Source organism: Indicator indicator, chromosome 1, assembly GCF_027791375.1.
Source record: "Indicator indicator isolate 239-I01 chromosome 1, UM_Iind_1.1, whole genome shotgun sequence".
Lineage (NCBI taxonomy): Eukaryota > Metazoa > Chordata > Aves > Piciformes > Indicatoridae > Indicator > Indicator indicator.
Genome location: NC_072010.1, coordinates 89,999,905 through 90,071,993, shown reverse-complemented (window position 1 = coordinate 90,071,993; position 72,089 = coordinate 89,999,905).

Below are 72,089 nucleotides of genomic sequence, written 5' to 3'. Positions count from 1 at the left end.
GCCTTCAGATGAAAGATCTCACAGAACCGTTACTGAAACTTGTACTCACATTTGTTGAAGTTTTCACAAGATCTTACACTATCTACCTGTGCAGCTTAATTAAGGAGTGGGCAAAATGTCCTACATACTTCTTTTACCAGATGATAGTTGGTTACAGGATCATTAGCCCTTCCTCCCTTCCCCAGATTCATCTTAGTGGATCTTTGAGGTTTAGCAGTAATTCAGAGCCCTTGTGCTAAACACTTGCTAAAAGGTACATGTTTGAAATCCCTTGGCAGATGCTTCTGGCTTTTTAACTCTCAGAGCTAAACTTTGTAGACTTTAAAGCTGCTTAATTTTGTCTGTCAGGACTTCCGGATAATAGCAATGAATGCCATTCTAAATGCTCTGTAGTGGGTAAGTCACTGCCATGTTCTTCCAAAACATAATCGCCATTGGACGCTGGCCAAGTCGAGAAAATTTCTGCTCTGAAGATGAAAATTTTGGCAAGTTATGAGTGACTGAAAACAGCAGAGAAACTCATTTGCATTCTTAACTGTAGCAGATGTTGCTGCTAGTGCCCTGAAAGCCAGACAGCACACTACAGAAGTAGAGGCTGCTGTGCTGGCATGAGACCTGTTACTATTGCTTCTTTCTGCCCTCAAACACAGATTAGGATGGCACAGAATGTGTTCCAAACTCTACCTCCCAGTACTGGTTTCTTGGTTGCACCAAGCAAGTTTTTGAGTACTTTTATATCCTTTTACACGGGTGTGGACCTCCCCACACCTGATTTAGCCTGGTTTTGGAACTCATGGAATACGAAGAACACAAATTGCGCAGAGGAATAAGCAGGTAGTCAGGATGATGGTGGGTCAAATTATAAGCCAAGTCCCGAGACTCAGGCCTGGAAGTCCATGTGATCCTGAACTTTGTGGTAGTGAGTGGTCATGAAATGAACATTGAATGGGTTGGAGTCTTTCTGGAAGGAGGCCCATGCTTAGGATAGTGTCAGGTTGAACAGATGTCCAGTACAGAATGCATGCAGGATCTCATTAGTAAGCTTGAAGTGTTTTGACAGCCTGGTTGAAGTTCTTCTCTCAATGCTGTGACAGAATTTAAAGGGTGAGAATTTGTGTGGAAAGCCCTAAAAAAAACCCCAGTCTTGCTGATTTGACTAGCACTGGATAATGAAAAGCAGGAGGTCCCAGCAGGAAGTGCCAGTTCTACCCCAACCTCTTCTTCCACAGATGTAACCAAGGATTTAGCAGTAATGTGATGGGAAGGGTAGTGGTTTGTCTCTACTTCTGCCTAGCAGTCTGCTGTAGCCATCTCTCTGTTTTGCTTCTGTGGGAGAAATCTCTCTCCCCAGTACTGTTAACCAGTACACTGCCATACAGACTTCTAGTTTCTCTATAAGAATACACAAGGATTTGCTTTTCATGTATAGTGAGTGTAATATGAATCAATAGTGGCAAATGTCAACTACAGAAGATCTATGTGTTGCTGGAAAGGCCAGCAGAAGTCAGATGAGAGAACCCAGGGCGTGCAAAATGGCACTACCTAGCTTAGGTGAAGTAGCTATTCCCCATCCTGTACATCTACACTGCTAAACATGGGCTTGACCCTATATGAAAATATGGCCTCGCCACCACTTTGTGGTGCTATTTTCAGTTTTCTGAAACTTTGTTTGCCAATAAAGTAGTTCACGTTAAAGTGGGCATTGTTTCTTTTGATTAAAATCTGCTGCCAATGCAAGGTGAGGCAACAGAGCTGTGGTCATTAGCAACTCCTGTGCATCTTGGGCTTTTTGACAGATGGATGTAAGGGGAGAGACCTCATTTAGTGATGTGAGCTTGTAAGAATCTGGTTTCCATAACAACTCACTTCAGGTCTTTTCTTCATGTTCCAGCATTATTCTTTTGTGTTGCTCCTAGAGTTTGACTTGCCATAATGGTGCAATGTGTTTGAACAGCAGTGAGCTCCTCTCCGGGAGCTGGAGCACCTATTGTTTTGTGAGGAAACAGCTTATCCCTCTAAAAGATAGTGAAGAAATTGGGGCACAAGTTTGCAATGTCCCTATCTACTCTTTCTAGCCTTTTCAGTATTTGGTATTGTTTGATCTCCCTAAAATGGAGATTTGCTGGCAGTAGCTAAAATGTTTGTGTAATTTGGGTTGTCCATCATTCACACTCATGTTCTGAGTGAAGTTACCTGGAGGGGGACTGACCCTGTGATCCTGATCACCTCCTGTTGCCATATCCTACTTGTTTTCAGTCCTGTCCTGCCTTTTGACACAGGATAGGCAGGACTGAATCGTTTCAATATCCTCTATTATTCCTCCCCCCAACACCCAGGGCAAACTTGGAGTTTCCAAGGCAGATAAGGTGTATCAGGCTCACCCCTCTCTCAGCCCTTTAAAGTAGGTGAATGTCAGCAGGGTAAAGGTGAAGTACTTGAATGCTTAAATATCCTTTAAAGAGCTATTAAAACTGTCATAGATTGTAGTAGTCTGGAGGCCACACTATTTTGTATGCAGAAATGCTACAAAACTTAAAATGCTCAGTGGTGGTGACGAACATGATGAGCACCTCTGCTAACTGGGAAAGGTGAAACTCGCAGAACTGGCTGCTTATGTTTTGCTTTCTGCTGCTGGAGACGTGGCACGCTGCATTCACTGAAGATCCATACTCTTGACCGCTTGTTTCCTTTTAAGATGTTGATACAGCTTGGGGAAAATATCAATTTCTTCCTTCCTCCTGTGACTTCCCTCTCATCAGGAACTGAATAGTCAGAAGTAAACAGGCTTTGTTTTTCTATTGCATGTTATGTAGCTGCAGACCAGCTGGCAGTCCTTTGCATCAGAGTTCAGCTGTGCACTGGAACACACCTCTGATGTTCCTTCCCTAATTTTTCAGACAGAAAGTTGTTAGAAGTCTCTGAGGATCATAGAGGGAAGGTTTTCAAAGCACAGCAGTCTTCAAATTGTGGATAGCTATGCCAACTGTTGAATTTGTGTGGTGCTGAGGGACATGTCTTAGCATCAGACTTGCTAGTTAGATAATGGTTGGACTTGATCTTAAAGGTCTTTTCCAAATTAAATAATTCTATGGCTGAGAGCCAGCACCACAGCCCCATCAAAGATGTTTTGTATGCCCTGAAAGCAGCTTCATTTTGCAGCCTCTCTAGGCTTGCAGAAGGGCTGTTCCCCTTTTGCACTAACGCTCCTCCCTTAAAATCCTCTGGGGATCTGCATCTGCATCTTCCGCTCCCATGTTTTTTTTGGTTCACTCTATTTTCAACGTTTGTCACTAGGGAAGCTTGAATGCATAAAGGAGAACCATGAGTGAGGCTGGCATGGAAGCAATAAATTTAACTCTGAAATAAATGATACTTGTGGGTAATAGGTTCAAAATTGCTGTGTTCCTTGGTAACAGGATATAATTACAAGGACCGCAAGATCTGCAGGGCAAAGGTGCAATTATCCCCCTCATGTCTAAGTTTCAGGAAAAGCATTACCGCAATGTTGCCACAATTCAGTGGGATGGAACAAAGAGTTTATTGGGAACACAACAATAGTTCAGCAAATGTTTTTGTAATCCCTCCATATCCACCTTCCCTCCACACACACCCCCTCAACAATCTTGAAAATGCATCATATGCTGGGATAAAAATCTCCACAGCCACCATGCACCACAGTCACCATGGGCTTACCAAAGGGTTCCCTTAGTAACTACCAGAGAATGAGTGATGAATGATAAGACGACTTTATACCAGTGGGCAGGGCATCATTTACTACTGTGTGGTTCTGCAGTAATTAAAGGCTATTGAATGATATTTCTCCACTGTAACCGTGGGGGGAGTTGTGCCTTTGTGTCCCTACATAATTGCACAGTAATTACTGAGTAATGACTGATAGTGTTATGATGTCACACTAGGCTGCTTATTGTGTTCCTATGCATAGGGCACTTAATCAAAGGGTAATGTCCTAATTGTTGCTACCTCTAGTGACAGGATTTACTTGTGTGTGACTCCCCTGTTCCATGTTCAGTTATAGGCAGGTGGCAGAGAAGTAGTTGTGCTGAGATCCACAAAGACTGTGGAATCTGCAGAGCTGCTTGAAGGCTTGGGAGATGTTGGGTTGGGTGTGTGCTGGTTGAGGCCAGACAGATCCTCTCTTGCCCCGAGAGGGACAAAAGAATGACACTCACATAAATGGATTGGAGAGTGATGGAAAGGTTAAATGGAAAAGCAACTGGTAAAACTACAAAAAACACAAAGCATAGTGACAAAGATATCCCAAAGCATAGAGAGTTCCTTCTACAACACCCAAAGGCCTCCCAGCACTTCCCTTCTCCTCACCTGAGGGTCTACCCAAAACCCCCAGGGCTCTTTCATCACCCCACTGCTAGGCTGGTCTCAGGCTGGCCAGGTCTGAGACAGCTGTCTCCCCCCCCTTCTTGTCCTCCTGGCATTAGGCCTAGACAGGCCTAGGAGGCCTTGAGATACTCCCCCACCATTACCTGATAAGAGAGCATCTTCCACGGGAGCAGAGAGGGAAGAAAGAGGCAGAGAATGACTTTGCAGATGGATTGATAGGGTACCTCTCCTGGCACAGCTTGAGACCGTGTCTTCTTGTTCTGCTGCTGGTTGCCTGGCAAAGGAGACCAAACCCCCCCTGGCTACAACCTCCCATCAGGTAGTTGCAGACAGCAATGAGGTCACCCCTGAGCCTCCTCTTCTCCAGGCTAAACACCCCCAGCTCCCTCAGCCTCTCCTCATAGGGTTTGTGTTCCAGGCCCCTCACCAGCTTCATTGCCCTTCTCTGGACACATTCCAGTACCTCAACATCTCTCTTGAATTGAGGAGCCCAGAACTGGACATAATACTCAAGGTGTAGTCTGACCAGTGCTGAGTACAGGGGAAGAATAACCTCCCTGCTCCTGCTGGCTACACTACTCCTGATCCAGGCCAGGATGCCATTGGCTCTCTTGGCCACCTGGGCACACTGCTGGCTCATGTTCAGCCTACTATCGACCAGCACCCCCAGGTCCCTTTCCACCTGGCTGCTCTCCAGCCACTCTGTCCCCAGCCTGTAGTGCTGCTTGGGGTTGTTGTGGCCAAAGTGTAGAACCCTGCACTTAGCCTTGTTAAATCTCACCCCGTTGGCCTCTGCCCACCCCTCCAGCCTGTCCCCCCTCCCGCGCCACTCGCCACGTTCCCGGGAGCAGAGCAGAGGAGCTCCTCCGTGGCTGCCTTCTCGCTGACATGGCGGGCTCGTGCTGCTTGGTGTTTAAATCCCGCGCGGTTCCCGGACAACACCCCCAGCAACCTCACTACCCGAGCAGGCGCACTGCAGCACAGCCCCCACCGCTCCTGCTTGTCCCTTTGGGGTCCTTCCGTCCTCAGAAAGCCCAAAGCAAGCCTAGGAAACCCCTAAAGCAATTCGAATTAAAGCAAGCTCAGCTGGCGGTTACCGAGGCTTTTCTGCAGCTGCCCTCGCCCTCATGAGGCTTGTGTTTGAGACCCTCTACCAGCATGGTTGCTTTTCTTTGGACAAGCCCCAAGTCCTCAATGTCCTTCATGTAGTGAGACACAGCAATTGATCTGTGACCTCACCAGTGGTGAGTACAGTGGGATAATCACTTCCCTGGTCCTGCTGGCCAAACTGTTCCTGACACAAACCAGTGTGCTGTTGGCATGTGACCTTTTCCACATACCTTTTCATCAAACGGTGAGCCTCTTTCTCAGAGCTGAAATCCAAAAGAATTTGGTGGCATTTGTCAGTGTTTTTCTGTTGGACTTTCTTGTATTCCCTATGCAGCAAAAGCAGGATTGGCTGAAATGCTGGGTGCTGTCTAGGGATTAAAAAAACAGAGTAAACAGCAACAGTACTTGAATAAAAGAATAAGGATTGCAATGCCAGTCCTAGTCCTTTCTAGAGCAATGTAATGAGAACTAGGCTGGTGATTTGCCTTCTCACATCTTTGCTCATCCCAGTAAATCTTGCCACTGTGTAGGGAAGTGCTGTCTGTGACTTTCCCTTAGAGAATGTGAGATCTGGCGATTTCTTAAAAGAAGATACCAGATCAGGTAACAAAATTATAGCTCCAGGGAATTGTAAAACTAAGAGAAATAAGACCATGGGCAGCAGTGCAGATCTCTATAGGCCTTGAGATCACTGAGGTTCTTCCTCTCCGTTGGGAGTATTTGAAGGGAAAAATCCCTGGTAGAAAATCATAAGGAGAGTGGCTTGTCACATCCAAGCCCTTCTCTCCTTTTGGAGACTGCTGCAGTGCTGCCAAATTGTCTTTTCCCATGTGTGAGTCTGGCTGTGTCTTATTTCTGGGATGGATGGTGGTTTCTTTCTTTCTTTCTTTTCTTTTTTCTTTTTTTTTTTTAATGTAACATTTGGGTCTTTGAAATTGAAATGGATTTCAGTCTTCCTTATATTAATTATTGATAAATGGAGCCTGAGAAATGGAGATGAAGCCTGGCATGATTAAAGACAGACAGTTTTTAATTTTATGTCTCTCACGGTGACAGAGGAATCCAGATTTAATGGGAGTCATTTATTAAAAGGGGCTTAATCAGAAGCATGCAACTAATCGGGAGTGAGATGGCAGGAGGGCAGAGATATGCACTGGGGCAGGAGGGCAGCCGCTCAGGGTGGGGAACGATACTGCAGTGTAGAGAGGCACTCTCCAGGTCCCAGCATGTGTGGAGATGGCACATTTAAGCCACACAGCCTGCCTGCAAAGGCAAGGGAGCTGCAGTAGGGCAAAAGAAAGTAAGAGTGAAGCTGCTAGAATGGGGCTGGCTGATGATAGCTCTTATCTCTGTACCATTAAGGTGGCCTTGCCATTAACAAAGACCCTCTGCCCTGCATGAATGCAGAATCAGAATGATGGTTCTCTCCTCTGAAAGGTTTATAAGCTAATTAAAAGGCAAGACATGAAAGATGAATAAAGACAGACAAGGAGATGATATTTTCCTCTGGTTGTAGGAGGAAAAATGTTCCTCTCCCTGTCAAGCTTGCTGAAAACTATGTAGGCAGGTGGTATATTTTGTATTGTCTTTGCTGCTGGGGATGCTGCTTTAAGAACATTACTTCGTGTGGCCTTCAGCAATGAGGCCGTGGTTGACTCTTCCCCAGCTGAACATTGCCCACTGGCTATCAGATAGTTGGAAAGATGTTTTTTTTAATGTTTACTCCTTAGGTTGTGTGACTACATTAGCTGTCTGCAGTCCCTTTTGTGGCAGTACTGTCCAGGCTGTGAGATGGGGCACCATGTAGGGATCTAACCTGATGCCATCAATTACTGCTGCTCTGAGGAGGAGAAACTGTGGGTGGCTGTACTAGAGTCCAGCAGTTCTGATGCAGAATTGATTCCCTCATTTTCATTTCAACATTGCTTTACTACCATTTCTGCTAGGTATGTTGCTAATATAATTCATGGCTGTGCAAATTGGAGTTGTTTGTTTTTTTTTTTACTCAGTTTAGTATACTTTGGCATGTGGGTGCAGCAGTTCTGTGAAACCATAATGGAAAAAGCTCCCCCCTGTAGTGCTGGGCAGGTCCATGTCTCATAAAACCTGACACTGAGCATTAGCTAGACAGATTCAAATAAACTGTTGTGATTTTTTTGCTTGTGTTGCTGAGTCATTTAGTGAGCTCAGCATGACAGCCTGCATTTACCATGTGGGCTTTTCTTGATACTTCTGTCCTGGGATGGACTTGGGCCTGAGAAGGAGGCTGGCAATGCTCAAAGAAGACTTGATCAATTATCTCCTCTGTTTTGACAGAAACCCAACCTGAAAAGATTTCTGTGTGGATTAATAGAGTCTTGATACACAAGACTCAAGAAGGACAAGAAAAGAAGTTGATACAATAGTGATATTCATTGAAGGATGGAAATAGAAGAGAGCGTCGCTTTAGAAATGTTTTATTTCCCTGTAGCATTCTTTCTTCACTAACTGTTGTGCATTACAAATCCTCAGAGAGGAAAAGGAGAGTTATCTTTTGCAGAGATCTTTTTGACCGTAAGGATTTGTATGGTTGGGGGGCTGAGACAAATGGTAATCTCTGATAAAGTATTGTGAGTTGTCCTCTGGAAACAAGGAGGCTTCCAGTCTGGTGTTCATTTCTCTGTTCCTCTGTCTCCTGCACTCACATGGACTCCGTCTGGTCATCTGTGCTTTTGTTAAAGCAATATGAGCTGCTTGAGAGGTTTTGAGTCCTCATTGACCCTTTTGTTTCTCCTGCTGTTAGGCTTCTTTTGCTCCACAAATATTCTTCTTTTTTTTTCATAATAAAAATAACTCTGATTTGTACTTTTGGCAGGGAGAGTGTGTGTGTTTGTTTTGTTGTGGTTTGTTTGGGTTTTTTTTTTCAAATTGTGAAAAGACACTGTGGCAGCAGTGAGTGTAAGTTCCTAGTCCTTTTGTTTTGGTATTAAAATAAGCACTATGAGTCTCAAAGTAAACAATGTGAATCTTTCCAGGGATGTTATGAAGGCCTAATGCTTCTTGAACCTACCCTTTATGGCTGCCAGTAGATTTGCTCTTTCTCTTGGAGCAGGTTTGTGAGCCACTCTCCCGTATATCTGTTAGGATATAGTTTCATATCTCTTCTATACTATTTGTGTGTCCAGGCAGCAAACAGTCTGCTACTTCTCAGCAGGACAGCTGTTTACACACAAGATAAAGTTTCTCACTCTTTTTTTTTCCCATCATCTTTCCTGTCTTACTTGCAAATAAGTTAGGAATACTCCAAAGTGGTAGTTAGAGAAGATGAAAAGTATGGCACCTGTTGATCAAACGCCAGGTCCTCAGAGCCCCTCTTCTAGGTAGACTCCAAACTAAGTTGCCTAGACCTTCATGGAAGGATGGTCTGACTGGGAGGGTAGAAATTTGGCATCAGTCATGCTGTCCTTTGAATGTGATAAAGACTTCACCCATTTCCCCAGGGCACTAATACAAAAGATTATAAAGCTGCTCTATAATTTTTGTCTATTCAGAATTTAAACTACCATCAATCATCTCAAGTTTTTAGTGTCAAATAAGATAATGTAGCCAACTATATTATTAGGAAGAGATGTGTTTCTGAAGCAGTGAACATCTCTGGGTGCATCTGAATAGCACTTAACTAGATATGCAATCTCTCATTGACAGTGCTATTAAAAGAGCTTCATCTTGTGGAGGTAGACTCTGATACAAGGAAGCTATGCTGAGGGATATGGCCATCTACTACTTCACTTGCAGCCTGAATATTTAGTAAGGAGGGAGCATAAAGAAAAGAAGGAGGAAGGATTGAGCATCACACAGTCTGTGAAATGATCTTTTTCCACTGTCTCAGCACAAAATGGCTCAAGGGGCTAGAGAACCTTGGTTGGAAGATGGTATGGGAAAGAACTGTACCTGATGGTCACTCCCAGTGCAGCATACCTCTTTGATTTTGCTCTCTCTAACAAGGCATTTTGTGCTGATGCAAGGTGCTGGAGTGACTACTGTAAAGGTGGATAGCTCTATGCAGATAGACAACAGCCTGGGTAGGTGGGGGGCAAGCTTTCTGCCAACTCCAGCATAACTCGTAAGAGAAGTTTTTCTTCAGCTGTAAAACGGCTAAAAGTATCCCAGCCTCTCTGTGGAGAAATGTGAGAGAGGGGAAACCAATCAGGCACAGGAGAACATGTAAGGTTGAATGAGAGGGGACATAAAAGCAAATAACATGAAAAGGGACAAGGAAGGGGACATGGGGCCAAAGCTCGTTCTTGGAGGGGAACATTCTGTGCTGGAAAGGTGCTTTATTGGAGGAAGTTCTGCAGCCCATGGTTGAACCACACCAGAAGAGGGATACCCCACAGGAACTGCAGGCTCTGGAGGACTTGGACTGGAGAAACAAGCAAACAGGAGGGAGCAGAGAAAGAAACTTGTAAGAAATAAGTAACAGCAGCAAAAGAGCATCGCATACTAACCCAGTCTCCTGACTTATCTGTCACTTCACCCTAAGGGGCTCGCAGGGAATGAGTGTAATGTGTGTCTAAAGCAAGGGAAGGGGAGACTGGCTGGCATGTATGTGTGAAGGTGTGTTGGACTGCAGTGGAGCCTGGAGAAATAGGAAGAAAGAGGTTTACATAAACGTGTGTTTAATTGTCTGTCATCTCTGTTTCCCAGTGCCTGAATCAGTAAATAAAAGTTTAAGTTAATTGGCAATAAATCAAATTAAGTGAAATTCCCAAAGTCAAAACTCCTTTGCCCACAACGCTTTGGAACTTGCTGTTGCCAAGTGTCTCTCCCTCAAGGTTATTTATTATTCCCTTCACCCCATGATTTGCCTAAATTTTAATAAGCAATAAGGTAGATTTTTCATTTCCAGAAGGCTATATAACATTACATTATGCTTCTATAGAAAGTTTTGGAGACTAGAAGCATGCTCTGATTATTACTTTCCCTCCCCCCTCAATGGTATAAAAGACAGTCTGCAAAGCTAGAGCTGGGGGAGACCTAAGGAAAAGTTTATTTACTTCTTTCACTTTGGTGCTTCTTATCTATACAAAATGCAAGCTTGATTGCATATGAGCTCTCATAATGCCTTTATACAGGAGTGTCCAGAGGACAAAAAGCAGGGCTCATTATGTCATGTACTGGCAAGTGACTTTAAGGTAGTGCCTGCACTCATCATGCATCATAATATAATGAGAAGAGATACCTGTATTGATCTTCGAACAGAGAAAGCACAATGAGCCATGTAAATAATGTTTCTTGTCGTTGAAATATGGCCACCTCTGGTGAACTACTGACACGGGCACGGATTTCATAGGTTCATAGAATGGGTTGGGTTGGTAGGGACCTTGAAGATTATCAACCCTCCCACCATGCACAGGGAGACCTTCTACTAGACCAGGTTGCTCAAGGCCATGTCCAACATGGTCTTGACCATGTCCAGAAAGGGGGTTTCCATGACCTCCTTGGGCAACTGTTCCAATGTCTCACTACCCTTACTGTAAAGAATTTCTTCCTAAAATCCAGCCTAAATCCACCATCCTCAAGCTTCAGTCCAGGTCCTCTCATTCCATTGTGACAAGCCCTTGTAAAAAAATCCTTTCCTGTCTTTCTTGTAGGCTCATTTCATGTACTGAAAGGCTGCTATAAGGTCTCCCCAGAGCCTTCTCTCTCACAGCCTGTCCCCATACAGGAGTTGCTCCAGCCCTCTGATCATTTTCATGACTGTCCTCTGGATTTCCATCAGAAATTCAATGCCCTTCTTACACTGGGGGCATCAGAACTGGATGCAGCACTCCAAGTGGGGTCTCATGAGAGCAGAGTAGTGGGGGAGAATCACCTCACTTGTCCTGCTGGTCACACTTCTTTTGATGCAGCCCAGGATACAGTCGGCCTTCTGGATTGCAAGTGCACGTTGATGGCTCATGTTGAGTCTTCTGTCAACTGATACCTCCAAGTTCTTCTCTTCTGAACAGACTGCTGCTCTTCCTTGACCAACCTATATTTGTGTCCACCTTGCAAATTTGTCCAAGTCTCTCTGGATGGCATCCCTTCCCCCCAGCTTGTCAACCACACCACACAACTTGATATCATCCACAAACTTGCTGAGGATGCACTCAATTCCTCTGCCCATATTCTCAGCAAGGATATTAAACAACACTAGTCCCAGTACCGAACCCCTTGTCTCCATTTGGACATTGAATCATTGACCACAACTCTCTGAGTGCAGCCATCCAGCCAATTCTTTATCCATCAAGTGGTCCACCACTCAAGTCCATACTTTTCCAATTTGGTGATTGGGATGTCATGTGGGACAGTGTCAAATGCTTTACACAAGTCCAGGTAGATGATACAGGTTTCTCTTCCCTTATCCACTGATGCTGTAACTCCATCACAGAAAGCCACCATTTGGGGTAAAGAAGAGTACTGAGGAGATGACAAAGGGACAGTGCCACTGCACTCTGATCTCCATGCTAGCCTCTTCCATGTAGCATTGGATGCTCCCAACCCAGGGTTTTCCACCATGTCTTAATTGTGCTCAGGGCCAGGTCTGGCTTTATACAAGGCTAGGGATGAAGGGAGGATTATATAGACATATATAATTGTTCCTTTTAGTTTTCCTTTTAGTTTTCTTTCTTTCCACCAACAGGGAGCAAAGAGACACCAGCTTTACATTTTAATTCATTTGGTTGCTTTCTGAGGCTTTTGGTTTAGTATTGTAAAATTCTCCAGTTAGGTTCAATCCTTGTCTCCCATTGAAGTCAGCTGCCAGATTCCTCCTTCTCCAGTGAGAACAGGGATTGAAGACACTGTAGAAAATGCTCCCTTGTTTAGTTTTGCAGGTTTTGATTTTCTTTTAAAAAGCTCTGAATAGACAGATTCATTCCCAGCTATTGTAGTAATAATGACCTTTATAGCAAAAAAAAAAAAAAAAAAATTACCATAAGGATCTCCAGCCATGCCATTTTTGGACCCCCAGCACTAGATGCCAAGTGACTAGCCAAAAAAATCACATGTCTAAATATAGTTGGTTCCAGCAACTAACAAAGAGGGAGCAGGAGGAATAAAGGAGAAGTCAGCAGGTCGGATGGTGAGGTTGCAGGTGTTCATATCTAAATGGCCTCCCAATGTACTATTTTGCTCCTAATGACACAGGATTAGGAAAGGAACATAATTGAGGTTTTATCAAACACATAAGTGAACAACACAGCCCATCCCCCTCCCATCCCCTTCTTATTCAGCCTAAAATGTGAAGGACTTTAAGGATTTGGAAAGCCAGATTTAGCAGCAGAAAGTAATTTGCTCCCTCCCTCCTCCATCCCCTTTCCCATTTCCCTTTCCATTTCCTATTTCTGTTTCATTCAGTAATTAACCTTTTGAATAATCTCCCTTGCAGAGCTGGGTAAGCTGCCTTTCTATTTCCCTATTGTTGAGTGTCCTTAAGACAGAAGCTGGACCAAATGTCTTGAGCAACACTCAGAGATATTTGGAAGGCAGAAGAGTTTAGCAGGGTTGGTGGGGGAAGGAAGAGGGTTTAGTGTCTTCTGGTGATAAGGAGGAGAAAGTTGTGCTTTGGGATTTTGTGTTGCTCTTTGCAGGTGGTTTAGCACAACGGGAGTCAAATCTGCTTCAGCTAAGTGAAATGGGTAGGGTGTCTAACAGCGTAAGCAGAAGAAGGCTTTGTCTCCCTTTATTTCCTTTTCCTGCAAAGAGGGAACTGATGCTTTTCCATCTCCATTCATGTTTTATTACCTACTGCTTACCATTTTCCCTCTTTTTTTCTATCAATTGCTCCCAGTCCACTATGTTTGTAAGAGTTGGAGCAGTCCAAAATGTTGTCAGGCAGCAGTGCATTATCAAAGCGTATTCCTACCCCTCTGTTCAGTAAGTTATCTGGGAGCAGGCTGATTTTGTACTAATGTGTTCATTGTTTTCAGCTGTTATATAAATAGATTGTGTGAGTGAATTTTAGCCTCAGGTTTATTTGAGAAAGTCTTTTTCTGAGTATCTCTTCCTAATTTCCCATGCCATTTTGATGGATCATTGATGCCACATGACGTTTTTCCTGTTCTTGTATCAGTGAGTCTAAACTTACTACAGGAAGCTTCATCCTTTAGCCTGTTCACAAATTGCCTGTGAACATGTATTTATAAGTATTCAATATTTCTGGTATGCATTGAGCACCGAGGGCTCTTCAGAATAGCTGCAAGGCTGCTTCTGAAGGGAATGCATACTTTGAGCTATGACTGGGTTCACAGTGTGCACAAATATTTATCTGCTTTTCCATCTCTGTGAATTACCGTCTTTATCCTTTCTGTCTTTGCATATAATTTTGTTCAATCTTGCATACAATTCACTGAGAAAAAAAATTATCTTAACCAGTCTTTTTCAAATGAACCACCTCATCTTGCTCCTTCTTACTGAGACAGTTGGGGTTTCCCTCTATTAAATGAGTTTTATCGTGTTGAGATGTGTGGTGCTGGCTGCACAGAAGGCACACTGTAAAATGAAGTTGTGTGGGTGACTAATGGAGAAACCAGAAAGACTGCAAAGCTCCTGGATGAACAGGACTCTTCCATTATTTGGGAACAAACACCTTGTTGACCCTGGTGGTGATCACGTTCACACAAATTGAGCTGCAGGGAAAATACCTGAGGTGGTAAAGTGTGTTATGGTACTTTCTCTGCAAACGAACAGGGACTCACGTAGCCAGAAGCCCTCTTGTTGACAAGCTTGCTCAGAGTCTGTAAACTGAGTCAGAGTTACATGCAAGCAAGGATCAAAGCCTGATGTGGGTCTACATCCCACAAAAGTGATGTTCACTTTCTGAATAATCTCTTTGCTGTAATCTGTTGCTCCTTTCTCCTCTGGGTTGTTGACATCAATGGATTTTTGGATCAGGCTCCCCTGAAAATAAGATAATTTTTTTGGAAGCAAAAGAAATTTCTTGTAGCAGTGCTTCATTGTACTTTGATATAAGCTTTTATTTTCTCTATTTTGCTGAGAAATATCAGCGAAGCAATGATAATGTGTGAAATATTCATCCTTTTGGAACAGTGTTAGTGTTTGTAGGCTTTCTGCACAGCAGCTGATACCTGCCCTCAGCACAGCTTTGTCACACAGACACGATTGTCTCAAGAGCAGCAATGGCAATTCACTGAAAGGAAGGATGAGCCTGGGGAAAGAGTCACATTCACTGCATATAAATTGAAAGATGGGTTACAATAGCAGGATAGTAGAGGGCCTGAGTGGGGATCCCAATGAGTATGACATTCTTCTCAGTGTTTGGTCGTGGTTCTGGTTGCATCAAGATTCACCGTTTCCTGATGAAATTTTATGACTGCACCTTGAAACTTCTTTAAACAAATCAGTCCTTGGTTTTCTGTTCATAGTGACCTAACACCATGGATCTTTGGACTGTAACAGCAGATTCTGTATACCGTAAAGAACTATGTGATAAATAATGATGAAGAGAGGATCTTACAAAACTCCTAATGATCTTCAGCATGCAAAATAACCCTGGGAAATAAGCTTCCTTCTCATTTTAGAGCCAATTCAAGATTGACTTCTTTCTTTTTAAATTGTTCCGTTATGACAGCTATTGCAAGTATTTATAGAATCACAGAATCACAGAATGGTGGGCATTGGAAGGAACCTCTGGAGATCATCTAGTCCAACAATCCCCTGATAGAGAAGGTTTATCTAGAGCAGGTTGCAAAGGAATGAGTCTCCAGAGAAGGAGATTTTCTGCAACCTCTCTGGGCAGCCTGTTACAGTGTTCCAGCATCCTCAAAGTAAAGAAGTTTTTACTTACGTTTAAGTGAAACCCCCTGTGCTCTAGTTTGTATCCATTGCCCCATGTTCCTGTCACCGGACACCACTGAAAAAAGCCCAGCCCTATCCTCTTGACCTTCACCCTCTAGGTGTTGATAACATTGATAATATCCCCCTTAGTCTTCTCCAGTCTAAAGAGTCCCATGTCTCTCAGTCTGTCCTCACAAGAAAGATGCTCCAGTCTCTCAGCATCTTTGTGGCCTTCCATTGGGTTCTCTCCAGTAGTTCCCTGTCCCTACTGGGGTCCACTCTGGGGATCCAGAACTGGATGTAATACTCCAGATATGGCCTCCCCAGGGCCATATAATCCTTAAGATCTGTCTGGTGGTCTCATAGCCAAATATGAAAGTAGTTGTGCAAGGGGAGGTATAGGCTGGATGTTAGGAGGAAGTTCTTCACAGAGAGTGATTTGCCATTGGAATGGGCTGCCCACGGAAGTGGTGGAGTCACTGTCCCTGGAGATGTTCAAGAGGAGACTGGATGAGACACTTAGTGCCATGGTCTAGTTGATTGGATAGGGCTGGGTGATTGGTTGGACTGTATGATCTTGGAGGTCTCTTCCAACCTGGTTGATTCTATGATCATATTATTTGCCTGCTCCCCAGGTGATTATCTTCTGATGTGTTCATCATAAATGAGAAGGTAAGCTCCTTGGGGCGAGAAATCAGACTTTTGTTCTGAGGCTACCTCAGATGAGGTGAGGTGATTCAAATAACTTATGTTCTTAGTGTCACCTGGTAAGTTGGTCCCCTCTGAATCAGTGGGCTGTCACTGTAAGGAACCAGATCTACTTTTCTTGCTATTGTCAAGGCTTTTGTCATATCTCTGAACTCAAATTGTTGAAGAGTTTCTATTCTTGTCCTTGCTTGTTCCATAACTTTCTTTTTTTTTTTTTTTTTCCATAGGTAAGTCTTTGTGCTTTCTAATCCTCTCCAGATTGTCTTTAATGGTAAGTTATTTAATTTGATTTGAATATTTTTTACAGTGATGTCACTAGGTAACTTGGGAAACTGCAGTTGCCATGTGCCTGCTTGTGGTATTGTTGGGAGGGGGAAAAAAGAGATGATGGGACATGCACAGCTCTTTCTGTGTCCTAGTCACAATTAAACATCTTGATGCTGTTGAGAGTAGCTATGGTAAATACCAGTATCTCACTGTAACTGATTATCATCCATCAGGTTATGCCCAAGTATCAGAGCATCCCAGTGGTGTCAGGTACTGCTTTTTTATGACTACCACAGAAAGCAGCAAGCAATATTTTTCTCGAGTAGATGTAGCAGTTATTTTTCGGAGGGGTGGGAGTTGTGGTAATAAGACCCTGGCATGGCAATGCTTTGTTACACTTGTGTTGGAATGTATAGGTCACAAAACGTTATGAAATTGATGTTGGGTGGCAAGGGAGATGGTGTGTTCATGTGGGGTAGGATATTAGCAACAATTTTTCAGTTTTCAAAAGAGGTTTTATGCTCATCAGAAACTGAATATGTTCTATATGTCAGCTGTCCTTTCCTTTACGGTGACAGGTGAGTTCTGCTGAAGGTTTGGTAAGTCAGAGTAAAATGCCAATACCATTGTCTGGACTGGACTGCACTCTTGGGTCAGCTTATTGACCCCAAATGCATGATGGAAGGCAGGGCACATGTATCTCAGCTGGTGTTATGTGGTGTGAGCTGGGTAAGAAGAATGTTTCTTTTGAAGAAACTTCTCTTCCACGTACTGAGCCTTGCTTAAACAAAAATAACTGTCATGGGGCATGTTCAGAACTGCTTGCTAATTTTTGAGTAAAAGCCTTTATTCTACAAGTAAATCTCACATGTTTTCTCTTATTGTCTGCCTTTTATGATAAAGTCTATCAATGGGATTGTCTAAAATGTGAAGTACTCAGATTAAATAAAAATGTAGAATTAACAGATTATTTCTCGTGGTCATCCACTCTACTGGAGACTTTCTTGTGCCTTGCCAACAACTTCAATTCCTCAATTCCTCAATTAAGTGTCTAGTTTCTGATCAGATATTCAAATCACTAACTTAGCAGCAAAGAGTTGCTACCTGGCATGTTGGCAATATCAAGGAGTTTGTAATCCAGGCATTTGACAGCATAATTATGGCTTGATGATAATTTTTCTTAAGGCTTACTAAAATAATAATTAAAAAAAAATAAAATCCATATTCTATCCAGGTAGTCAGTTCTTTCAGTGGTTGATAAGAGTAGGTAGAAACTTGAGATATCAGATCCTGTACAAAGATATGTTCCGGTTTTCTGGTTTTCTTAAATTCTTTCTAGATCGAGGCTGAAGACAACAGCAAATATTTAACTCTTTTTTTTGTTGTTGTTGCCTTTCTGTGTTTCTACATTGTCTGTGATTCTCATGCATACAGAAAAGAGTGAACAGAACTGAGCAAAGTTTGTCATCTATACTAGTATTTCAAGCTCCATTAAAATCAAAAGATTAGAGATACTGTTTTCAGTATGGCATGGGACAAAGCTATGTTGTGTGACAGCAAAGGGAGAGTAAATCAAAGTGCCTAAAATGACATTAAAGACTAGGGACAAAACTCTCAAAACCAACTCAGCTGCTCCGGAGCTTGTCTTCTGGAAAATCAAAGGACTTGGGTATTTGAGTTCTGTTTGAAAATGAGTCTTCTTTTTTTTCATTCTGCACCTATTGAACAGACTTGTAAAAATACTTTCAGTTGCTCTGATATTTGGGATACTCTGGTTTATTAGTCCACTGATCAAGGGATAAACCTTCTGGGCATCTGGTATGGGATGACTATCACACAGCAAAGTGTGTTGTGGGATGATTCTTACTACAGTGTAGGATATGTGGAAACCTTTGTATTAGCTGACCGAGCTCTCATTCTTGTGTAATATTCCTTTCATAAATTTCTAATATGATTGGAGTGGCTTTCAGTAGTGACTTTCCCCTAATACTGAAGGGGATTGTCTGATTTCACTACTCTGAGGGTTTAAAAGCCTCTTTTTAACTCTAAATGTGTTCATGACCAGTTAACATCCATATGTTCTTATGTCAACATGATCTCTTAGTTTAAAGAGCTCATTTTCCTCCCTGGTGCTTACCCATCTGATGAATTTATAGTCTGTAATCACAAACCCCTTCATCTCTTGCAACTTTTTTCTTCTGTCTTCCTCTGTGTTCACACAGGGAACACAGGGAAGAAACTCCAAGAGATGTCCTGGGCTGATGCAATGCTGTCTTGACCAGATACTGGGCAGCCGTGATGCAGCTAAACAAATCTTCACCTCAAATAGCTTGTGTATCAAGTTTACATGGGAGAACAGGGCTGGCTATAAAAATTGCAACCCTATGCTGCTACACAGTGCTAAAGTGGCCAGATGGATGTCAGCCTGGCAATATAAGGGCTCCCAAATCTGCACAGTGACATCTGATGGCATATTTAGTGCTGGTGCTCAGATGGACTTTGCTGCAATGTTTCTTGAACACAGCTGCTAGTCTGTGAGTTTTCTTTATTAATGAATCACAAAGAGGCACTGGGAGTGGATGTATAATTGCAAGTGATTGCTCTGCAAATAATGGGGGGGGGGGAGGCTTTTGGCTTCAAAATTACCTGCTTAGTATTTCAGGGATTGCAGGTTGGTAGAAGTGGTGTACCTAAGGGCCATTTGATCTTCTGGAAATCTCCCTCATGAAGCAGCTCTTGATCAACCTTTCAGAGGTGAGTTTTGTTTGGAGAGTTCAGTGTCTGGAGCCTGCCAGTCAGTTTATGACCGTAAGTTGACATGTGATGTAAAGATGAATTCTAACACGAATGTGAAGTGTGGTACCAGGCTGTGCCTTTAAAGACCTCACGAATCTTCAGCATTGGTGCACTGACCCAATTTGTACCTCTAAATGAAGTTTTCTAAACAGGCATTCTGCAGAGCCTGAGTTAGGGGGTGAGTTTCACTGAATTTCATCTTAGGCTTCACACACTTCATGTGTCTGAAAATATCTGCATGGTCAGTTATATTCCAAAGGCTCAAGGAAACTATCTCCTGCCCCTCTTGTTCAACAAATGGCTCCCATAATACTTTTGCGTAATGCTTTATTTCCAGATAATTTTACTCATTGTTGGTTTACCCTGCCTGTATTGGGTTTACACTGTCATTCAAACATAGCACTGGTGTCCTTCTTTTCAGATCTGGTCTTTTATTTGCTTTTTATCCTCTTTCCATGAAATTCATGTGAACCTTCATGGGCAGAAATATGAATTTGAGCACAAAAGTGTGAGGTAATACAGTCCTGAGCAGAAATAGCATGGTGGGAGGTAGTAAGCTGCTCTGCTGGATAAAGTACACTTCAGAGTTTTCTTTGTTGGGATGCATGATGGATAATTTAGCTAAGGTTGGAGGTAAGGATGTGTTATTAGCTATTAGTTACAGTGAGTGTTTCTGGGAAGAGCTGCTGGGTACTCCTGGTCCTAGAGTATTGGTCAATCCCTGCTGCTGGAAACCTGGTTTTTGGTGATGAGTGTATCATAGAAACTTACCACAATGAATCTACAGAGTCTTTTGCCAAACATCTAGTGCCTGCTGAGCTGTTTCTTGCAGAAGCTAGGTGGACAGTTGGCAAGAGCTGCTTATTAACAGTGGGAAATGCCAGTTCAGATTGGATGACGTTCAACCCACCAACCACTCCAGCACCAAAGGAGCCACTGCTGCTGTTCACATGGAGATATTGTTCACTGCTGTAGGACCTAAGTTCTCTGAGTTGTTTCATTGCCTCTTGAGGCCACAGAATTTATTCTTTTTTTGAGCAACTATATACAGATATGGGGTCTTGCTAAAAAAACACATGCAGTGTCAGAGAACGTGGTTGACGGTTCAGCCTGGGGTTGGTGCTTTGGCCAAAGTCAACTAATAGGAATAAATAGACAAAAAACAAGGAATAAATAGGATGTTGTTGACACACATCCATTAAGTTGAAGTACAGTAAGGTACATTTTCATGTATTTGGAATGACACCATTACATGTATGGAATTAGGATCGATTTCCCCCAGTTACTTCCAACTTATGTCCTGCAGTTCAAGTTGTGCATTGTCTGCAATGATTCTCTTTTTCAGGTTTCTGAACTCCCCACCCCGGTACTTGCCCTGGAGGATGTGCTAAACTGACTTGGAATTACACCAAACGGCATAATTGCAGGCGACTTAGCCCACAGCTTCTAAAATGCCACTGGCTGCACAAAAGACCTGTGTTCAGGACACCTCTGGGAGGGTGACTATGGGAATAGAAAGCTTGTTTTTGTAAGGCCTTTAGTGACTGCTGTACATGAAGATCTGTCATCAACCAAGCGATACTGTAGCAATAGCTGTGAGTTAGAGAGCTTCTGCAGAGGTCATGTAACAGAGGAAAAAGAGGGAAAGATCAGGATCAAGTATTTAGAATGTGCTTTATTCTTGTCTTATGCCATTCCTGCTTTTGCCTCTTGCCTGTTTTTCCATTTTCTCTTTCACAGCTCTAATGCCTGTTTGCTAAAATAATAATTATTTTTTTTCTGCATGAGCTTCATTCATTAGATGAAAGGTCATGGATATAATATGAGTCTGGAACCATAAATACAGTGCAAAATGGATTGAAATGCACACAGCAAAGAGGGTTTCCAATTAAAAAACACTTTGCCGAGCTTGCACCAAACAGACAGCCATGCAGCCTCTGATTTTTCTTTGCTTATAATTAGCTGCCATTAAAAGTTAATTATTTTCAGGACTGAAGATACTTTAAAAAAGGGGGAAAAAGCTTTCCAAAAAAATGTACCTAAACCAAATCTTTTTTTGGAAGGTTTTTGGTTGTTTCGGGGTTTTTTTTTCTTGTTTGTTTGTTTGTTGTTTGCAAAGCACACATTCTGTGGATGTCAAAATCCAATTCAAGTTCTTCATATCCTAGAAATTAAGATGGAAAAGGGATGTATGAGTACACCTGGCATCTGGGATGTCTTCTTGAGTTGTTTTGAAGGCTCTTCCTCAGGACACTGTTTCAGAAGGTGCATGAAAATTCTAGCTGGGAAGTCTGATGTGCCGGTATGCTGTAAGGGATAGGTTTTGCAGAAAGCCAGAAGCTCTGCTCCCCATTTGAGAGCGTGTCCTCCAGACCCCTTCCAGCACACCTTTCCCACCCAGTTCAGAGACCTTTCCTTCAGGGACTTCAGTCGTCTGTCCTAAGTGCATCAAACAATTGTGGTTTAAATGATCTCTCTTTTCCCATCCTGCTAGCTGAATTTTAAAATCAATTATCCCTTGCTAGGTTTCCTGAGTTAATTCCTTTCACCTTCTCTTGCTCATGGGAGAAGGGTGCGTTATTACAGTGCAATAGTGAGAGGCCCACATATAAGGGTTTGCCACAGTCATGCTAGGGTACCTACTCTAATTAGAGCATGCATTAGTCACAGATATCTTGTTTTGAGCTATTAAATATTTGTATCTAACTAAAAGCTGGGCAGAGGCTGTGATTTACAGTGTTGATTGTTGATTCTCCCATTTTTGAAGCTCCACAACTGACAGCTAAGAAAGCAGTGTCTGTTTTTAGCAGTTCCCTCTGTTCTATCTAGGAATTAGACTTTCAGTGTGTTTTAAAGTTGGGCATCTGGGGAAGCACCCATGCTTTCAAGTCACCACTGACTTGAATCAGTCTCCATAGGGGACTAAGTGCACCTTCTCCCTAACAAGCCGCAAGAATCTTGGAGAAGGAAATGAGTGCAATTTCTCTGCAGAGGCAGTAAATTAAACTTCTAATGCAAAGGAGACAAGCAGAAGTCTCACATTCCTCATATTCACCCAGATCAATGAATCAAACAAATGCACATTTTCATCTATTGCATGATTATTAATTGTATCAGTAGACGAACCGCCACTACAGGTGAAGCCTTTGTGTATTTAAGAGAACATGACAGGTTGTGTTAAATCCTGGAGACAGAACCATGTACCCACTACTTACAGCATAAGAAATAGTTTTCAAAATGCCAGTGAGTGTTAAATTCTTCACCAGCACAAGGTCTTGCCAACAGTTTTTGAGTTAAAGGGAAGCCACTCAGAATCTAACTTGGTGTATAAGGGCTCTCTTTCTACAGCTTTACATTTAGGAATTTGTTTCTCCTACTGGCACCATAGCCTAGAAATACTCATAGCACTGGGAAATATAGGACTGTGGAGAATATATGCAAGGTAGTTGATCAAGAAATCTAAGTAGGAAAGGGAGACAGATGCTTTTTGAGGACAGAGGAGCAGTAGCTGATGAGGAGTTGATAAGCTTTCCATTTCTCTTTGTGAACAGGAAATACAAAAATCCATGCAACTAAGAGGGCAAGGCCTTTTTCCCATATGTTTGGTTGTTGTTGGTTTTTTGGTGGTTGTTTTTCGGTTTTGGTAGTTGCTTTTGTTTTGTTTTGTTTTGTTTTTTTAATAATCCATCATAGGGTTTTTGTGCAGAGGGGAGACTTAAAAAAAATTAAAATGCAATAGACTTGTTAAGGATCTGGAACAGCCCAACTGTGAGGGAACTGGTACCACCACTCAAACCTGAAACCAAGACCTAGACTGTGGACTTCTGATAAAGGCTTGTTCAGTGGGAGGGATATATGAAATGGGTTTAGGGAAATAGATGCTCCATATGATACATCAACACTGGTGCCTCATGACATTTTTGTCTGGGGAAAGAAGGAGATTTTGTAATCTTAGGTACTAGCTGCAGTAAGAGTCATTTCTTGGCATTGCTTTTCAGAAGAAGAATGCTCAAGTATCTGGACCCCATATACATCCTCTGTCTTGCATTGTCAGTGTCATTAACTGTGGGTGGACAAGAGTGTAGTGACATAGAAGTTCATTCTCCCTGGTTAGATTTCTGGCATTACTTGTAAACTGAAAGTTTTGGAAAGAAGGTGACTTTCTTGTAGGCTGCTTTGAGCTTTTCTTTTAGACAGAGAACCAAATGAGGTATCCTTAATCCTTCTCTACAATGGAAAAGGCCAGCCTGTCACTTGAGGAGCCACGAGCTGGAGAAGCGTGGGCATTCCTACGCCAAATGAGCAGAGTTCTCAGAGAAGGCGTGTGAGGAAAGCTTCTGGAGGGGCAGAAGGGGAAATACAGCAATTTCATTTCACTTGGAGTCGCCATGGCAGCAAATTACTTCTCCTTCCTTCCCCCACCTCGTTTAAAATAGAAAATGGGCACTAACAATGGCAAGCAAGGCCTTTAGCTAGAGTGAGCAGTAGAAACTCATTTACAGCTGAAAAATATATATAAAAGAAGTCAAGAAACTGTTGAATGATTCGTAAAAGGTGCATGGTTTTCTTGTTTGCTGCTCCATTCACTGTCCTCTATGTTAATCTCCAAGAAGAGAGACAAGGCTTTTTCTCAGCCAAGAACAATTTACCTGTGTGCTGGCACACAGTTAAGTACAATTTAAGAAACAAAACAAAATTAAAAATCTCATTCCAAATTAATATTTCTCTGGTGACATTAGGGGGATTCTTTTTTTTTTCTCCTTTCCAGAAGTTAAGAAGCAGGAGCATCCTTGTTCCCTGAATCCATCAGAGAAGCATGCTGCACAGAGAGGTGGGGTGTCCTGAAGGAATAAATAAGCTGAGCTCTGCAAGACACTTGTGGGTGCTGAGCCTCAATATGTGCATGTTGTTAGCACAAGGCATCTTTCCCACTTGTCATGTTGGCACCCCAGGTGCCAAGTCCATGTGAGGAGCTGAAGCTACATGTGCAGTGAGTGTGGGGCATGTTTGACCTCAGTCCCACCACCTTGTTCCCTGTGCATTTCCAGTCAGGTGCAGGTATTACACTGAAATACTGAAAGTCTGATACCTGGAGTCATATATAGAGGTTGTACTCCAGGATTTACTGCTTACTGCAGCTACCTGAAAGGAGATTGCAGTGAGGCCAGTGTTGGTCTCTTTTCCCACGGAACTAGTGATATAGTGAGAAGAAATGCACTTAAGCTGTGTCAAGGAAGGTTTAGATTGGGCATTAGGAAATATTTATTTGCCAAAAGAGTTGGGAGGTGTTGGAATGAACTGCCCAGGGAGGTGGTGGAGTCACCATCCCTGGAGGTGTTCAAGAAGCATACAGATGTGGCACTTCAGAATATAGTTTAGTGGTCACAGTAGTTGAGTTATGGTTGGGCTTGATGATCTTAAAGGTCTTTTCCAACCTTAATGATTCTAGGGTTCTATGACTTGGAGTGTTTAACACTGGTGGAGGCAAACACTAGGGCTAGCAGCTGGCTCCCTAATGAGGGATCACTGTTTGCACCAGTTTTTATATTGTGACTCTGATCTTGCAGCATCCTTTTGCATCTGTGTAGTACAGGTAAGACTGAGAAATTAGTACCACTAATCCTTGTCCTTGCACTTTGAGCCCTGAGTTATTGATGGAAGGATTGTTAGCTGTTCTGTGTAGGAGGAGGGTATAATCAGTACTATTGCTCAATGTGAACCAACAGTCTTGGATCAGTGGGTGAAAAAGCTGTTCCTCCCAACGCAGCAGTGGCCAAGGAATCATATGAGCATGTAATTTCCAGCTACTTCTCTGTGGCTTCTGTTCAGCAATGCCATAATGTGTATGAGTGGCTATGGGCTCTACTGGAGGCAACACTTCAAAATCATGGTAAGGAGGTAGAAAACTGATCTCCCAGAGTTCACAAGCCTGTGGGGAGGTGGAGCTGCATGGCAGTCTCTCAATCCAATGACAGCAGCATCTTTCTGAAGGTCCACTTTGGGACATGGCTGGACCTGCTGCCAGCTCCAGCATCTGTTTCGCTTCTCCTACAGCCATGGTCCAACCCAGGGTCCAACCCAGGGTCCAAGCATGTGACACAGCCTCTGGAGGGGAGCTTGGTGTGACAGCCTCAGAAACAGTGCAGGCCTCAAGAGTCACAAGTTGGCTCCCTCAAAAGAATGGTATAATTTGTGCCATCAGTGTTTCCTTGATTTGCTTAACCAGGACGGGTTCATCTAGTAGGAACATCATCTTCTAGCAGGAATGATTAAGACTAGTAGGAGTAACCTACTGATCTCAAACTTGTAACAGTCTCCTTCTCTTTGGGTAAAGAGGAGATCCCTTCCTGCTCACCAGCACTGGACTTCCTCAAACCCTCATGAAAGTCAGTACTTGGCATTAGTAAACCAGTAACATGGAGCTAGGAGAAAGGAAGAAAGACGAACTACTTAGTGACAATGGTGTATGGTGTCTGTGGGGGGCGAGGACAGCCTTAACTGCATCTAAGGAGGGACTTGCGAGCAAGTGTTAGGAACTGGGAAGGAATGTTATCCCAAGAATATTCAGCTGTGCTTGCCACAATGCCAGTGACTCAAAATGCAGATCAGATGGCTATCTTTCCCTCTTTTTGGGTGTCATTTCAAGAAAATCCCAGAGGCATACAGGGGCTTTTGCATGGGGTGGCAACACCCAACCCCTGTCTTGGAAGGGAAACTTAACTAAACTTCTGATTTCATGTCTTTGGGTTTTGCTTGTTCGGATCTGACACTGGCACTCAGCAACCATGCAGCTGATGAAAATGACAGGCCAGTTTCATTGTGGCTCATACTGTTTCCATTAGGAAGAGCTGTTGACTTGAGAGCCAGAAAGACCAGCTAATCCCTAAAGGTGTGAAGCGTGCATTGAGGAGGGGTGGAGATGAGCCAGGATGCTACACGAATTGAAAACTTGGTGGGGGATAGTTCTTTTCAGCACCTTGCAGAGGTGCGGATTGGGATATTAGCAGCTGGAAGACCTAAGTTTCTAGGAAACCCTCCCTCACTTCTCTCCTGTTAGAGCCAGACAAGTGTTAGTAGTTTCCATTCAGAAGATCTACATAAAGACAATGTCCTTGGATTACCCTTATCTGTTCACATGGATGCAGCATGGTTGCGTTTTTGCTGAGTTGGATTCTGTGGTGCAGGTGGAAATGCTTTATACACAACCAGCTGGACCACCCCAATCTCATAAATGATTGCCCTACACCACAGTGCCCCCATTGACAGGGGAACTAGGGTCTGGTTGTTACAGGATAAACCCCCCTTGTACGTGCACTGGCTTATCTTCCAACCCCCAGGTTCCTGCAGAACATCACTTTAAAATAAACATGTGAATGGCTCTAGAAGTAATCCTCTTCCTTCTCTGTTAGAAAGCCCCAATCCTTGCTTCCCTGGAGCAGTCCACCCCATCATCTATTCTGCTGCTGTACATGCCATGTCTCTCTTCTTTTTTATTTAATTTAATAAAATGAGTGTGTGGGTTGATTTGCATATTCATGGATCACTTGATTAATAATTGATGAGAGGGCCTGGGGCAGGTGGTTGAGAATAAAAAACATTTAACAGAGAGCAGAGTCGAAGGAACAGATCCCTGGCTGGCTCATGTCCATAGGGGAAAGAGCTGCCGGGGGCTGGCAGGGAGGGATGGGGAGAGTGAGAGGCAGGGTAGACACAGTGTTGAATGTCACCAACAGACTATAATTTTGTCAATTTAAATAATTAATTGTGTCCTTGGAATCTGTGACATTAAAGTCCCAGGAGCTTCTTTGTGGAGCTGTTTCCAGGAGTGTAGGGAGGTTTCTCTCCTTGGGATGGGAGAAGATGAAGACAGGACTGAGATTATGGGAAGTTACTTGATGAGTTAGTGCCTTTTCCAGTTATGAATCTTGAGAGTTTAGAAGAACCTGGTGTTCAGTATCCTAAAGTCAAGAACTGTACACAGACCCTACTGCAGTGCTGTGATTCTCTCCTGCAGTTGGTGTGGTTGAGCTGTGCTAAAATGCAAGATGAAGTATGGCTCAGGATGGGTTATCGCTCTCCAGACAGCAGAATCCTATAACTTCTGTTCCCAGCCTGCATCTGTGCTCAGTAGTCAAAGCCAGATTCCCCAACAACTCTTGCATACATGATTTATGAGTAGAGAACTAGGAAGAAGTTCCATGATCAAGGGGAGGGGAAATTTTTTTAAGGCATTTTGATGCCAGATGCAACTGCTGGTTTTAGATGCTGCAGGACCTCATTCTTAGGACCTTCCTGGCAGGAGTGATCAATGACATGGGAGAAAGTGGTGACAAAACAAACAAACAAACAAACAAACAAAAAATGCCTAGGAGCACAGCAGCTTCTTAAGATCTCATTTAATGAAGCAAGAATGTTGGCTGTCTGTCTCACATCCCAAATTCCCCACCCTGCCTTCTTCTGGAAGGTTTTACCATTTTAATGTGCCAAATGTAAATACTCCTAGGCTCAGGCTTAATGGACCTCCAGGGTCTGAGGGTAGCAGAATTAAGGTATGGCTTCATGCCCTTTTTAATTTTTTTTAAATTATCTCTCTCTCTCTTTACATATATATATATATATATATATATATATACACACATATACATACATAGAAATATAAAATACAGATGTCCTGTAGTGTTCATCTTTGGGTTTATTGTTGTTCCTTTTCTTCTTAAATGTGCTGCTTTTTGCATGACTTGGGAAGAAGGCTGTTTCACTTTGTTCCCTGCAAGTTGTCACCAGTGGCACAAAGTATTACTGGGAGTAATTAATCTATTAATCCTAGCATGTCAGAGGTAGGAAGACCTGGCTAATGTAAGAACACTGGCAGAAGCTTTGGTGTTGCTTACATTCGTGAAATTAATGATTTTAGTTCTCAATTTTGTTACCAAAACTGTGAAAGCTGGTGAGACAGGAGCCCCCAAGCCAGTGGCTGTTTTTCTGTTTATGCTTGCACAAGCAGGGGGTGCTGGTGCAAAGTCTTCCTACCATCTCCTTAAAGGCAGAAGCTACTTCAAATCCATTTAAGAAAACAAACAAACAAAATAAAACATAACCCCACAACAAACCAACCAAAAAAGGCAACCAACTGGTTCGGGTCTGTAGCAGTTCTTATGCACGACTGAACTCTGATCTTTTCTCTGTTCCTAGTGCTGGTGACAGAGGAAAGGGATCCATAACTAAGATTTTTTTCATCCCCCAGTAGGTGACTTGATGATTTATTTATGAGTGGTCTTCACAGATAAAAATAAAGCAACCTTTAACTAGTGCTCAAGGGAGGCACTGGCCATTTGCTTCCATTAAAGTCTGTCTGTCTGTTAATAAATATTAAGATGACAAATTATGAAACAGATAAGTAATTAGGTAAATGGTATGTAGTTACTATTAAATTACTACACGGTATTTAATGAGAAAACTTTTTTTCATGCTATTACACTCTTTCTTGCTGGAGAAAGATAACAGCTCTTAGCACCTTCTGTACTCTGGTGCAGCTTTCCCCAGTGTTCCCAGCTGGGATTCCTGGTATTGCTGGGATCTAGATAAGCTCTGAACTCCTTCTTGCTCCCATGTCTGCCCCTATCTGGGCCTCTGCTAATTCTGGTAATCTGCTACATCTCTGGTATCTTAAACTGCACAGGAAGCTTTTTCCTATTTTCTCTTGCTGTCTTAAATCTTAAATCAAATTATCCCCCACCTGAAGTGTTGCCTCCCTTCCTTTTCTGCCTACTTACAGATTGTCTCTTCTGAGCACTGGGCCATACTGTCCTTTTGATGACACCATAGAATCATAAAGGTTGGAAAAGGCCTCTAAGATCAAGTCAAACCATCAGCCATGCCCCCTAAACCATGTTCCAGCATGGCATGTCTACATGTTTTTGTAGACCACTAGGAATGGTGACTCCTCTCCCTGAGCAGCCTTGCTTGACCACTCTTTCAGTAAAGAAATGTTTCCTAATATCCAAACTAAACCTCACCTAGAACAACGTTAGCCCTTTTTCTTCTGGACCATCTTGCAGCCCCACCTGTTTATATAGTGAGGGATTTGAGGTCAGGATCCCCACTGGCGGCACAGAAGGCACACTGGGGAACTAAAGGATCATTTCATGAGCTGGCATTTGGAAGTGACAGAGATTTCTCTGAGAAAAGCCTTGGCTTGCTGCTGTTTTGTAACCATACAAGGAAAAGCTGTGAAGACATGTCTGATCTTTTGCTGGCTTTGGCCTGCCTGTTCAAGACTAAGAAGAGCAGATGAAGCTTCAGTAATGTGAAACAATTCTGGTATCCTACAGCTCTGCTGTAAGTGCTTGGGCGATTTTATACCTCCTACCCACTTCACTCTCAGAAAAATCCAACAAGAACATGGAGGGCTGGTTTGATTCAACATATGAAATACAGGACCTTCTCTAGACTATGAAACAAAATCTTTTAAGCCAGAAAAAAAAAAAAAGGAACATATTTAATGAGTTTAGTGGGATACACTCTTGTATGTTTTTCATGCCTGAGGTAGAAAGTAGCAAATACCGAATAAGTAGGAGGCCTTTGAAACCTTTTTTGCTTGATATCAAAGGTACTGGGAAGAAGATCTGGGTTTGATTTTAATTTGTTCAGAAGTGTAGGTCAATCTTTATTTTAACAGGACTTTCACTCATTCTTCTACTAATTGTGAGCCTGTGATCCAAAAGAGTTGACTGTGAAAGCAGACAGAAGAACAAAAAAGAGATCATCTGGGATGAGTGTTCTGCCTTTCTGTGTACCTGCAGAGTGCTAATTTCAAAGTAAATGTTCATACCCAAGCAAACTTGAAGACATGACAAGCATTGGGCATTTCCATAGTCCCACGAATTCTACCTCTAGGTATTTCTGCAGCAATTTTTCATCCTTGGTTTTGTAGAGGCTTGAAGTTCACTCCTGGATACCAAGCCAAGCACATCACTTTAACTGGATCAATTTTCTCCTTTTTCAGAGTAGTTCAGCCTTCCTTGGTATCCTCAGTACTTTTGCTCATATTATCACTGTGTCTAATCACAACTGTTGAGATGATTATCTGCATACATCCCAGGTGGAACGGAAGTGTTATTCTTCCCATTTCACAGGGAAAGAGGGAGACCATGCAACTATGTGACTAATACAAGATCTTGAGGGAAGTAATTGAAAGTAATGTCTAGGGAAAACTGCAGGGAACACAAGTTTGGTACTGAGTGCTGCCTTACTGAGTGACAGATTCTGGAGATAAATCCCAGGGTCTGGGATCTCATCTGAGATTCGTCAGTTCATTTTCTGCTTGCAAGCTGGTGATAAACACCAGCCCCTGTCAGCCTAGTCTGTGATTTAACTTAAGTGTACAAAGTTGCTCATGTGGTTGACTGGAAATTTTCCACATCTGGATTGTTTTAGTCAGAGTCAACTTTTTTTCCGTCTTGGTCTCTATTGACATTTGAGACTTTGGTCCATGGCTGCAGGCAGGAAATTATGTATGCAGACTTTATCTCTGTGAACAATTCTCTGCAAACAGTAAAGGAAGAGATGGTGGCTTGTTCTTCAGGCCTGTTTCATTGGTACCCTAACTTTGCACTGCAGTTAACCTCAACAGCAATTGTAGCCATGTTGTACCTGCCTTACAACTGTTCTGCTAGTACCATGCACAATTAATATGACACCTGGGAATGTAATACATGCTTCATGTCACAGAATTCAATTCATTTAGCCATTTTCTTCCCTGGATATATCTTGGCTAAGGTCAGTGAATCTGCTCTGAAATTTCATTTGTCTCTCCATGTGCATACTGCTGCATTACCACAAGATCCCAATTAACAATGTCAGACACATTTGTCTCCTTTTCTTCTAATAGGAGAAGAAAAAGCACAATAAGCTGACTTTTCACAAGGCTTTTCAGCATACAGACCTGGGCATAACCTAGGGAATACCCTTGTATTGCTAAAAATAATAGCTCTGAATTCTTTGCCTGTTAACTAAAATTTGTATAGCATAGTGGATAAATCTTCTGCTTAGTACGTCTGAAGCATTATGTTCCAATCCTGTTAAAGTTGTAGTTATTCAATATTTCAATTAACTCTTTTCTGCTGATATGATTATATATTAATTAAATCTTGCTAATATTTCCAAAGCCATGATAGAGAAATATATTTGATCAGATATTTCTTTTCATGTGTATGAAAGGCCTTGCTAGGGAGAGAACTGCATAACTGTAAAGAGATATGCTATCTCTAAACAGAAATTACTTTAAGGAAAGGCCTGGCTGTGGGAGATGCTTGCAAGCATCTCACTCTGTTGTGTGATCCCATTTGTGTTTCTTCTTCTTTTTTTTTTTTTATTTTTTTATTAACCGTGGAAGCACAGTTGGGCCTCAGAAAAACCAAAACAGTAAGAAAAATCAGAACCACAGAAGGGGTGATACAGTGAATTACACTTCCTATTTTTTAACTAACCCTGTAATAGCAAAAAGATTTCACAGGTGTTGGGAGCATTCTCCTTTATGGACCCATTTAAAACTATAAACTTTAGTTTCTGTGATGCTTTCAGTAAATACAGATTACATCAAGTCACTAGGCTTTCCAAGATCTAAACCAGACAATTGAATTTTCACAGTGGAAAGCTGAATTCATGGTGTGATTTCTGTTGGAAGATAATCTTCATCTCCAGCTCTTCCCCTGTGTGATTTAAGGGTGTTCCTGCATCTCTTGGAAGGGTGACTGAAGTGGGTCCCATTCTGTGCTTTGAAATCACAGAATCACAGGATCGTGGGGATTGGAAGGGGACCTCTGGAGACCATCTAGACCAACCCCCTGTTGACATAGGTTTGCCTAGAATAGGTTGCACAGAAACACATCCAGAAGAGTTCTGAAACTCTCCAGAGAAGGAAACTCGACAACCTCCCTGAGCAGCTTGTTCCAGTGTTCTGTCACCCTCAAAGGGAAGAAGTTCTTTCTTAAGTTCAAGTCCAAATAGGTTTTCTGTAAAACATGGGGAACCAAGCTTTGTTTATGAGAAATACAGGGCAGAATTGTGGCTAACTCTGCCCCTGCTTTCTTTGTATGCATAAGCCTGTGAACCCTTCCAAGCTGGTTTTAATTCTTGTTTCATTATATCATACATATAAGCATCTCACTTGTGTGTAGCTGGGCTGATTTAATCTTGGGCTCCTTTCCTTACCTTGCTTGCTGCCTTTGTGCAGTAATTTGGATCCATCCCACAAAACACATTGGTGCTGCTGTATGAAATCACCAGTTTCCTCTTTTGTTTTTGTTTTTCCTTGATGCCTCACCCCCTTGTGCCACAGTCCCCCTTGGTTGTAGGATGGTCGGGAGCAGAAGGAGATGTAATGATGGGCTGGAGCCCCAGGGATGAGAGAGGTGTGGTGCTGACTGATGGGAGGCCACCTTGGTGGCGCCAAATGCTTACCCCTGCCTTGTCTGCTAGGGTAAGCAATGGTAGAGAGCCAGGATACTGTGTGTCTGGGGTGGGGAGGGGGGCAGGTAGTGCCCCCTGGTAGGCACAGGCATTGGCTATATGGTCTGCCCTTTGCTTTCGATCATTTGGATACAGAGGTACACTGTGCAGTATGATTGTTCAATGAAGAAATACATTGTGGCTTTTAAAATCCAATCCTTCAGGGTTGTTTTCCTGTTTATCCTGGCTTTTAATTACGTCTTTTAAAAATATTTCCTCTCCTCTCTCTTTCCCTTCCCTTTCCTCTCTGTCTTCCTCCTTCTGCTTTCCCCCTTCCTTTTCCTCCCTTCTCATTTACCCTCTTGATGAAAGAAAGGGAAAATTTCCCCTTTTTGAATCAAGCCCATTTGGCTCATCTGTCCTCCCCGCATCATGAAGCTCGATAGCAACACACACTGGGGGCGTGGCTGACACCTGTCAGGCTGTGCAGCCATCCAATGTGACCTGGACAGGCTGGAGAGCTGGGTGCAGGCAAACCTCATGAAGTTCAGTAAGGACAAGTGCAGGGTCCTGCATCTGGGGAGGAAAAACAACAGGCACCAGTAAAGGTTAGGGGCTACCCTGCTGGAAAGCAGCTTCATGGGCAAAGACCTTGGAGTCATAGTGGACAGCAAGTTCTCAATGGGACAACAATGTGCCCTTGTGGCCAAGAGAGCCAATGGGATCCTGGGGTGCAGGAGGTGTACAGCAGGTCTAGGGAGGTTCTTCTCCCCCTCTACTCTGCCCTGGTGAGACCATACCTGGAATAATGCATCCAGTTTTGGGCTCCCCAGTTCAAGAGAGACAGGGACCTGCTGAAGGGAGTCCAATGGAGAGCCACGAGGGTGATTAGGGGACTTGAGCATCTCCCCTATGAAGAGAGACTGAGAGCCCTGGAGCTATTTAGTCTTGGGAAGAGAACACTGAGAGGGAATCTTATCAATGTGTATAAATATCTGAGGGGTGGGTGTCAGGAGGAGGGTGTCAAGCTCTTTTTGGTGGTGTGCACTAATAAGACAAGGAACAGTGGGTACAAACTTGTACATAGAAGATTTCACCTCAACATGAGGAGAAACTTCTTTACAGTGAGGGTGATGGAGCACTGAAACGGCTGCCCGGGGAGGTTGTGGAGTCTCCTTCTCCAGAGACTTTCAAAACCCACCTGGATGCATTCCTATGCAGACTAGCCTAGGTGATTCTGCTTTGGCAGGGGGGGTGGACCTGGTGATCTCTTGAGGTCCCTTCTAACCTCTAGTGTACTGTGATGCTACAGCCCATCCTGCATGCTTCAAAGGAGAACATGTGCATGTTCCTGGTTGTACCACACCATACAAGAACAGGGAAAGTGATTCTTCCCTTTCTACGGCATGATGCCCTGAATTCCCCTTCACATTTATTCAGCATAGCTTTCAGTGTTGCTATTTCTCCCCAAATCATCCAGTTGTAGCATCTGAGCTGAAAGCCTCCTGCAGCCATGGATCCCACAGGTTCTCCACCACAGCAGGAGGGAGATTGGCATTTTTTACAAATCAGCTGCCTCCTGATTCAATCACATTCTTGGTCTCCTTAGGTTTCATGCTTGTGCTTCTCTTGATGTCCATAGCTTGTCCAATGTGTTGTGTGCTTCTATGAATCAGATAACAGCTATGCCTCTTTCAAAGAGCTATCTTGAAGCTCTCCCCTTCCTTGGGTTCTCTCTGTATTCAGCACCCTATGGATTCAATGACATTGATAAGTATCCCAGCACAGACTCCAAACTTGCTGTCTGTAGTTGTAGTTGCCCCAAGTTTCCAGTATGATCTTGTGTATAGCAATTAATATTTTCATGCCTTATTTTTCTGTCCAGAAAGTGGGGAGCTATGTTTTGTTCTTCTACCACTTCCTGGCAGCTTTGAGCACCTAAGCTATTCTTGTTTCAGACAGTATCTGTACCTGGCTGCATGTAGTTAAATCCAACAAGGAGCTCTCACTGGAAGACAGCACCCTTCTGGGTGCTAATAGAACAGAAAAAAAGCACATTATGTCTGAGTTCCCCTTGCTCCAGGACTAGTAGAACTTCCTCCTCAAGGTCCTCTAAGAGGAAACGCCAATATCCAAGTCATGGGTGCAGATCATCTGAAGACATTTTGTGTTTCTGTAAGTGGATTGGCTGCATTAGTGCCAAAGAGAACTCCCTTTGTTAAAGAACATTGACTACTAGCCCTGCTCTTCTTTAAGGCTCTTTCACCTATCTTTCATGACTTGATGGAAGAGAGGTTTTTATTCAATGTTATTGCGCTTATAATGAGTCATTTGTTTGTGGGGTTTTTGTTGTTGTTGTTTTTTGGTTTGGTTTGGTTTGGGTTTGGTTTTGTTATTTGTGGGGTTTTTTTGTTTAACTTCTTTTTTTTTTTCTTTTTCTGTTATTCCTGACCAAAGTGACATTTCAGATGATGTGAGTTTTAGAATGAGTTTTTAGCAGACAGTATCCTGCTAATGCCACCCATTTTCAGGTGATATTGTCTTGACTTAACCCCAGTCCAGCAATGTGGTATATGAATATGGTCCTGAACTCAAGCTAGCCTGACCTAAATCACTGAAATCAGAGGCTTTGTAATGGGTAACTATTTTTAGGTAACACATAGATGAATCCAATAGTAACAACCCAGGTTACCTTTTGGAAGCTCTGTTTTCTGCCTTATTTTTTTATTTCCTTCACTGTCTACATCTGGGATCCTGAATTATTCCCAGAAGTATAAGATAGTGCTCAGTGCCCCAGGCTCTAGCTCATCTTATTTTACAGTGCAGTCATATTTTAATTTCAGTCCTGCAGCTTACCTCTTCCTGCAGCCATTCACTGTCTGAGAAGATTTGTGCAGAAGATGGAGTTGCAAAGTTCCACTTCTGCAGTGGGGTGCTAACTGATCAATAGATGGATGGATGGATGGATGGATGGATGGATGGATGGATGGATGGATGGGTGGATGGATGGGTGAGGGTGGAATTCTTCATCTTGTAGCCCCAGCAACTGCTGGTCAAACATGTGACTGCTGGTCATGAATGGTGCTCCGCAGGGGCCAGTCCTTTTGAACATCTTTATCAATGGTCTGGATGGGAGGAATCAAGTGCAACCTTAGTAAGTTTGTGGACAACACCAAGCTGGGTGGAAGTGTTGATCTGCTTGAACATAGGGAGTCTCTGCAGAGGGATCTAGGTGGACTGGATGGATGGGCCATGATCAGTCATATGAGTTTCAACAGAGCCAAATGCTATGTTCTGCACTTTGGCCATGACAACCCCATGCAGCGCTACAGTCTTGGGGAGGAGTGGCTGGAGGGGTACTCAGGAGAGAGAGACCTGGGTTTTTTATTAACAGCTGGCTGAACCTGAGCCAGTGTGTGCCCAGGTGGCTGAGAAGGCAAAAAACATCCTGGTCTTCATTAGGAATAGTGTGTCCAGGAGGTCCAGGGAAGGGATTTTATTCCAGTATTTGGCACTGTTGAGACTGCATCTCTAGTAGTGTGTTCAGTTTTGGGCCCTCCACTAGAAGAAAGACATTGAGATGCTGCAACATGTCCAAAGAAGGGCAGTAAAGTTGGTGAAGGGTCTGAAGAACAAGTCTTGTCAGGAGCAGTTAAGGGAACTGGGGTTGTTTAGTCTGGAGAAGGGAAGGTTGAGGGGAGACCTCCTTACCCTCTACAACTGCCTGAAAGCAGGTTGTAGAGAACTGGGAGTTGGACTGTTCAACCAAGTAATAAATGACAGAACAAGAGGAAATGGCCTCAATTTGCGCCAAGGGAGGTTTAGATTGGATGTTAGGAAGAATTTCTTTACTGAAAGAGTGGTCAGGTCTTGTAATGTCTTTGTCCAGGGAGGTGCTTGAGCCTCCATCTCTGGAAGTATTTAAGAGTCATGTGGACATAGTGCTTCGGCATAAGGGTTAGTCAAGGACTTGTCAGTGTTAGTCTAATGATTGGACTCCGTAGGTCTTTCCCTATCTGGGAAATTCTGTGAATCTCTACATCTATAAGGCCAGCCATTTAAGTGTTTAGCAATAAAGAGTTGGGTTTCTGAGGGGCTCATTTAAATATTACCTTGCATAAGTGCCAAGTGACATAATTGATGCATGATGGATATGTTCCTCCTGCTCTAGGATCATGACCTCCATCTGGGTTACTGAGTCAGATTCTGAAGGGACTGTGGCATTTTCAGGAAATTTAAATTATTTTAATATACAAAAATAAATAAAAACACATTTTGTTCTTCCTGGGGCTGAGGGAAACCTTCTGAATGTAAAAAAGCTGCAGCAGTCAATACTGCTGAATATATAGCATTGGGCAATATGTAGTTCATGAAAATTTCATTGAGAAAGGATGAGTTTTGCTTTCTTCAATGTGAAATATGTAACAAAAAAGGAGGCATCGGATTCAAGAGCGAAATTTATCTGTGTATGGGACAATGAAAATAAATTAGGCTTTATAGCATTTTTATTGTCTAAAACGAAGCAGAGGATTCTGTGAAGTCATAGATGCAAACAAAACTGAGGGTTAAAAAAAATCAAACAAATATATACCAGGAGACTGAGACTGTGACTATGGCCAAGTTATGTCTTAGTGAGAAGAGGGGACCCTCAGACTGGGAGACCATGGGGTGATGCAGGGCATAGGAGGTGGTGGGGAGTGTTGGGGAAGCTTTGTTGCAATTTTAGTCCTTTTGTGAAAAGCAGTAATTATTTTAATACATATAAATTTCAAGGATAATTTTTTTCTAACACTTACATAGGAACTTTCTCAAATGATTCTGTGTGAGAGAACAACAATTAAATTATGCAGTTTTGAATCTCTGGAGAAAACAGAGTGACACTTACCTCACTTCTGTTTAAATGTGCAGCAACAGAAAATAACCAGGCAGGTCCAATACCTTGCAGAAACAACCAGCTGACTTCAAGTATCAAAGATTGCCATTACCTCTTTGTAATGCCTTGGATCAAAATATCTGAAGTTTTGATCCAAAACTTCAAAGACTGTGTGGGGAGTTTGACTGGGGGATGTGCTTCTTGAGTCTTGGTGGTGTCTTGATCCGAAATTTGGGAAGGAGACATGGTTCTTTTGAACATTCCTGTGAGTGAAATTAAGACAAAAATGAGGTCACATATTAAGACTATTTATTAAAGAGAGAGAAAATAGAGCAAGCAAAAAAGAAAGAAAGAAAGAAAGAAAGAAAGAAAGAAAGAAAGAAAGAAAGAAAGAAAGAAAGAAAGAAAGAAAGAAAGAAAGAAAGAAAGAAAGAAAGAAAGAAAGAAAGAAAGAAAGAAAGAAAGAAAGAAAGAAAGAAAGAAAGAAAGAAAGAGAAAGAAAGAAAGAAAGAAAGAAAGAGAAAGAAAGAAAGAAAGAAAGAAAGAAAGAAAGAAAGAAAGAAAGAAAGAAAGAAAGAAAGAAAGAAAGAAAGAAAGAAAGAAAGAAAGAAAGAAAGAAAGAAAGAAAGAAAGAAAGAAAGAAAGAAAAAGAAAGAAAGAAAGAAAGAAAGAAAGAAAGAAAGAAAGAAAGAAAGAAAGAAAGAAAGAAAGAAAGAAAGAAAGAAAGAAAGAAAGAAAGACAGAAAGAAAGAAAGAAAGAAAGAAAGAAAGAAAGAAAGAAAGAAAGAGAGAAAGAAAGAAAAAGAAAGAAAGAAGGAAAGAAAAAGGAAGGAAGAAAGAAAGAGAATGGGGAAGGAGAGCAGAAGCAATAATTAGCATGACCCTTCTTTGGTGGGGGTGAAAGATGTTCCTGGGCTGCTGCCTCCAGCCTGAGATGTCCCAGGTGATGTGTGTCCCGTGTCCATCCTGTCCATGTCCCGTCCTGTCGTGTGTGTGTGTGTGTGTGTGTTTGTGTCTGTTTCCTGGTGAGCTGCTATAGCCTCAGGGCTTTCGTTCTCTTCATGGTTCATTCATCATAGCTCCATTTGGCCCCTATACTTGTCACATTCCCGTGTGCCTGCAGGGGTTCGGCACCGAGTGGCCTCCACCCCTCTTTGCTGTCCCCTGTCCACCACACCCCCTGGGCAGTTGCTTTCCCCGTGGGCTGAGATGACACATCAGGGGGGGTCATTCAGGATGATCTTCTCTTTGTTGAGACGCTTCTCAGTTCTTAATGTAATTACCACAATCACAAGGTGATTTACGTGTTCAAGAGAGGATTCCCTCGTGTTAAAGGGAGAATTTATATTTTATAACATAGGGAAGGATCAAAGTGCCTTAGGGAAGGATCACACCCTGTCCCCAGTCCTTACATGTTGGACATGTGGGTCTGTGATCAGACCCAGAACAAGGTGGCAAGAATTGGTGAGCCAGACCATCCCTTTGGTTCTGTTAGCATCTAGTGTTAGTTTTTAATTCTAAATATCAAAACCCTTCATTTACAAGGAGTGTTGGGAGTGGGAGAGAGAAGTTCCACGATTCAAGAAGTTATCTGAATTAGAAATGAGCGAAAATGAAAGCCAACTGCAATCATTCAAAATGAATTTCTGGGAAGGCTGGGGAAAGGGAGATTAAAAAATATTATGATTTCTGTCACGACCATGTTTAAGCTGGGCCATTAAAGATGCTATTGTCTGGCCCAGCTGTTTTAGAACAATTATCTGTTGGACAACAGGCGCAAGGATAAGCTGCCTACTGCCCTCCTTCCCCAAGATGCTGTACAGAAGCAGACATGTGTTTGCCTGTGCCTCAGCACTCCCAGTTCACTGTCATGTCAAAAAAACATTCTCTTATCACTGAGAGAAACAAAAAAAGCCCGAAATCTCACTGCTGAGCCTCCACAATGAAATGCTGAGTGAAGCGTGTGCTGCAAAGTGTCTGCTCTGTCTGTCTTGACTTTTTTATTTCTTTTTTTCCCCTCTGTGGGTGCTTTGTGCCACACAAGTCTGGCAAGATCACAACTGTGGGTTTGGCACTTTGGCTGTATGTGTTTTAACACCTACCTCCACAACCATGTTTCAGTTTCTTACAGTTGCCTTCTGCTCTACTCTTTCTCAGTGTGAAATAGGCTGCTGCTCGGAGCTGAGGAAATCTGAGGAAACAGTTCGAGGTGTGGGGATGAGGGGAAAGTGACCTATTTTGAGAAAATTCTTCCCTCTGGCTCCATTGCTGTTTCCGGCTATGCTCCCTATATTTAATTCCAGTTCCAGTCTTAACCTCTCCCGCTTTAGTTCCCAAGAATGGCCTCGAGGCTTCCTAGAAAGAAAATGTAGTTGTAGATTTTTTTTTTTTTTAAACTGTAATATGATTTTTATATAGAGGGTGAGAAAGCACAACCCTTTGGGACTGGTTGATTCTTCTTTCCTCACTCCCTGTCACTTTGCATATCCAGAAGATAGGGGGCTTTTTTTCAGGGGGCTTTACCCCTTTCACTTCCAGACCAACAGTCCATCTTGGGACCTTGAAGCCAAGCTAGCTTCATTGTAAGTCATATGTACTCGAAAAGGAAAACACAGTGAAAAGATCTCTGTCTTTTAGTTTTGCTGTACTGTGGGGGATTGTCATTAGTCACTCAGCTGAGTAGATGGGATGGATGCAGAGGAAAACATTCTAGGGAAATCTGTTTTACAGAATCATTCCAGTTGGAAACGACCTTCACAATCAAGTCCAACCATCAGCCCAGCACTACCATGACCACTTAACAACGTCCCCAAGTGCCATGTCTACACATTGTCTGAATGCCTTCCAGGGACCATGACTCCACCACCTCCCCTTGGTTCCTCTTTCAGTAAAGATTTTTTTCCTAATATCTTGAAGCACTTACCTGTCACCCCACACCAATTACTTGGGAGAAGAGAGCAACACCTAACTTTTACACTTCTCAGAGAAGACTTTCATGGCTGAACTTCCCTAGGTAATTCCAGCCAACAAAGTTGTCTGTTTTCCAGAAGTTTGCAATTTGCTTGTGTGTTTCCTACCCAAGATGACTTCAGTAACATTCCCAGACCTGCAAGTGCTCAATCTCATGTATTGTGTGCTGATTTCAGAGTCCAGGCTTGTTCCAGAAATGACCACTGCCATCTTCCCTGAAGATTTTCTCTTTGCTGTCCTCACTCTGGACTGTCAGAGAGACAACCTCTTGTCACTCATATAGACTGTTTCCTGGGAGGAGGACCTGCCCACTCCTGGTTTTCCTTCCCCTCCCAGCATTAAGGTGAAGCAAACAGATTATTTGCACTGGTTATTTGGAGCCTGTGCTCCTAGACAGGGTCACCGTATGGCTGGGATGCTCCCTGTCATCTCCTCAGTGGCAGTGGGTTATTCCTGAGTCTTGCTCCATATGCATTGCATACATAAAAGTTCCAAAATCTTCCACAGCAGTCAGCCTTTTATGTTTGATAAAGCTCTGCTTCGGTGTGGGCCTTGCCAAGGGGTTGCTAACCACACTGGCTGTTTGGTCACTGGTACCATTCTGGTTTATATTGTAGTTGCCTGGCAGCTAGGAGGGGGATTTCTCCTTGGCCAAAGCTTGTGCCATTGATACTTGTGTTAAATCAATCTCTCTGCTAACAGCTGACAGTATGGAGCTGCTGACACATGGCTCTGCTCCTAATTCCACTTACTAGAAAGCAGTAGTGATGCACAGTAGCCAGCCAACTCATTACTGACTGTAACCATTGCAGCAGCTGATTGTTGTTCCTTCCCTTTCATTTTGGATTTCTCTGCTGCTGTGTGCTGCCCCTTTCTTTATCAACTTAGATTAGCTGATGCAATGAAGTCCTGTCCTGTTAAAGTCTAATGAGCAGTTTATAATGCTTGTGGAGATGCAGCATCCCATCCAGGCTAGACATTGACAGGCAGTAAATACTGCTCTCTGTGCTTCTGTCAGGGTACTCAACATGCTGTAGTCTATGCTCTGCTCTGCTCCCTGTATCTGTTGGCACAGGTATTGTGCTAGTCCTGTCTCTTCATACACGAGAGGGAGGAGAAGGTCACCTTGGCTCTACAAAATGGAAGCATAAAATTTGCAACCCCTGTGCCTCATGGGACTACTGGGATATGATATGCCCTTGCAACATAAAACTGTCTGTAGGGTGGGGTTTTCTCTATAGAGAACTTGTTAAAGGGTCTCTTTGAAAGGTTTGCACTTGGCTATCTCCTTCAGTTCATTAAAAAATGTCTTCCCCTGGCCCCTGTTTGAGACCTGGTTAAAATTCCACCTATTCTCACCCAGAATTACTAAGCAGCATTGACCTGGGAATATGGTGTTAGAAATCTTCATTGCAAAAAAAGGAAATATATTCAAAGAGAGAGAGACAATAGTAACTTTTCCAGCTCTCTATAAGCATTTCTCCATTAGGTTAAAATTTCCTCCTCACAGTAGCTTTCACCTTTGCTGAGCTTTTATAGTCAAGGGAAGTGGACAGTGCAGGGAGATTTTACAAGCTAACAAGAGCTCAAAATCTACTGCAGATGATAATGAAGGTCTGATTCAAAGATGCACCATCAGGCAAGAGTTGAGGAGCATGGCTTTCTGCCCCAGGCAGATCTGGGGAGTCATCTTACGCCCCTGATACTGGTCACATGCACATTCCCAGCAGAGTGCCTTGGGGATTAATCCATCTTAATTGTGAATCCTCACTCAGGCGTCAGCCCATTTGGCCCTGAGACTTGCAGGCAGTCCTCTTGCAACCTCCCAGCTACCTTCTGTGTCTGATATAAGCCTTCACAAACTTAAAAGTGGTATTAGGAAAAGATGACTCATTTTTCTAATAGAGATGAATGAGTTTTCAAATATGCATATTTAACTCTTGCCCTACTTGTGAGCATCTGCAGGCACAGCTATTCATCCACCTGCACAAACACTTTGGTGTTTGGCCCCCTCTGACCTCTGCAGAGGCACGCTTCAGTTCTTTTTTCTCTTGCCTGTTCAGGAAAAGAGCTCCAAATAATCCAGGGCAGATTGTTTAAGCATGTGGAATAGCTCCCAGGTTTGTAGCACCCTCCCCTGGTGCAAATGTGGAGCTCTCTGTTATTGTGAACCTGAAAGTAGGTTGTAGTGACTCTGCTGTTGGTCTCTTCTCCCAAGTGACTAGCCATAGGACGAGAGGATATGGACTTAAGTTGTGCCAGGGGAGGTTTAGATTGGATATTTGGAAACATTTCTATACTGAAAGGGTGATGAGACATTGGAATGAGCTGCCAAGAGAGGTGGTGGAGTCACCATCCTTGGAGGTGTTCAAGGGGCATGTGGATGTGGCATTTCAGCATATAGTTAGTGGTCATGGTAGTAGAGTTCAGTTGGACTAGATGATCCTAAAGGTATATTCCAACCTTAATGAAACTATGATTCTATGCCCATTCCCTAATGTAATACCTAGACAATTTCTCCAGGATAGAGCTACTCAAAAGCAATCCTGCCCTGAGTATCATGGCATAGCTCTGGCCCCAAAGCATCACAGCCACTTGCTTAAGGCATGCAGCATCCCACCTCATGATCTGCAATTAGAGCCACTTAGGTCTCTACAAGTGCAACTGTCCAGCAGTTCTTTGGATCACCTGAGTTCTGGCATCCAAATGTCATGACTCAAAGCAAATGGGATCTTGGACATCCTTTTAAAGCTGTCCCATAAAACAGTCTTGTCAAAATCTGGCAAGGTCAAATCCTTGCAGCTGATGAACCTTGGTGAAAATGTGTGATCTGACCATCCATGTCTGTAAAGCTACTGAATCACCTCTGAACCCTTCTGTGCAATATGTATGTATGCATGGAAAGCTGGAGAGGGGCACTGGAATGGGTCACCCAGATAAGTTGTGGACACCTCATCTCTGGAAGTGTTTATGACCAGGTTGAATGAGGCTTTGAGCAATCTGGTCTAGTGGGAGGTATTCCTGTCCATGGCAAGGGGGTTGGAACTAGGTGATCTTTAAGGTCCCTTCCAATTCAAGCCATTCTGTGATTCTATGCATGCATACAGCTAGCTATATATAACTATGTATAGAAAATTCTGCCTGCTTGCATTTTCTCTTACCCTGCAGCAGCAGCTCTAGTTTTTCCAAATTGCAACTTTCAATATTTCCCCCTCACTGCTCACTTCATTTCTAACCTGCTGCATCCCTCCTGCATTTTCAGACATCTTCCTGAACAAAATTCCCTGTGCCAGACACTTCAGTGATTTGCAGGAGATGGCTGGGGAACAGGCTGAGACCCTGTGTCTCATCTCACCTACATGGATTTATATGAGGGAACCCAAGCTTTTGGAAGGCAAGGGCTGCCCCTTGTCACCCACCCTGTCTTGTGTAAACTCCCCAGTCGATGCCTTGTTCTCTGATGCTTATGTGCTGAACAGGAGGATATACAGCATTTGCAATATATTTTGGGAGGCCTGACTGTTTCAAGCTGCTTGTGGCTCTGAAAACAGCTTTATTTAAATACTGCATGCAAGCTGGTGTTTCAAAATAAGAGAATAATTAAGGCAAAAAGGAAGAGAAGGAAGATATCAAATATTCATGGATTTCAAAGAAAATAGTCGTCTAAGGTGTCCTGTGGCTGTAGAATATTCAGGGAGCAAAACATGCCACAGCAGTTCAGTGAACTTTTCCCCATGCAAGCACCTCTGTGAGCTTGGCCTGGTGAATGCTATGGCATTTGTGAAGGGGCAGAGGATTGCAGGAGAAAGTAGGGGATTGGGGAGGGTGGGGAAGTAAGAAGGCAGAAAATTTGCATCAGGAGTGCTGTTTTGCTTTCCTAAACACACGGTTTGGGAAGGGTTTATGCTTTTTTGTGCGTCATGCTTGGTTTTGGGGAGGGGAAAAAAATGAAGAAATTATTCAGAGAAGATGAACTATTTTAGTTTCTCATTCTGCAGTGGTAGTTTTCTTCTGGAAAACTTCCTTTTTTTTAAAAGACATTTTGGAAAAGAAAAGGCAGTGTTTTTCATGTAGGTCAAATAAAATCTTTCAGACAATCTGAAAAGCTTGTTTTTCTAAAGCAAAAAAAAAAGAAAGAAAGAAATCAGATAAACAAGCAAAAATTAAATGATAGGTCTTGAGTTTTCCTGGAAATAAATATTTTCAATTTATCATTTTGATCAGTGGACAGAAAAATTGTGCCTGATGCTGAAAAGAAGGTGTTCCAGAAGCAGACAAGAAAAGAGAAAAATATGGTTGAGATTGATAGAAAGGCTGAAGCTAGTGATACCCAGGAAGGGAAAGGAGGGGGGATCAGAAAAGTTCATCACCCTTGCAGTGCTGCTGGGGTACGTGAACAAGGTCTGGGCCTTCAAGGGAGAAGAGGCTGGCAAGCTTGCTGGTGTGGCCAGCCCTGGAAACAGTGTGCACAGGGGCAGGATGCTCTACAGCCTCAGCTGACTTCTTGGCTTTGAATGACACACTGCTTAGCCCATGGTCTCTGCCACCAGTGTCATTACTGAAGGCAGCCATGCCCATGAGTGCTGGAGCGGGAGATGGAGGAAAAATTGTTTGGCTGCAGTCGGTCTCCATGCCCACTGATCTGTGGGGAGCAGAGCTGCCCAAGAGGCACAGCCAGATGGTGAGCTCTAATATGCCCGTATTTATAGATGTCTTCATTAGGTGACATCCACGAGAGAGTCAAAGGATTTGTGTCTTTCAGGGATTGGTGCAGCATTGCGATGAAGGTGAGCTTTGAATTAAAGGTGTGAAGTACAGGTGTGGGGATGCAGTACTTCTTATCATGTGGTTTGATGCTCCCCTCACCCAGTGAAAGTGGAAAACACCATAAGAAAAATGGGAAAAAGATAAGGATGGGGGCTGCCATGACCCAATCTCAGAGGAATGGTTCATGGGAGGTTCTTTAACGATACCTAAGGAGTGACGTAATGCAAACTGACATCAAAATGGCTAGAATAAAAACAGATTTAGTAATTACATGTTCGTGAAGATCACTTTGATCATACAGTGGCTCTTAAAGCAGGTGAGGTGATTACCTTCTATATGCCAGAGAAAGACAGAAGTGAGATAAGAGCAGAGGTAGGAGGAGAAAAGTATCAGTCACCACCCTGAATTCCAGGGCTGTCTCCTGTGGTTGATGTCTTCTTGGTTGTGGGTGCACACCAAGAACAGTTAGTGGTGCTGCCTTTTACTCCTAAATTGCTCTTTGTTCCCCACCTAGGGGTGGTTGGCAGAGGTGGTCCCATGGTAGGGCAGATCACACGCAACTCCTGTGATGACTCAGGCACATTGGGACCCCAGTTTAGCTGAGTCATTCTTGGGTTGCCTGTGCATATCCCTGTGGTGGGCACAGTGATGAGCACCCTCAGTATTCCGTGTGACTGCTGCTTCACCTCTGTGCAGGCTCAGTCGTGAAGGTGGCAGCACCTGCCTTAAGTTGGCACAGACATAGGCATGCAAATACTGTCTGAACTGCAACATCCTGTTCCAGCAGACTGTCACAATTGCTTGAATACCAAATAAAGGGGAGCAGAGTAGACTGCTCGAGACAAACTTCTAAGGCAACATAGCTTCCACAGGAGCAAACCTGATACTCAACCTTCTCCTCAAAACAACTACTACCTTTGGTCCATTTTTTTTGTCTCCTCATGCTGCTCCCAGGACTTTTGTGCTATCTGAGCTCCTGCCTAGCCCATGATCACCACCTCATTCAGCTTTCACTGCCTCTCCCTGAATTCAAAAGCTCAGTGATGCCTCTGGCTGCTTCTTAGTGTGTCCCACTCCCAGGCTGTACATGCACAGACATGTATACATGCACATGAAAGTCTTCCTGCCACTGACTTGAGCATATCTCACCTGTGTAAGAAACTTGCCTGAGTAGGACACTGTAGGGATATTCTGTTTTGAGAGGAGAGTTGAGAACGAGAGTGTGCTCAGACTTGGTCTTCGCTTGTGTTCCTGTGCCTGCCATCACTCCTGCTGCAACTCCTTCCATGCTCTCTCCTCCTACTCATGCATCATATTCACTGTGCAGTATCCTCTAGTCCTGCTGTGGACATGGCACTTCAGTGCAGAGTCTAATGGCTGTGGTGCTCTTATGTTGACATTTGGGCTCGATGATCTTAGAGGTCTTTTCCAAGTGAAACCATTCCATGATTCTATGATTCCTGGAAGAGGTACGTGCAAGATGATAATCTTAGCCTGAAAATTGTTGTTCTTGTTGTTGCCAAGGCTATCTTTCTCTAGTCTAGTAGCTCCCTGGGTTTAGTGTTTAGTTTTATTATTATTATTACAGAAGAATAATATCCACTTTATCCACTATTCTCATTTCAGAGTCAGATACTCTTCCAGCACAGGCAAATGTACAGAACATCTTCATATGTTAGAGCAAAGCAGGTGGAGGTTTATGAATCTCATGGTCTATAGACTATCAGATACTGTTCAAAAAAAAAAAAAAAAAAAAAAAAAGGCATATCCATCTTCAAATGGCCACAAGGGCTATCTCAAATGAATGGAGCATTTTGGATAGTGATGACCAGGTAATAAAACCCCAGAGTGGAGCACAGGTGGAAGGTAGAAGCATAGGTAAAAGGGCTGCTAGATAGGATTTTAGAAGGCCTGGTCTGATGATGCTTTGACAATGCAGGTTGGGTAGGTTAGATGGACTTCTTGGGAGCTAGTGATCCCTGCAGAGTTCATCTGCATGTGGCAGCCTCAGTGAAGAATTGCCTTTCAGCTGATTAGATCTCTTAGACCACTTTTCATTTCCAAAAGATGTAGTACATGCCTATGGAGCTTTTAGCACTCATTAAATCTGCTTTTGTGTTAGCAGCCTTTGAAAGTTCTTTCTGAGGAAAGAAGAGGTAGATCTACAACAGGGCAACTGAAAAGGTACATTTTGGCTTGGAACTTGGATGCAAGTAGGTTTTGCCCTGACCTTGCTGGTGTCCAACAGCACATTATGCCTTTTTGCATGCCTGTATTTCTTACTGTTCTCTGTACACCTTGGGTGGCTGCCAAAATAGAAGTGTACTGCAATTCTGTGTGGGTGATGGCTCATCTGGAATTTGGCACACAACTTTCTGTTCTGGAAGTATCTAACAGGCTGCTGCTAATCCTAGTCTGTGCTGCAGTCCTGGAAGACGTCTCTGTGTAGCATAGACATACCTGAGCAAGCTGGTTTGCAGCTGATATGAATAACACTAAGCTGTACTCAAGCATGGTGAAGGCTCTTTGCTGAAGCTGCTGAATGGGTCTGGCAGTGGTACAGTGGGAAGCCTGAACCAGCCTCAGAGTCACAGGTGGTAGTCGGGAATGTACCATATGAAAACTGTACCCTTCCCACTTATAGGGAAAGGAGATGGGGATCAGTGCTATTGATCTAGTACTGTCAATTTTATGTTTTAATAATAAAGAGCCTTTTCATCTCTATAATCTCAGAAGAGAAAAACCCCCCTCTGTCAATCTCCCTCTCCCAGCTGCTGGCCAGGGCAGTCAAGCATCTTAATGTCTTCTTCAGCATCCCCTATGGAGATGAGATCTTACAAGCACACCTGAAAATCCAGGGATTTCTCTGCTTGTTGAGTAAGGCCCAGAAGCAAAGTCCTTATGTAGCAACCTGAAGCAAGTGCAGAGGTAAAATCCCCCTTTTTTATGTTGGGTTGTGACAGAGCCACAAGGTGCCAAGAGGGATTTAAAGAGGTCAGTGATGTTTTTTTGAGAACATTTAATAATTGCAGGTCTGCTGCTTGGTAAGATAATGCATCTCTAGTGAAGGCTGATAGGATGCAAGGGCTCACAAAGGCAGAGCTTTTCCCTCTCCAGACTCTTCCTGCAGAGTGTTACTGTCCAGGGGAGTTGTTGCAGTCCTATTTTCCACTTACATTTGAAGCGTCAGCACCGTCTGCTGCTGCAGAGTAGAAGTTGTAAAGTGGGACCAATTACTGGCCACTCATTAAGAAAAAGTCATTGATTTAATTGTGCAATCCCATAAATGCCAATAGTTTCTCTCTTCCAGGACCTGTAGATATGCTCCATATTAGGTGCTGCAGTCCTGCTAATGATGTGGTATTAAACTTGTACCTGTGTGTAGGTACATTGACCCGGATTTATCAAGCTGTTACACTTAATGCTTAAATTGCTCTTGATTGGCCTGGTGGTCTGATATGGTCTGGCAAATACAATATTTTCTACAAGGCTCCTAAGAGAAATTCCCTAGCTGATCACACATTTCTTTGCACTATTATAGATCTTCCCCTATCCATTTCTTCTCACTCGTTTCTACTTATTATCCAGGGAAGCTATTTGCAGCAGCTTGTTCACAGGAACATGTGAAATTACCTTGTTCCTCTTTGCTCCAAGTCTCTACTGTTAAAAGAACAAATATTTGATTTTATTTTTTCTCCTTAGCTAGAAACATTTCTTTGTATATAAGAGTATTAGTGGGATTTTTTTTCTTCGTTTTCTCCCAATTTTCTGCCAGAGAGAAGAGCAGTTGGGAGTTTTCTACTGAAGAAGGTTCTCATTAACAAGTACAATTTTGCTGAAATCAAAATACTTTGCAGAAACTTACTGATTTCAGCAAATGTGTGATTCTCTGCAGTACAGAGGCTCATGGAGCAAGCTCTTCAGAAGTGATTTTTACTAAGCAGCATGATCTCCAAGGACATTGTTCCACAATAGTTTTAACTGATGTAAGACGGGGGCTAATGAATTCTTGCCCAGGAGAGGGTTTGAGAAGGGAGTAGGTAAGAACATACAGCTAGAGTTAGGGCAAAGGTGATGCTGTAGTCGTGGTAAAACTATAGCAGAACTGCAGCCCGAAGCAGCCTTGATTTGTGTTCATGTCCCATATCTTTAGAGCTTGGCAGAAAATTTCCCAAATCCCTCATCAGGAAATCTCAGCAAAATCCCTGAAGTAAAGATTCCCACAAAACAGAAATCCTCAGGTTTACCTCGTTCAGTTAAGGCTGTGCACGTCTTTTAGGTTTTTTTCTTTAAAACATTAAACATTAAACCCTTGAGGGCAAAATTGTAAAGTGGTAAATCCTTCCTCATTGTTAGCGTGGCCATGGATACCATCTAGCATCCAGTTTTCCAGAAGCCCTCACAATCCTGGGTTAACGTTTATAAATCCGTTACATGGATGCGAACTTCTGCTTGTGAAGCACAAGACTGTTAGGATATCCCTAAGGACACAGTGCAGGCTTTGCAGTCAGGATTTGCTCCTGTGTGGTGATACATTCCCCCTCACCAGTTTGGAGACATGAGTTTCATACAGCTCTTGGTAGGAAAAGAATTTGGCTCTAGCACCGGACCTAAGGTAGCAGCTGTTCTGATTCACAGCAATAGGCTACTCTTTGCCATGTAGACTGAACACAAAGAGACTTATTTTATATTTAGCTGGCCTCCAAAATGTAAAATGATGACCACTGTGTAAATAGCTGATCTAGATAAGCATATCCAGCAGTGGCTTCCTGTGTGTAAGTAGGACAAGATTTTAAAACAAAACACTTGCTTTGTGCTCAGGATAGCACAAAATGTTCTGGGTCTTGACTCATCCTCTTGTTGCAATGGTCCACCTTGCAGCTGCTCATCAACTGGCTGGGTTAATACGGCTTACATGGTTGTGACTTTTACTTCCCAGGCTGGCCTGCTTCACACTCTGACATGCTGGCCCCAACCCCTGGGACCTCTGAATCATAGAATCATTAAGGTTGGAAAAGACCTCTAAGATCAAGTCCAACCATCAACCCAACACCACCGTGCCCATTCAACCATGTCCCAAAGTGCCACGTCTACACCTTTTTTTGAACACCTCCGGAGATGTTGACTCCATCACCTCTCTGGGGAGCCTATTCCAATGCTTGACCACTCTTTCAGTGAAGAAATTTTTCCAAATATCCAATCTAAATCTCCCCTGGTGCAATTTGGGGTTATTTCTGCTCATCCTATCACTAGTTACTTAGCATAAGAGATCAACCCTCACCTCACTCCATCCAGCAATGAGGCAGTTGTAGAGAGCACTGAGGTCTTCCCTCAGCCTCCTTTTCTCCAGGCTAAATGCCCCCAGTTCCCTCAGCTGCTCCTCAGAAGATCTGTTCTCCAGACCCTTTCACCAGCTTTCTTGCCCTTCTCCCTGTAATTGATCTCATCAGATATTCAAGGAGAAAAAATCCACGGCTGAATGGGGACAAAACTCTGCCATGTTCCGTTAGCAATATACTCTGTGTCTTCCTCTGTATTTTCATTCTTATCAGCTATAGGCAGGACAGATGCCAATTCTCTTAACACACAGAGATACTCTGATATTTTTCAAACCATTTCAATGTGACTAAGAGAAAAACAAATCTAGGGATCTATTTTAAAATCTGTGAGACTCTGTTTTAAAACAAGGGAAGAAGGAGAAGGTTGAGGAAGGGGAATCAAATATTTATGTGCTTCAGAAGCAAAGCAAGATAATTTTAGTGACACTGTTGCTAAATGACTGTTCATCCCCCCATCATGATTGACAGATAAAACAGGTCTGTGTCATTTTGAAGTGGCTCCTTATCCGTGTAACTTCTCCCTTGCAGTCAGGGCTCTGGCAGCTCCCTTCAGAGGCCTCCATGGGGAAGGAGTGAGGGAGATTACAGAGATGCAAAAATATCAGCCATTAATTCAATTGTTTCATTTGCTTGTTCTGTTGATATTGATGGTGTTTGGTACATATTCTGCTGCTAGAATGACTGTGTGTGAGTTCTGTTAGCTCAGTTCAAAGAAATCCAAATGCTGGTTGCTTACAAACAGGGAGATGGTAGGGAGTCTTAAGAAGGTGGGAACAAGGGGTTCATAATGCAAACATTAGTTTGTGATAGTCCTTTTCAAGTTGTCTGCTGCCCTGTAATCCTGGAAACACTCACAGCAGTTGATTTACCTGGGTGTGAGGTAGCAGCTCCGCAGGGACTCTGGCTGATGCATTTAGGTCTGCATCCCAATCACAGAGGAATGCTGTGCTGAAGAGAGACAGGTATTGGGCCTGAGGGGGGAAGAGGAAAAGGGAGGTGCCTCCACAGGGAATCACTCACAGAAATCCACTATCACCTGGGAAGTTTGAAGAAATGTTTGCTAATGCTGCCCAATTGTTCTTTGTGGAAACTGTCAGCTGAGGGGGTGCACTGATTTACAGGCAATACGCTTAAGCATTTCCAGGAGGTTTTATTTGGCCTCTGCCTATAGAAATGGATTGGGTTGGAGCGAGTCCAGCAGAGGCTGGGCATGTGCAGGGCTAGGAGTATCAAAACATAAAAAAAGGAGGAGAATAAATTATACTTGAAAAAATATAATTAAGTGGGAAGGACTTAATCTTGGGAATTTGGGGACAGGGTATTCTTTAACAGTGCCGAACTTAATAAATCATAGAATCACAGAATGGTAGGGGTTGGAAGCGGTCTTCAAAGATCAAGTCCAACCCCCTTGACAAAACTGGATCACCAAGGGCAGGTCCCATGGGAATGTGTCCAGACAGGTATTGAAAGTTTCTAGAGGAGATTCCACAACCTCTCTGGGTAGCCTGTTCCAGTGCTCCATTACCCTCACTGTAAAGAACTCTTTTCCTAAGTTGAGGAGGAACTTCCTGTGTTCCGGTTTGTGTCCATCACTCCTCATCCTATCACAGGAAACCACTGAGAAGAGACTGGCCCCATCTTCTTGACCCCCACCATTCAGATATTTGTAAACCTTGATAAACTCCCCTCTCACTCCATGCTAAACAGGTCCAGGTCTCTCAACCTTTCAAAACAAAAGGTTAACCTTTTTTCTGGACAGGTTGGGCATCATCTACCAGATTCCAGATTCTAACCTGATGTCCCAAATCGTTCATCCCCAAAATTTTACTGGCTTTATTGTTAAATATAGTCAAGGAATACAAGGAGGCATCTTTCCACCACATTATATGTAATATATCTAAGACCTACCTGATGTGAGAGACTTTAACTCTTCCAGTTCACTAGCCTGAAGCACATTTGGTGTTTCCTTTCATTTTAGCTTGGGTACTGTGAGCTGCTCTTCTCTTCATGGAGTGGTGTCAGGAATCCTTCATTCTGTTTCCACTCCTCTCCCTGTACAGGGGATGGCTATGCCTTCAGCAGCACTGAGGTTAATTACCATGGTGTTAGTATGAGTAATGAGCAACGTGGAGAACTGAGCAGCATGGGCTCCAGCGTAAATGCAGCACCTTGGCTAGATTGAAGCCAGGGCTGGTAAGCCTTGTCCCGTGCACCTGCATTTATTACCACCTCTGGCAACGTACCTGTAGTTTTCCTCTCTTGTTGGAAGGTGGGGGAGAGTGACGTTGCTGCCTTATTCACAGGCTCCTGCTCTTGAGGCTGCATTTCCACAGGTAATGGAAATTACCTTGCAGAGCTGTGGAGTACCCCATGGGTGTTGCTGCAGCAATGACAGAGGGAAGGTGGACAGTGAGGGGTTCAACTAAAGCAGCTATTGGAAAGATTTGCTTGGCCATTCGTTGAGGTTCATGTTGTAGCATCCTTCTTCTTTGCTTGGGAATACCTGAAATTAACTGTCCCATAATTATCTTCTTGTACTGTAACTATTGTTTGAATGTCTCAGCCAGTTCCATGGCCCTCGTGCTGTCCTATTCCCTTTTTTCCTCATTATTCTCCCTTTGCTTCATTGTGGTGGCATTTACAGAACAGCTATTAACATTAAAGCTTTTAAGTGACAGCTCTGTTTGCTTTAGCTGCAGACTCCATCTCTGCATTGTTCGGCTAAACTGCTGGATGAATGCTCCGTAGCTCTCTGTCACAGAAAGCTTTCCTCCTTATTATATCTCTTTTGGAAGGACAGTAGCTCTCTAAAGCTGTGAATAAGAGTAAATATATACACACTAAATAGAACTGAACCTCTTGGTCCCTTGCAGGGCTTAGAGTTTGTGAGCATCTCTACACACTCAGAATTGAGCATTGAATGTCTTTAGTGGCGTATTTTCCTTTTTATCTCTGCAAGCTTGCTCAGCTCTTTAAGATGGTCTAGAGATACCTTTAAAGAAAAGAAAATAGAGTCTCTCAAATCAGCAATGGCATCTCTGGAGAGAAGAGTGATTAATACATAGTATTCCAGTACAAATGCTAGAATAATCATGAGCTTCTGATTTCTATAGCTTTCCGCCCCCCCCCCCCCCCCTTCCTAGTTAATCACCTAAAAAAAAATTGTATCTTGAAACAACATTGATGGTAAACTGCCTCTTCTGGGATGGATGAATAGATAAATGGCAAGCATGAATGTTGGAATGTTTGGGGCAGGATTTGCAAGATACTGACCAAATCATTCAGAGAGCATCATGCAGCATGGACCTGTTCCAAACAAAAAGAGGCACAAGCTCTGTCTTCTTCTAAGGGTAGCAGCACAGAGAATGTTCTGGATTTAAACCTCATGTTAAGGCACTTTCAGTATACTCTGAATATTTGTCATCTTCATTGAGGGGGAGAACAGTATTACAAAGGTAAAAATTAGAGCCCACAGCACTAAACTAGAGTTGATGATTAGAAAATATCAAATGCAAATGTTTCTGTTGAGAGGCATTCTATCAGCAAAATCAATGAGTTTTGAAGTCAAGTTGATGTTGACAAAGTTCAGATAGGAACAGAGTGGAATACAGTGATATCTTCTGAAAAGAAGGGAGGGGTCTGCCTTGCTTGATTGCACATTTGTGATACAAAAGACTTTGCTCTCATTCAAAACTAAACTGTGTTTTCATCTGTGAAGATGGGTTTGTTTGTTTGGTTGTTTTTTTTTCTTTGATTGGTTTGGTTTGTTTTGGGGTTTTTTTATTGATTTTGTTTGGGTTTGGGTTTTGGCGGTTTTTTTGTTTGGTTGTTTGGTTGGTTTGTTTTTTTTCCCAGTATGCTACTTTAAGAACATTTAAAAATTCTAGATAAAGCATGAAATGATAAAGCTTTTTCCTAGTTTTCCTGAACACAACTGGATTCCTTTGCCACTTGGTTCATCTGGAGGTGTTTAATCTGCTATCAGCTGAATCTCCTTGTTAGCTCATATTCTGCTGTGTTGTCTGTTCAGGTTCTGAGTGCTATCATGGGCTCCTCTTTAGCAGATATTTAACAAGAGTTTGGCATAGATTCCACTTCTGCCTTCCTTGGCAGCAGTGTTTTTCCTCATGACCATAGCATGGTGCTTACTTGTTGATCAGCTTCACCATCTTATGTAGTGTTTTCCTACCTGAGGATTGCTGTACATTTAGCAAACATCAATTAAACTACTTCTCCCATGATCATTAAGACGCAGGTGTTATAATCTGATTTTTACAGAATCGGAGATGGGGAAGAGGAAGGAAGAACAAGATGTAAAGGGGCAGTGGAAGTTGTCCAAGGTCAAAAATGGCAAATGGGAATTGCTTTAGCTTCGTATTTTCCTTCACCTGCTCAGTTTCTCCTTCTATTTTGGTAAATGCTAAGGGTATGAGTTTTGGGGGTCTTTTTCCCCACTTTTAGCATTTGGGTCCAGTAAAGCAATTGAAGACCTACTTTATCTTTCAAGAGTTTGTAGCTCTATCTGCAGTGTTCACACTTGGAGCTAAGCACATGACTGTGTGGTGCTGTTCCAGGCATTGGGAGGTTTCTCTTGCACATCAGACACAGGAGGGGTCTTTCTGCTTTAGGGGGATATTAGCAAAAGGGATTCTGATGCTCACTTTCTAGGAAAGGTAGCATCTTGATTTCTGCACAGATTAGTGGACCATACAAGGTGATTTCAAACTTAACCCTATTGACTGAAATGTCTTGGCTTTCCTCATGTCTCCTCTAGCAGGTCTTGTTACTGTAGTGTGAGTACTGCTCTGTTTTTCCTTAACTACTTGGTTGGTTTTCACCTGGGAAAATTGGTTTGAGCAGAGGGGAAGAGGCTGTATTGTCATGATTTTCCATACTTGGATGGCAGAGTATGATTCTGGAAATGGAACAGGGCGTGGTGCCCATGGTTAATGTGGCTTGAGGGAGGAAGAGGAGGTGTGCAATTCGGTGAATATCCGGTACCTTCTGCAGGCCTTTGCCAGGACCTATGGCTTTGCACTTGAGCAGGATAATCAGATCCTGCACTCCTTATAAAGCAGGAGAGGAGAATGAACAATGCTTGTCCTCTTCTGAGCACTTTCTAACTTCATTATGGATTGATTCAACAACTTCATTAATCAATGACCTACCACCCTCTTTCTCCAACCCGGTTTCCAAGGAAGAAGGATATTTATTCCTTTTTTCACCAAACCATAACTTCAAATGACTACTCCCTGGTTTCGTCTGTCACATGAGAAAGGCAAAAAACATCTTAGAAGCAAATACAGGCACCCCCCTGGTGCCACTCAGTGATTCTCAACTGCAAAGGTCAATCTCCTCTGCTTTGAAGGATGGTGTCATCTCTGGAGTGGGCAGAAGTTCAGGGCCGGGCCTCCCCGTTGACACATTTAAAGATTTCACTCACAAGCCTCTCCTCCTGAAATACTTTTAACAGACCCTTCTGAAAAAGCTGCAGCCACAAAGGAGTTCCCCTGCTGCTCTCTGCTTCAGCTTGTTACCAAACCAAGATGCCTTATTAGGAGACAATCCCTGTAACTTTGCAATGTTCCTGAGAATTGTGCCTTTTTCCTACGCAAAAGGAAAAACTTCAAAAGCTCTTTAATCTTTTCCAGAAAATAAGGGGATGTCATGATGGAAATGGGTTTGTTAAAATAATAACCTGGGGGCCTGAGGCTGAAGAAACCATCAATACTGTAGTTTACCTGATCCAGACTCCCAGGGGCAGCATCCTCTGGTGCTGATGCATCTGTACAAAAGCTACACTACCTGGACTTGGCCAAAAGGTGGTTTAGTTCTTGTCACTGCTGATGAACTTCTGGGGTTTTGGGTTGTTTTCTTTTCCTAAAAAGCATTTCACATGGGAAAAGACCTTTTATTCCCTCTTTCTTCATGATTAAACCCTTTTATTCAGATTTCCCTTAGCAACAAATGAAAGGCTTTCCCCCTTCCAAAAATATTTTGTTGGGAATTGAAGAATGGAAGTCACCTTGTACACAGTGATAATGCAGTAGATTATGGAGGTTATAGTATGACTGCATACTTCTGGATGCTTGATTTTTCAATTTAAAAAATTATATTTTCTGTGGAGCGCATCCAATGAGTCAGTTATCAAATTTTATTGAAAAATAGTTTTGACCAAAATAGCTTTTAAGGAAGAAAAAAAAAAAAAACATTAACTGCCTTTGCCTTTTGTTTGTTTTGGTTTGGTTTTGCACTTTTTTCTTTTCCTGTACTGTCCCTTAAAAATGTAATTATTTCAATACAAGCAGCAGAAAGAGCACAACTTTGCAGCCATGAATATAAATTTCAAATGAGAACCTTGAGAACATGAGGTCTTCCAAGTTAACAAGGACTTTTGATGTGGCCTTACCTGTGAAGTCATATCCAATTAATAGACCTGTGGAGCTGTAGCACATGGGAGGTGGAAAAAAAAAAGACAAAAAATGTTTTAGATCTCAAGCAAAACTTTGAAAAATTACTCAGGTGTTCAGGAGGATACTGCTTTTAGCTTCTCCCTTAATTTTCCTATGTGTAAAACACAGTTGATAATTACAGTTAATAGAATCATTTGGATTGTGCAAATAATCTAAAAATTGTAGCTGCTTGTTTGCAAAACAGTTTCAAGAGGATTTTGCATTTTTCAAACATCTTTGCTACTTGCAGTTATTCAAATGAAATGATTCAAACCCGAATCGTTTCTTGGACTGTGAGTTTATTTATGAGATGTTCTTTCTCAGTTTCCCTTGCTTCAGTTAAAAGTTGGTGCTGCTCCTTTTACTTTGTAGAATGTTGCCTTCCTTGTCCACAGTTTATAAAGACCTGTAATATTTAGGTTCCTTGGAGGATCGTATTTCTTGCAACTGGGTTTTGATGGGGGTACATATTTGCTTTATAGATATTCACATTAAAAATATTCTGAATTAAAATTAAGTCTGTGTCTCTGACTGCTCCTGCCAGGAAATGAATTTTCTTAGACACCAAACAGAAAATGCTGATTAGTGAGCTGCCAGCATCTTTTTGTCTGATCTGTGACAAGGTGATCTGTTATTCTGTATGTCCTCCAGAGACTGCTCAGCATACATGCAGAATTACGTGTGTGGTAGAAAGCAAACTGGCTTGCCATCTGACAGCAGACCTACTTGCTAGATGTTTCCCCCTTTCATTTAGCTGCTCAATTAAGATAGATAAATTGATTTAATAGATTGTGTGTCCAGAGAAGGGCACAAAGACAGCAAAGGGTCTAGAGAACAAGTCTGAAGAGGAGTGGATGAGGGAACTAGGATTGTTTAGTCTGGAGAAAATGAGGTTGAGGGGAGAACTTATTGCTCTGAAGAGAGGTTGGAGTGAGGTGGGTGGTGATCTCTTCTCACGAGAATGAAGTGATGGAAGGAGAGGAATTGGCCTCCAGTTGTGCCAGAGGAGGTTTAGATTAGGTGTTAGGAAACATTTTTTTGCTGAAAGAGTGGTCACACACTGGAACAGGCTGCTCAGGGAAGTGATGGATTGTCTCTGGAGGTGTTGAAAAAGCATGTAGACGTGGCACTTTAAGACATAGTTGAACAGCTGTGGTGGTGTTAGGTTGATATTTGGACTCGATGATCTTAAAGGTCTTTTCCAACCCAAATGATTCGATGCTTAAAAATTTGTAAGTCAGGCTCATGTTGACAATGCATAGCTTAACATTTGGATTATTACCCCAAGCACAGAGAGGCCCACTCCTACAGAGCTGCTGCTCCTGCTCTTTCTTGGGGTCTGCTCATGAGCCTTGCATAGGCAAATTCTCTTGCATGCAATTTCAATTGGTTGTGACTCTGTGGGAAATGACAGCACAAGAGTGCAGCTGAAAGGAATCAATTAATACAGTCAGAGGAGTTTTGTGGAGAGTTTTCTATATCTTGCTCACTCACCTTTCATGAAGGTATTTACTGCACCTATGTCCCAGAGGTGTGCTGAGACTTAATTTAATAAAAGCTCATGAAGTACTTTGGAGAGAAGAAGAGGTGAGTGGCATGTGTTGTTATTTCATTTTTATCTACTGTCTAGCTTTGCTCTTCTATCTGGGCTCCTAGGTAGGAGTGCTAGAAATCCTGTCCCCTCATGTCCAGATCTGAAGGATTTGTTTATCTTCAGGATGACAAAAATTTCCAAGATATTATCTAAGCATAGTTCACAGCCTGATTTAACCAGCCTGGTTTTGATGAAAAAGCCAGGAACATAAAACTATCAAAGCCTCATGCAAACACTGAAGGAGGAGCTCCAAACCATGTGAGCCCTCTCAAACAGCATTTTACAATCATGGCAATGTTGCACATTTGGCCAACATGACATAGAGAGGGCATCACACAGGGATTCTCTCTCAGTCTTGGAAACTGTGATAGGAAGGCACTGTACCTAAGCTGATAAACTCTGCCTCTGTGCAGGGCTTTAACACAAGCCTGTCCTAACCCCCTAATCCTTCTTGCACATTACCGCTAGCTTAGATGGTGCTGGAAGTGACATTAGTACCAGACTCTCCCCACTGTGAGTATGTCCTTGGATCTCTACCAGAATTGTTTTCCCCTGGTATTACGGTTTGGCAGCTATCTCCTTCTGGATGTGCTACATCCTGCCTTCTGCCATAACGCACCAATTCGTGGACACAACTATTGCTGAGTTCTTCTGTGTTAGGTATTTCTCAATACATGAAAGCTCTTAGTCCTGTTTCACAAGAGAGGATTTGAGGCATAGCGATATAAAACTCTTATTTATGGTCACAATGAAGCAGGAAAAGAAGCAAAGATTCCCTTGACTCCTAGAATTAGGGTCACCTCCAGATTAAAACGTCTAAATGTAGGGGTCTTCCTGTAGGTATCTAGATGTGAGTTGGTGTCTAAACACCCATTATAGCTGATAGAGATTCAGTGCAGTCAATTGAGACTAGGATCTTAATTCAGCTCATCCTGGAGCAGGCATCTCCTGATCAGCTGTATTAACCTTTTGACTTCACTGCCTGTAAAGACTGAATCTCCATTAAACACAGTGGAAAGTTAGACCATGTACCACCTACTCATGGGAGATTCAATCTCAAGACTAAATTCCACCTCAGCCAGCATCCTCCTTACAGGGTGGGAATGTCTGTGACTTTACTAAATGCTCTGCAGGGGGAATTTTAAGGTGACAGAAGACTATCCCGAAGTGGAGCGTCAAGCCAAGACATCAGGTTGGGGAACAAAGAGTCTTGGAGAACCATCTCTTGTTTGAGTCAGAAGACTATGCACATGTCTCTCTCTGTCTGTAGCAAATTAATAAAATTCAGGTCTGCATTTTACACTCAGAAAATAGAGTAGGGGAGGGAAAGGAAGAATTGAATACTTCTTGTGTATTTGTTATCTCCTGTGCTTGATCTGATTTTTGCAATATAGAAAATGCATTTAGAAAGTTGCAGAATTCACAATTTTGTGCAAAATACATGTACTAGAAGACATGTTCCTTTTTAGGCTGATTTCTGAATGTCCTGGTGAAGTACTTTGCTTTCAGGCTGCACTTCTATTGTCAGGGTCTAGAAGTAATGCTGTAGTTTGGTCTACAACAGTCCCTTCTGAAAGAGAAGGACTTTATTTCCGAAGGGGTTTCAAAACACACATTCTGCCTATTCAACACCCTTCTCCAGATAGTCTCTATAGCTTCTTTTTGTTACAGTTTATTAAAGACAGTTGTGGTCTGGTGGGATCATTTAGAGACCTGCAAACTGTAGCCAAGGAGGTCTAAGATGGAAGGGAGGGAAAAGAAATCCTAGCAGCTCTCATAAGCAGCACAGACAATAAGCTTAGACATGAAATCAAGAAAGGAATTGGTGAATGAGTTGGGGTGTTAAGCAAGGAGCAGGTAAAGAGGAAAATTTGTCTTTAGGTGTTGCCTCAGCCTCCCTTGAAGACCCAAGTAAGTACTAATACATCAAATATGTCTGCTTCACATTTTCTTTCTAAATTAAAGCAGAGATGCAACACTTCCATCGGAAAAGTATTAAAAAAAAAAAAATCTGAACACAGTTAACAAACAAGTACCAAGCTCAGTGCTTCCTTGTAACTTTCTCAGACAGTTCCCTCTGGGCTGACATTTTTCATGCTTGAAGTAAAGAAGCATGTATATAACATACACATGCACAGTGCTGCTGTAATGTAATTTGTCAAAATTTCAGTGACAGGGTTTTATGTAGTTTTGGTGGTGCTAGGTTTTGGGGTTTGGTTTTTTGTTTGTTTGTTTGTTTGTTTTTTTGAATCAGAAAAATAGTTTCCAGTTGCTTCTGTTGTACTGAGATGACATAAAAATCTCATTTAATTGTCAGTGTGCTCCTGAACATATGCTCTCACTGAGTCTTGCTTGGAGGGATTTGGGGTCTGTTTCTGGCTAAGTGGGAACACGTACACACTTTAAAGAACACAGTTGGTGCCAGCATATGCAGAACAGGATTCTCCCCATTCATGCAGATGTTGCAGTCACACAAACACACCCCCTCTCAACTAGGGTCCTTTTGAAAGTCAGGATAGGTTGCTCCCTGGAAATGCCTTACTGGAAAAATTAAGGGCTTGAAAGCAAAAGTTTTGGAGCACCTCTCCTACCAGAGTAGGAATCAATTACTTTTGCAGAGATTTGAAACCTTGCTGGGACTAAGTGCATCGCAAGAGGAGGGGCTGTCTCTAAGCTCAAACTGTTTTGTGAGTGGCAATCTTATGACTAAAACAGAGGGGTTAAGCACAGCAACTTCTCAGGGTCAGAAGGACTTTGCCTTTGCAATAACACAGTGCAATTTTCCTGCTGTCTCTATCTTTCCTCTTAAGTATGACGCTCAAGGCTTTAATGCTACATGGTCCATGCGTTCTTATGGCTACCAAGATAGTTGAGTTTCTGCTTTTGCTTCCTTGCAATTTTAATCTATTGTTTTATTCTTTAATCCTCTCTAAGTCTCTTTGAGCTCTTTGAACCATTGAAATAATCTTTCTTTTTGGCATGCCTCTTTCTTTATTCCCTCTGTCTCCTTCCACACTCTACACTCCATCCCCCCCGACCAGGACTTGCAGTCCGATAGCCTTGTTTTATTTTCCCTGTATGGCAGCGGAGGATTTGATTGATTGCACCAAGGCAGGTTTTGAAATGGATATTTCAACAGCTTTGATGCTGGTTGTCACAACACTAAAGTACGAAAGTGTGTACATTGTACCCATCTCCCAAGTGTAACTGGAAGAAGAAAATATATATTGAATAATGAAATCAAATAGAAATGCATTTAAAGTAATAGCAAAAACAGAGTAAACATCCTCAGTGTGTCATTTTCTTTAAAGGAGAGCTTTTGCAATTTAGCTGCATAAACATGTACATAAATAGTAGTATGAGAAGAGACAGTCTGATTTTCTTATGTGTAATGCACGCTATCTGGTCTGCTGCTGGGAATCTGAATTCATTCACGTCTCTGTGGCCTCTGTGATTTTGTGTAGTACCACCAAGTTACACACTTAACATTTTAAGATTCCTTTATCTACTGCTGGCATCTTCGGTTTTACAAAGTGGAAGTACTGTGTAAATCTCAGGTGTTTTCCCTGGTTAATGCTCTTGGTGGGAAGGTTTACAACGAGCGCTTTGCAAGGTGTGCACCATAAAGCTCGGCACAGTGCTTACACTTTTCACTCCCTTGAAGCAGAATTCAGGACAGCCGTGCTGAAGCTTTATAGCTGGCCATGCTCTGGTATCCTTGCTGTGTTTCCCTTGCTGGCACCTCTCTAATGGTCTTGTCTTAATTCAGAGACCAGTTGCTTACACAAGAAGTCTGAGCTACCTTTCACAGTAGTAAGTGCTGCTTCCCCAAGGATACTTTTTTTGAACTGAGGCCTTTTGAAGCTTTTTAGGATAAAAATTAATGGCAGATTCTAGACCTCCGAAGCAAATTTAAAAGCAACAGCACAGCAGTCACTAAACCAAGCACAGGACAGACTCTGATGGCAATGCCTCCCTCCCAGGAGTCAGTGTCAAAAGGAGGGTGGGTGCTGATGGTGACCAGGGAAGCAGCTTGGGCTGAAAGATGAGCTTTAGCTGGATTCACCAGGTATCTGTGCCTCCTTTCAGCCCCAGTATTTGCTGGTCAGCATGCACCAACACTAGGGCAGCAAGGCAGGGCAGGGCTGTAGCAGCTCCCTGCCAGGGCTCAGCACTGAAAAATGTCAGAATTCCCCGTATGTTGTGCATGCAAGCTGCTTGTCTCTACTCTTTTCTCTGTTGCTATTTAGATTTCCATCTTTTTCCTCTTTTGTTTATGTTCAAGCACACCTGTAGTTTCTATATAAGCAATAAGATAACAGCTGGGGCTTCTATATTAGAGTTGCAAACACTGCAGGGAAATAATGGATTTCAAGCCACAACACTTTTTTTTTTCCCCATTAAAATAATAATAGAAAAAAAGAAGAGAGGGAATTTTCTAAATCTGTTTCCATCCTCTGCCTTTCCCTCTTTAGTGCTGAGCTGAAGCAGCACTGTTAGTTAAAGATTTAGAGCCTGTGACATCCCTGGTTTTGCTTGGGGACTCAGCTCTTGTTTCAGAAGATGGGGCTGCCATTGTCACTGTAGCACACTGTGTTTCCCAGTGCTTAACAAAGCCATGCAAGGCTCTGGAGTTTTTTATGCACTTTGAGGCCCCACTCTAAGGAAATATGTTAGTATCTGCCTCATTTTTAGGAGCTGAATGTGGTCCGTTTCCTTCCATAGGATTACCTGTCATGCTTAAACTCTACGGGGTAAGGGTCCAAGGGAACAGCAACAGTGCAAAGCTGGAATAAGGAGGGATCTACCAGCATATGAGGGGCATATGTACATCATTAGCGAATTTAACAACTAACATAGCTACTGTAAATACAACTAGAATCTTAAAATTATGGATTTGCAAGCATCCTTGATGTATTCTGTCATCCACTGTCACTGAGGAAGAGGAATGCTTTGAGATCTCCCCTGCATCACCAGATTGTCAAAATACAGCTTCCTGGTGGAATTTGAAATATTTATAATTTATATTTCTGACTCTTATTTATTTCTCTAGGAAAAGAGGAAAGAGGGTTCATCATTCATTCCTCTTTGTAATTTGATGCTGTTTATTTATTGACTTATTTATAAAGCACCTCCAGCATGTGTGGCACTTTACAGGCAAGTAATATTGACAGGTCCCTCTCTCCTGCAGGCTGAGAGCTCAGTTGTGTCTATTTCACACTGGCCTGCAGTGCAGCACTACCATGATGCACTGACCTAGCAGGGACATCGCCTCAGGAAAGCACAATGGATTTTGGACCTTCTTATTACAGATGTACAGACACACACTGAAAGAGGGGAGATAGACATGCTTCTGTGGATCTGCAGGTGTCAGCACTGAAAGGAAAAGCAGTAAGGCAGAGCCCTTCAGTTTCTTAGCTTTAGGAATACTTTCCTCAGTTCCACCATTCAAGTTGCACTTGTTTGAAAAGAAGTATATGACATGATTGTGGACCTCAGTTCCTCTGCCTCCACTATGTTTTGCAGAGCCTGGAAGTTGTTTTTAATGTGGTGGAGATGGAGCTGACAGCAGGACCCCACTTCATAGGTGATCACCGGAAGGGGGGCAAGCGGAGTCCTAAAGAACTTGCAGTCTGGGTATCTACAGCAGGTGAAGGGGAGAAGATAATGACTGCAAAAGATTTGGAAGTGGCTTCTGTCTTGCAGATGGAGAAGGTGTCTTGCTTGTGCAGTTACTTTTCTAAAATTGTTCCCAGGTTGGTGCCTTTGACCTTGAAAAATGGAGGGACGGTGTGCATGCACTCAGAGAGTGCCCACATTGTTTCTAACCATGTTACCTCCAGCCCCTGACCACTCTCTTGCTGACTGCTCCTGTGCTGCTCGGATTAACGAGTGTATCCTTTTTACTAGCCCCTCCTACTTGCTTGCTGGTCTTCCTCACAGGACTAGCACTTAACCCTACTGTCGTTTTTGTCATCCACAACATTAAAAATGAGCTCTGCTCAGCTCAGTTGAATGCAAAGGTTTTGAAGCTGTGATGTTTAATTTTGGAGAATGCCTTTAGTTTTCCATTGGTAATAGGCCAAGCCACTGTCAGTGTGTAACGACATTGAGCAAAAGCGATGGAAAGAGAGGAAGAAAACTGCTGCCTTAATGGGGTCTGAAGCCACTGACAATCTCCTGAGTATAATGCCTTAGATCCACACCTCATCACTTCCCAAAAAAAACAGAGAAAGGAGGAAAAGGGCTGGGGGGCCAAGACACTGGCTTTGCTAGCTTGTCTTCACTTTGCCCCCCCCCTTCCCAATCTGCCTTCAATCTCTAATGGAGAAACCTACAGCTCCAGAACTAATACTTTCCCACATTGCATTAATCCTAATTGACTTGGATATAAGTTCCTTCTCCTACTATCTTCAGCACGGCATTACCGTCTGCCCCCTGGGAACCCACAGTCTCCTTTGCTTGCTGACTCTTGCTGGCAGTTTTTGCACAGGACAAAGCAGCTTGCTAGTGGCCTGCATAGGATGGAGTTAGAAGGACATGGGCATTGACCTTGTTAGAGAGCTCAGAATAAAAACTATGAGAAGTTGCTCTATTAGAGATTATGTTAGCTGTGTGCCCCGGAGGGATCTGGGGCTGTCTCAGCATCCCCTCTCATCTAGGAGTGGATGATGCTCACAAGGCACTACTGAGTCTTTCGTAACAATGGATGTTACCCAGGGTTTAAAAGGGAGTGGCAACATGCAGTGCAGGAATTAGTTTTGCTAAGACTGAATTGGACAGAACTGTAACACAAAACAGTCAAGAAGTGTTTTGGCTGATTACTTCATAGTGACTTCAGTTAGTCCAGGATTCTTGCCTTCATCATGTCAGTATCTGTCATTCCCCAGTCAACTTCTGATTTCTTTATAATTCAATTATATCTTTTGCTGTCCATTCCTGTGGATGCCTGCTCTCCACTCTATTCCATCTCCTTTCCTATCATTAGTGTAGCTAGGATTAGATATTCCTTTCTTTTTGCAAATGGGGGAACTGAGGGGAAAAATTAAAAGTAATTGATTCAGAGTTGCTCTGAAACAGTGAGCAAGCTGGAACTCCTACATCTTGTGACCTAAGCCGTGTGTCTGGCATAAAACCTGATCAGTGCTGGTTTTCTGCAATATTCCACTGGTTAATTTAAGCAAGGCAGTGATCTTACCTTGGTTACTTCTCCAATCTATCCTATCTTTTTGTGGCCATAATGGTGTTCAGACACACATCAGAACCTGTGAGGAGCAGAGAAAGATAGTGAAGGAGCTTGGATGCAGAGAGGAGAATATTAAAACAGGTGAAAGGGAATGGATATGTGGAAGGAAGCAAAGATAATGTAAAGAGTGTAATGAAAAAGGAATGGAGAAAGCAGGCAAGAAGGAGGGGTGCTCATCTTGGGGCACATACATCTCCTAGTGGGAAAAGGGGAGCTGCAGCCATATCTTTGGCTTCATTTGTGCAGCAAGAGGAAGGGCACAGTGTGTGTTTTTATATTTGTTGCGTGGGGGGTGGGGAGTGTAACTGCAGGGGGATTATGTACAGCCTAAGTTTCTTAAGATACTGGAGAAGCTAGTGCCTGTACCATTTCTTCTATATCTAAAGATCTAAACAATTTTTTTTCCCCACTGTGCTGGGATTTATCTCCAGCAATAAGACAGAGGACACAGGAGAAGAGGGGGATTAGAGCAAGTGCCTTTCTTGCCTCTGTCTTTTCTTCCGCTCTGATTGTTTTCATTCTCAATAGCATGTCTTCCCATCAGTGGCTCTCAGTTCTTTCTTGTGTGGCAGCATATTTGTTGGATCGTCTGAATATTATTCTTTTTGGAGCACCCCCTCAAAAAGTAGTACGCTGGGGAACAAGAATTTTCAGTCCCCATCTACCTCCCAGGCCAATACATAAGTTGTTAGCTTTTCTCCACCATGAGCTCAGATGGCCCATGACAGGAATGGGAGCTGGGAACATGCCTTGTCTTTCCCTGTTCCTCAGGATACTATGGTTATGGCAAGAAGGCAGAGTTTTTACTTTTTCTTGAAATAAGTTGATTGGCCTCTAAAGACTTTGCTCTTTCCAAATACCTCTCACTATGGTTTTGTGTGCCCAGCTTCTTTCCTAGGATTCTCCCCACTGCCTGCAGCAACGGTTGGCCCCAGCTGGTCATCTGACAGATAAGAGAATGAAAATGTGATCTCTACCAAGCCTTGGCTCCTAGATGAGCTCTGAGAATTTCATTCCTATCATAAAAGTGCATGTGACTTAGAACATACAGGTTAACTGTCCTTATCTATTGGAAGTGGCTAGAAGCTCAATTAATTTCATGCCCTTCATTGAACAATACTAATAGCAGTGTAATTTATGTAGGAGGAAGTATAGAATCATAGATGATGTGTAAGTCAGAGGACCTTGCAAAGATCCTTAATGTATTTGGTTTGTTTTCTAAGGGCAAAACTTTAGTGGGAATTTCGAGGTTATGACACGATCACAAAATCACAGAATAGCAGAGGTTGGAAGGGACCTCTGAAGGCCATCTAGTCCAATCCTCCTGCCAAACGAGGTTCGACTAGGGCAGGTTGAACAGGAATGTGTCCAGATAGGTTTTTAAAGTCTCTGCAACCTCTCTGGGTAGCTCGTTCTAGTGCTCCAGCACCCTCACAGCAAAGAGGGTTTTCCTCATATTGAGGTGGAACTTCCTGTGTCCAAGTTTGTGTCCATTGTCCCTTGTCCTATCATTGAGCATTGATGAAAAGATGCCCCATCTTCTTGACACCTACTCTTAGGGTATTTGTAAACACTGATCAGATTCCCTTTCAGTGTTCTTCAGGCTAAACAGTCACAGGTCTCTCAGCCTTTCCTCATAAGACAAATGTTCTATTCCCTTAATCATCCTCATAGCCCTCCATTGGACTCTCTCCAGTAGTTCCATGTATGTCTTGAATTCAGGAGCCAAGAAGTGGACACATTTTCCAGATGTGGAACTGTCAAGTCTTAATTCTGTATTCCGATGAGAGAATCATGACAAGCTATGAGGAACTGTGAGCTTTCTCTGAACTGGACCATGCAAATCCTTTGCCTCTCTTCTTTCTCTTCATCTAGAAACTTCATCTAGAAGAATTCAGTTGTCTGTTTTCTTATTTATGCCCCAAAATTCTGTCCCTGTGTTTTCAGGAGTAACGTGATAATTCTTTGTTATGTGGTAACAGAGAACAAAAGGTGTTGGTCATCGAGGAGTTGGCCTCCTTGATGCTGTGTCATTGTTTGGATTTTTTTTTTATCTGTTGAAGTCTGTATTGCACTACAGGAAACATGTTTGCCTGGAGGCCTCTCACTGTGCTTTGGAGAAACCATAGAGTGGAGCTGAGATGGTGTGACTTGCAGACCAAAATTGAGTCCGAAAGAGCCCAAGGTCTACCCTACTGAAAGCCAACACCAGAGGGTTTCTAGCTGATGACTGACTCAAAAAAACCCAGCACCCTTGGGAGAGAAGACAAATTTCTGACAGCAAGACCCTTTGACCAGGAGAACATATTACAAAGTGTTACAAAGTGTTCACTTGCAGAAGCCTCACAGGGCAAAGGGCATTGGCCAGGATATTTTGTCAGCAGAGCAGCTGGGAACAGGGACACACACTCCTTTTCACCTTGGTAAGTAATGCTCTCCTTCCAAACCTGGGTATGAAAAAAGAGAGATGTTAGTTACAAACACACATACTTCCCCAGACTAGGCTCAGGCCCAGCTTCTTGCCTTATTATTCTGTGTTTTAACTACTAAACAGCTCTGACAAAATAAATGAAGAAAGAAATCTGAAAGTCCCTAAGTAATCATTAGCTGGTTGTCATGTCCCTCTGAAGACTTTCAATGCTGTTTTCCTCTCTCCAGCTTCTCTATCATGCCAGCACTGCAGTTTCTGAACTCTTTTATTGCTCCAGTAAATATTGATCATGATACATGAAAGCTGAAGTTGCCTCTTACTGCTTTTAACCTCGCAAAGCTGGTGACACCTTCTGACCATTGGATGGTGGGGGAGATGGGAGAAGAGATGGGAGAAGTAAGGCAGAGCTGTAATGCTTTGCTTCCTCTGGGCCTTGCAGGAGGAGTTACTGCAAGCTCCCATACATTAAGTTGCAAGGGGAGGAACTGATTTATTTATTTTTAATGAACATTGCACGTGTGTGGTGTAGGAGGACCAAGGATGGAAAACTGAAGTGAGGTGGTACACGTGTCACCAGAAATCAATAGAGGATTTAAGCCTGTGCAGATCAGTCCTGGAGAAACTGGCTGCCTTGTGCTTTACAGATGCTGATTTGGCGGAGAACAGGGCTAAAACCCCTCAAATGTCTTTGCCGTCATAGTGAGGAAAAAAGCCTGTGGAGAAGGGGTCCTTGTGGATACTGAACGCAGAGCTGCAGTTGCTCACAGAGCTCAGCACCAGGGCACACAACCTAGGAAGACAAACTTGTGTCTGCCACTGCTACCCCAAGCATGGCTTGGTTTATTAAGCTGAGTCTTCACTCCAGTGTGCCCCTCCCAGCCTGTTCTGGGAAGGCAGCCTGGCATGGGCTGCAGTGGCTCAGTACAGCAGCTGTGGCTTTGATTGCTTCCCTTGGGGTTAGGTTGCTATCAGAGCATGAGAAATGTAGGCTGTTCTTGGGCATACTGAAAAGAGCAGCAGAGCTGCCTCTCTGTTGTTGGAGAGGTTCTGATTTGATGGGTCTCCTGGTATGCTGAGGAAGGGGGTGTGAGAACTGGGACCAAATTCCAGGTAAATCTGTGAAAGTAAGAATGTTTGTGAATGACTGATACTGAGGGATGAGGACCTGTGTGTGTCTTTGTGTGTGTGTGTGTGTGTGTTTTCACAGTTTCAACTGCATCCAGCTGGTTAGTGGGAGGTGTGTGAGACACTGGGACATGCACATTCTTGTTAAAAAACACTGAGCTTTCAGTCCATTGTAGTTACAGATGTAACTGTGTTCCTAAAGTAAATGTTCTTCCTTTTTTTTCCTATTTAAGTATCATTATCTGTTGTATGTAGCAGCCTTTCATATCAAAGGACATAGATGCCCTTTGTATTTAGATCACAAGTGAATGATTTGAGTGGATGCAGCATCGTCCTGCGGGGACATTTATTCACATCACTAAACCATCACAGAACTGGGAACAATTAGGTGTGATTGGCTGTCTTAATTGAGGAAAAGCCAGAGGGACTAAAATAACGGGTAGTGTATTAACAGAGCTCTGTGTGGTGCTTAGGATAAACTGGAATAAACTTGAGGGGCATAGGTAAAGCTGCTGTGGGAACTCCATGATGGGCATGCTGCAAGGCAAGAGCTGGTGACTAACCTGGTACTTGTAATAATGTGTGAAGAATAAACTGCTTTGGTGTTGAGTTGAAGGAATGGAAGCATGGGTTGAGTTGCTTGGAGCAGAAATGGGCATGGATCCTAACTGCTCCATGTTAAAAAAAAAAGATGTTCAAAAGAAGCATGGCCAGCAGATCAAGAGAGGTGATTCTTCCACTTTGCTCTGATAAAACTTCACCTGGAGTACTGTAGCCAGCTCTTGAGCCCTTAACACAGGAAGGACATGGACATGTTGGAGTGGTTCTAGGGGAGGACTGCAAAGGTGATTGGGTTATGAGGAAAGGCTGAAAGAATTGGGACTGTTCAGTCGGGAGAAGAGAAAGCTCTGGAGAGATTTAATAGTAGCCTTCCAGTACCTGAAGGGGACCAACAAGAAGGCTGGAGAGGGATTGTTTACAAAGGCCTGTAGTGATAGGATGAGGGCAAATAGTTTTAAATTAGAGAATAATAGATTTGGATTTGATATTAGGAACAAGTTCCTTACTGTGAGGGTGATGGAACACTGGAAGAGGTTGCCCAGGGAGTTAGTTGAGGCCCCATCCCTGAAAATATTCAGGATCAGGCTCGACAAGGCTCTGAGCAACTTGATCTAGTGCAGGATGTCCCTGGTCACTGCAGGGGGGTTGGACTAGATGACCTTTGGAGGTCCCTTCCAACCCAAACCATTCTATGATCTGTTGTTTAATCCTCATTTTGTACTATAAAACCAGCTAATATCCAATAAATAATCCCACTGCCATACAATGTGTACATATGTATGTTTAACTAGCAAGTCCGAAAACATCAAAGGTTGCAGAGCCCAGGCAGCATCACTCCTTGTGTTACGTGTTCTGCACTGTCCCTCAGGTGCATTGCATTTTGTTTACCACGTAGCAACCAAGGAAACACTCAGCTCCCCTTTAGGTGATCTGTGCCTGAAATTCAGGAAATGGAAAAGGAACAAATATGAACCTTCCAGAGTCAAAGGAAGGTGGAGATTGCCCCACAGGCATGGGGTTTTTGCATAAATCTTCACAGACTCATGCCCCCTGGCCCTGTTTCACAAGCTAATTCAAGTGAGCCTTGCTATCCCAGCCATGGCTGACAATTAGGGATTGCCACCTGCCATGGGCTGGACCACAACTACCAGTCCCAGATCTGCAGGTGCTTTGCCCCGTCAATACATTATCAGGGTGTGGGGTGTACATGCCTAAGCAGAAAAGTAATTAGGTGGACAGTAGTGAGAGGGCTTTTGGTCTTAGGTACATTAGCAAGTATTTCTTGAAGTCTTATAAGTGAGTTAAGAGTTGCAACACAGCTAATGTTCAGCTGAGTTTTCCCTTCACAAAGTCCCTCAGTGAGATTTTTTTTTCCTTTTCTAGCTGCCAGATTTCTAAAGATGATGGTGCAGGAGATTGGGTTCAGCTCATGTAGGTAAAATACATCCCATATGGATCTTCCCAGGCATTGTTTTTCCAAGCCCACTGCTTGCAGTTTCCATCTCTGTCATGAGGTCCCATTAATTTTCTCTGAATATGTTAGGTACCATGGGCTGCTGACATTTTGGACTTGTCTTCAGGAGATACGTGCTGGTCAGGGCTCCAATGCCTTGCTGGAGCACTGCAGGGAAAAGGACAAGGCTGCTGGTGGTGCTGCCCACTTGTCAATCTTTGCAGCATTCAAACAGGCAAGTGCAACCTAGTGTGAGGGATGAGTAACTGCATATAAGAAGGGACATGAGGAAATAAGGGTGGATTTGCCTTCCTCTGTAATCGAGGATATCTGTCTGTATGTAGGGGTTGTAAACGTCATGCAAGTGTGCTTGCAAGAGGTTAACCCAGGCTTTTGGTTTACCATCCGTGATCATGATACCACAGTGCTTTTTAAAACAGGTTTCAGACATTTGCTGCTTTGTGAGCCTGCTGTTATTTGTGTGGTCACAGTGCTTCCCTTAGCCACCAGAATGCCTTTTCGTGGGGAAGAAAACAAGCGTAAGTGTGTCCCAGGGACACACATGTAATGCAGTGATCCGGTGCTTGAATGCACTGGTCACACTCAGAATGGGTGAGGAAGGGAGAAGAAGTGGTGGAGGTCAGCTTTTACTACCCATAGCCACATTAAGAGTAAGCTTCTTTTAAAATGCTTGCTGATAATAGGACTGCTAGGGGACTGCTCTGTATCTGCAAAGGTGCCAAAAACAGGGTCAGCATTAATATGTAAGT